Raw genomic sequence first — 72,089 nt, forward strand, 5'->3', positions numbered from 1 at the left:
TTAAGGTCTTGCAAAAAAGATCCTAAATCATCGAAAAAGTCAAGTCACCAACAAAGCTCCAAGGTTTAATGGTTCAAACTATGATTCATGGAAGACCGGAATGGAGGCATTTCTAATGCCTCAATCTTATGATGTATGGTGTGCTACAATATCTGGTGTGGTGGTTCTCAGTCCTGAAAATCCTTCTGCAAGTGATATGGCAGCCTTGTCAAATGATGGAATGGACAAACATGCTTTATTATATGCACTCAAGCAACAAGAGTTCACAAGGATCAAAAATTACAAGACTGTAAAGAAAATGTGGAACTCTCTCAAAGCTGCTCATGAGGGAAACAATGTGATCAAGGAGAACAAAATCCAGCTTCTCAAATTACAATATGAAGGTTGCAAAATGGAGGAGAGAGAGAAAGTCTCAGAGTATTTGTTCAAGATCAATGAGATAGAGAACAACATCAAAGCTTTTGGTGAAGATGTGAAGGACTCAAAAGTCTGTAAGAAGATTCTCATGTCTTTAACTTCATGGTTTAATGCCAAAGTCACGATTCCTGAAGAAAAGGACATGTCCATAATGAAGATTGATGACTTACAAGTCTCACTCACTACTTATGAAATGAGAATTAGTCCTCTTACTCAACACATAAGAGAAGCAGCTTTGTAAGCCAAAGAAATCACTTAAGAAACTGAACAGAAGACTAATAATAAAGGATTAGAAGATGATGAGGTTATTCAGGTTTAAGAAGAGAGGACAATCTAATAATTAAACATGTTATGGCTGTGGAAAAACTAGACACTTCCTTGCAAACCGTCATTCTAACAAAGGTCAAAATCAAATGAAACTAGAGGTCTTTAACAACAAGAACAAGTTTGGGAAAAAGCTTTGGTGTCAGATTGGGATTCAATACCTGAAAAGATTATTGAAGAATAAGCTCCTGTTGATAAATGTTTGTTCATGGACTTAAAAGAAACATTTAAAGTCCAAGATGAAAGGCTTACTATGAAGTATAATCTGCAAAGTACTCAGATAAGGAAGCTTAGTTCAGCACCTCAAGTGTTCAGGAATCTGCACATCAATCATGCAAAGGTTATACCCTCAACCATGTGTTCAATCTCTCTAACTGTCTACTGCATTTTGAAGTTTAAGAGAAAGAATGTTGTGGGGAGAACAAGTTACAAGTGTGAGTATACCAAAAAGATGAAATAAACTCACTTAATTCTTGTTAAGTCAAACAATCTCTACTCACCCTTGAGGCTTAATAGACATGAATTCACTAATTCCACTTTGAAAAACTCAAGAACTATACCAGCCTTTATGAAAAATAAGAAATATGTTGTGTACTAGTATCACTAGTGTAAAGACAAGGGATCCTTCCTCAAGGGCAAAATGATGAACATCTCTAACAATCGGAACTCTATGAGTGAATTTGTATATACAACCCTTAAGGCCTACAACTCAAGTGAGAAATGGTGTGTTGACAATGGTTGTTCAAGGCACGTGACAAGTGATAAGTCTAGGTTTGTCTTTCTTCATGACTTTGATAGAGGTGTAATTTTGGGGGACAATTAGAGAGCCAAGATAGTTGTAATTGGGACTATATCCAAGACTTCTGAACTTCCAGAGATACCTAATGTTCTATTTGTTGAAGGACTCAAACACAACTTCTTAAATGTGAGTCAACTCTGTAAAATAGGTAATAAGGTGTGCTTTGACAAGACTCGGTGTAATGTCATTAATCAAGCTTCAGGAAAGACAGCCTTCACAGCCACAAAATCTTCAGGGAATATGTACATTGTTACTGAACAAGGCACAATAGCTTCAATCAAAAATCCATTCAAGAACGAAGGTGATGAGGGGTACAGAAAACCAGATCAAGTGAAGTTCAGTGATTCTTCAAAACACAAAAGCTCAAACCTGTAATAGGCTTCCAAATTTGACGATTAGAGACAAGAAGAAGCTAAGGTCTTCTATGACAAAAAATAATGGACAGTATAGTCATTTTGCAATGCTATCTTTCGGTGGATCAAAAATTCAATATGAAGCCAATGATGAAATAAAGCTAATTACTCATCATTCACTTCAGAATCCAAGTATTCAGCTCTCTCTCAGGCTAATTCTCAACATGTGTGGATGAAGAAAACAAATTCAGACATTGATTATCAACTTCAAAGTTTATCAAGTTCATCATTTGATTCATCAAAACCACTATTTCTTGGAGACAAGGCTCATCAAGCAGGTATCACAATCAAACCACTAATTTTATATAGACTTTCAGCCGTCAGAAATTCTCTAAGAGTTATCTCTCACCCTCTCTAATCTACTTCATTGTTGGTCCCGCTCACCTTTTGACTTTCAATGTCAAAAGGGGGAAAAAATGGACCTAGAACAAGGATTATTATATCCTTTGTTCAGTATATGTGTATCTTGGTTGATTACATTTGTGGGATTTGAGGTTTTAACATTAAAAGGCAAAAGGAGGAGATTATTGATTCCAATGATTGTTTGCCTTTATAATGTCATAAGGATGACTTAAGTGTTTCAATGTCAAAAGGTGAGCTCATGGTCTAATCCTGCAGATTAAATTAAAGCTTGGTTTGCATTTTAGTAATAACACATTCAATAGAGGTCATTTGAAATCCATTTGTTATGGTACATTACATCACACACCTCTATACATGTTCTTCCTCAGCATATTTCTGATTCATATAGTTTCTGGTAATCAAAATTAAAATTTGTCGAGTACAGGGATATATTTGTAATTACCGGTATCTGAATTGTCATTTTACATTTGCCCTTGATGTTACATTATGCCATTGAGCTCAGAGAATCACATTTCCAAAACGTATTCTGCCTACAGTTGCAGAATTCTGCATTTCATGACATCTGTCCTCTCAAGGGGAATTTATGTAATTCTGTATGAAGTTCACAGGGGTATTTAGGTCACTAAAGTATGCTAAGATTATTTGAAATCCTCTGGGAAAGGTACATTTTATCATAGATCATTGTTCACAGGACAACATATCAATTTTCTGGTGCATTGTATGTAAATGAGAAATCTTTCACAAGGGCATTTCAGTCTTTTCAAGCATGTGTATGGACACTGCATATTTACCGTTGGATGCTACAGTGATATTCTAAGCACAGAAAATTTCATTTACACTGGATTTATAGGCTGCTACGCCAGATTACTAGTATATATGACATGTGTCCCCTTCAGGGGCATATTGGTCTTTTCAATGTAGATGATGCACATGACAGACACGTGCACTGTGGTCCTAGAGAGAGTGATGATGATCCACATTTCATTGCTTAGGCACAATGTTTACAATTGCTTCTCTTTACAGCTGGTATGTGTGTGTATGTGTAAGGCTAAAGGGCTGTGTGCACTAGTGGACAAAACAGGTGAGTTGGCAAGCGTTGTGTGGTCCATTCACTCAAAGTAATATCAAAAAATTCCCTCAACAATGATTGGTAGAAGGTAATATATTCCTATCCATTTTAGGGCTGCATTGTCCGGAGTATATATATGTTGTTATAGCACTTTGTTGTATGTGCCTTTTGTGTGAGCTGCGAGAGCCCACTTTGTGAGCTACATTGTGTGACACTTGAGAGTCCAAAATAACATGAAAATTTTCTGAGTTTTGATCCATTGAGTGAGCTGAAATTCTTCCCAAACATATGTATTGTGAGTGTATACAATTAAAGTTGAAGAATATGACCTGTTATATTGTTTTCCGGTGCATTGAGATGGTGCAGAGGCTTGTTTTTGGTGTGAGGCATCCACAGAAGTTCTAAGGGATTGAGACAAGTTTGGATTGACTATATACAGCTACAGAAATCAAGTTTTCTCCAATATTCTCACTACAGTAGATTTTTGTATCTCAGACCTTATGTATGTTCAAGTTTTCTAGTTTAAGCTTCTGATCTAAGTAGCATATGTTGTGAACTTCATGAACTACGTCTGAGCAAGTTTTTTTTTTATTTATGATTTGAGGCTATTGAAGTTGAGTTTTCAAAAGGAAAATGGTCATTTTTTAAAATGAATTTTGACACCTTGACAGTTATAGTTTTTTGGTGCATACACTTCTAATTTGAGGTTCATAAGTTGATATCTTGTTGTATTCATCTTGTTTATCTTCTGAGCAAGTATATATTGTTATTAGGGAGATGTGTATGCCATTGGTGCCAATTCTAAATTTCACTCTTGAGACCTAGCCAGAATTAGTTTTCTGCAAAAACCAGTATTGTTGTGCACTAAATTGGTTATACCTTGCATTTGAGTAAGTGTATCTTGTTGATTGAAGACTCGGGACATCAAGCTTAGGACTGTATGACATCAAGCTTAGGACTGCATTGTATCTTGACATCTCAAACCTAATTTTTTGCAAAAACAAATTAGGGTTTGAACACTGGTTTCATCTTTGAGTTGTAACTTGATTCTTATCTTTTGTAACAACCATCGTATGATGTTTATACATCTTTTATATTGTGTTGTAGAAGCTATTCAGAGCTTTGAAGGTCCAAGCAGGGGTGCTCCGGACATGGGGAGTGTTGTGTGCACAAAGGTGAGCTAGAGTGTGTACCGAGTGAGAGACAGCCGAGTGTGCATCGACTTGCTTCACAATTAGTGAATTTTGTATTTGGTGTGTACCCAAGAACCAAGTTTATTATCCCTATTAAGAGATGTTTTCCTTGAATATCTTGGTGTTCTTGTGACTCTGGTTCTATATTAAAAACTTGTGACGGATTAGAGTTTCAAAACTCTAGTGATATATGTGAGTTATCCTAACAAGCTGTGGTGGTTTATATGTGAAAGAAAAATGTTTATATCCTTGAAAGAAAGTGGTTGAACCAATTCACCCCTTCCCTCTCTTGGTGAAGAGAATATGTATTTCACGTGTGATGTAACCTCAGAGTATGAGAGTAAGTGAGTGAGGTAGGGTAATAGTTTTATATTCTCTTATTTGATACGTAATAACGAAATCTCTCTCTTCATGGACATAGCTCTACAATTGGGTGAGCCATGAAAATATTGTGTTATGTGTGGATGGGTATAATTGTTATCTCCATACATGCTTGAGTGATGATGTGAAAATGATGCTTCCGCTATGTATTATGAAAAAAGAATTTAATTTTTTAACAACTAGCCATGGAGTGAGTTGAAGGGAGTTAATATTTCTTACAAGAATTATGGCAAGGTTTTGAATTCTAGGAATTGTAGTATATCTTCACCTACAAGTCTCATAGACACGAAGTGGGTGTGTAAGAGAGGGAGTGTATGTCACGATCCACCCGCCTTGTCTAGATATTATCTACTCTGCAGATTCACTATGCTCCTAATTACGATTTTCATAACACACATATATAGTTAAGAGACATTCATACATATGAGTGTCAACAACTTCTCTGCCAAGCAAGACAATATGAAACATGAGAGAGATTAGCTTCTAAACAGAGTGAGAGAGAGAAAGGGAGAGAGTAAAACGAATACCCTTTAACCATTTTTTTCCCCTTTTCTAATTTTGTTCCGCTTACCTATGTAATCTAACCTTTTTTTGATCTTTTATATGATATGCGAACTGAATTTCTTATACTTGATGTTCTATGGCATCTTATTCTATTTTTATTCTTCTCTCGTTAGTTAGGCAATAATGAGGTTTGAACCCCTCGAACGTTGAAGTGGAATAGTGTCAACTGACGGGTCAACTTTTTACTGATGTTAACAACTTACTAAATCCATCTCGACAGCGAGGCACAAGATCATTTTTCATTTTTCATTTTTCATTTTTCAGTTTTCGTTGTTATTATTTGAATCATCAAACATGTTTCAAACTACTTAATGATTTCCACTCCCACACACAGTACACAAGCGAGAAAACCACCTTACTAGAGGCTATCCCACTTGTGATCATTTTGACCATTCATTTGAAATCAGACGCTGAAATGAGAGAGTTAAGATTGAATGGCACAGCTCATTAAGCCACAGAAATATTAAATTTGAATAGCACCACTCATTGAACGCCCATCATGCACTAGTAGTTGTCAGAGTCCCACCACAATAACTCCTTAAATGAAAGATATGAAAGATTATGTTAAGGCCTGACATAAACCAATAGCATGAACCACTTGTAACTTTTAGATGCATCAAAATGAGTCTTCTGGTGCACTTTAAGCAAGTCTCTAGCAATACACACTTCAAGATATCTAATGGCAACAATTAATTTATTCGGCCTAACTATTCACTTTGAGTATCATTGCCTCTCTTTTTGTTTTGCTTTGGAGACCATAACGATTTAATGTTGTCAGACAACGAACATGGACCGAAAATGGAGTACCATCAATAAAACTTGGTGTTTGATCTTCATAGTATGAAATTTTAGTACATACAAGAGAGAGAGGATAAGTAACACCAATAAGACCTGGTGTTTGATCTTCCTAGTATGATATTTAGAACATACAAGAGAAAAAGGACAAGTACCAAAACCTAGTCTTTGATCTTCCTAGTATAAGATTTTAGAACATGCAAGAGAAAAAGGACAAGCACCACCAAGAAAGCCAAGTCATTGATCTTCCTAGTACGAAATTTTGGAAGAACATACTAGAGGAAAAAGATAAAAAATTCTTGTGTGGGGATGATGACATTAATTTACCTACAGAATAAATGCACATGAGAGAGCAAAGTAGTTGTCTCAGTCACCACCAAATTACAAAGTCTTTAAAGTTAGAACTCCCTTCCAGAACAAGGTGGGTCCTACAGACAAAGGAAGAACCAGAGCCTCGATAAATAATATCCCACCGCCAAGATAATAGAACGTGCCTATGACACATAAATGAATCCTACTACATGTTCCACAACTCATCACCATAAAAAATTGAAGTGTAAAAGATTACATGAGCAACCCCTACTCTGCTAGTAGTTATTCACTACCATATTGTCAAAACTATGAACCTCTATCTTCACAGTCCCAATGCCAAACATACAACCCCCACTCTGTAACAGTTAAAATTAAGAGTACAGAACATAAGACTTCAAATTCTACCAGAACAATGGGGAAAAAAGAAGGCAAAAAGTTGATCTATAAAATAAGTGAGAAGTTTAATATCATTAACCAAGAACCATTATTTTAAAAGAGAAAAATTGATGTAAATACGCTAGTCCCATGCACTTGTAACCCCGGCACCATATCCTCCCCCATACCCACCGCTGTTGTTGCCCCCGCTGTAGTAATCTGCACCACCCCTACTGAAAGAGGAGTCCCTTCGAAAATCACGACCACCAAACCGACCTCCCCCACGACGATTCTTCCCACCACTGAACGAAGATCGAGCTGCAAAACGGGAGAGCCAAGCAGGTACTTCTTGATTTGATTCTAGCATCAACTCAGATAATGCCCTGGCCATTGAGGAATTGTTCTCATTAAAGAAGGCAGTAGCTAACCCAGATTTCCCAGCTCGGCCTGTCCGTCCTATACGGTGAACATAATCATCAATGTCATTTGGAAGGTCAAAGTTGACCACGTGTCCAACATGGGGGATATCAAGACCACGTGCTGCCACGTCTGTTGCAACCAAAATTGGAGTGTTACCACTTTTAAAGGATCTCAGTGCCTGTTCTCTTTCCTGCAGACATTGTCAAAATAGACAGAAATGTTCAATAGTGCACTTTAACCTATGATACTAGCAGCCTTGAAACAGCACAACACCACGCACACACATGCGCAAGCACACAGAAAGAGTAGTAGTATCTGCTGGCTATGTTACATGGACTCGGGTATGCGTGTTGGATATTGATATGTATCCATGCAACGGACATGTCAAAAGCTCATACAGAAGGACACATGGGCACGGCTAAATATTTATATTATTTAATATTTTTATTTTTTTCCTCAAGTAAAATAATGTTTTTATTTAACATAGTGTTCAATATAGGCATTTCACCCATTTTGAAGCAATAATTAAATAAAATTGAATTATTAAATATATATTTTAAGTGCATGTCCAATGAAAAGGTCGGAGCATTTTGTGCATGTAACATAATCAGCTGATGGCAAATTAAAATGTAGGAAGATACAACAGAACTACAGAAATCAGGAGTTTTAAAGCTAATTTGCTGGAATTCAAAAACATAGGTGATTCTTAACTAATAAAATTAACAATGATTAGGACATACATTACCCAATAAAAACTATGCATGGCAATCACATAAGCATAAAAACATAAAGTAACTTACAAATCCTATTGCTCGATATGAGGACCCATAGATCATTACTAAATACAAAACAAGGCAATTCATGGTACCTTTGAAACCATATAATTTGGATACAACCTATTTTTCAAAGCCGGAAAATTTTATGGCAAGTAATCAACCAGACAATGAAATTTGAACACCAAACATTGTTCTAATTAATTTTATTTCAATATGCAAAGCTCCACAGCCATATGTCCAATTTGATCAACAAAATGAACACATTTCCTCCGAGTGTTGTGGTACAGAGTGAAGGCCACACAATAAACTAAGAGCATTCTTTTCTTTTCTTTTTTCCCTTTTTCCCTAGTATCTGCATTCAAGGAGCAGAACAACCTGATTCTGAAACTGAAAGAAATTTTTTTTATGAAGTTTTGAGATCCATTCACCGAAAAAATGTTAGCACAGATAAAAACAGAAGTACGACACGATAAAGACACGATGATCTAACAATTTTTTTTATTTTTTTTTTTTTTTTAAAAAAAAGGAAAGAACGGCTCGATAATAATAATTTTTTGGGGGGAGGAATCTTCCACTGGGGCTTTGAAATTTTAGTTCTCTTGCTAGTTGGGTGATGGGGAGAAATTGTAAATCTATAGACAAAATTGTTGATTTTTGGGTTCCTTGGGACCTTTTCTTTGGCTTTGGACCTTGTATAGTATTCGGGATGCGTTCCCCCTTTTGTGAACGCTTTCTAATATATTCTTACTTATCAAAAAATATATATACAAAATAATTATTATATACACAAAAAATTGTTTTTGCTGATTTTATACAATGTAATAAAATCACTATTTTACAACTTGGAGCTAGCTGGATTTTTTTTTTTCTAAACTTAATATTATTTTTCTACTTAACTCGTATTATGTTTTAAAATTACATTGGAACACCATTTAAAAAACAAAAAAACAAAAAAACAAAAATTGAAAACCTATCAAGTCGCGTCCTGAAAATATATATTCAAATTCCTGGACACATGTCCGGCCATGTCCCATGCTTCTGTGTCCATTTCGACACGGTCATGGCACCCTTAGAGTGTAGCGCTTCTAATTTCTCACCAATGCAAATGTTCAAGAAACATTACTTGCAAAGCATATCATCTCAAACACCGCAAAAGGAAGTTTCCAATGACTTCACAACATCTAGGTAAGGTCATATATATTAGGTTGTCTATAGATTTTGCAAATACATTCTATTTGTTCTAGAAACCCGTCTCATTCAAATAAACAAACATTGTGTTTCAAAAATAACTATTTAGTTGTTTCCTCACATCTAGGGCTGTAAATGAGCCGAGCCAAGTAGTGGTGTGTTCAAGCCAGACTAAGTTAAACAACAAGGATGTTTGACCTCGAATCAAGCCCTCAAAATATTTTCCAAACTCGACTCATCTATGTTTCACAAAGCTCGAGCTCGGCTTAACAGCTCATGTAGTGGACACCTTTTGAGCAGAGGGAGAATTTTTTTAGAGAGCTGAGAGAAATAGGGAGAAAGAAAGGATAATCGATAGAAGACGCCAACGCCATTGAGCGTTTAGAAATGCAAAGAACAATGATAAACAATTGGTTTAAACTCCATGAAATTTTAAAAGCAGCCCCATAATAATCAAATTGAATAAAAGATGATTCAGTGAAAGAAACAAATTGTAACCTCAAGTTACCTTGGGATTATTTTGAGAAAGAGAGAGATAAAGACAGAAGTGAACGGACAAAATAATGGATCATAGTGACCATCAGCAACGTGAACCCAGTGTTGTCTATGGCGGCTAAGGTTTGATGATTTTGATCGTGTAAAGGCATGAATGGAAGTGGAAACTCGAAAGGGGTTAGGTACATGTATATATAGAGGATGGGCTTGGGTGGATCATTGGCTTTAATTAATTGGGTTTTGATTTTTAAAAGGACCAAATTATTTGGGTTGGGTTGGGCCTCATACATGTGTAAGAGAATAAAAGTTTTGGGATTTTGTATTTGGGATGAATATATATTTTCATAATATATATATAAAACATTTTCACGAGCCTAAAACAAACCATTAGCCAAGATTGTTCACAAACAAACAAGCCGAGTGGCCAAGTGTTTTAGCTTGTCTCGTTTAATAAACGAGCCTATAAATTTTGTTTGAGCTTTAGTTCATTTACTAAACAAATGAACACAAGCATAACCCATGTCGAGTCAAGCCCGAGGTGTTCATCTCTTCTCTTTTTCTTCTTTTCTTTTCTTTTCTTTTTTGTCCTTTTGTTCCGATACACTGCTACAATGACGAGTTGTCCACCATTATAATTATTTCCCTCTCCTCTCTTTCTTCCCTATCTCCATTCTCTTTCTCCTCTCTACCACCGTCTTCCACCACCTCTCTTCTTTCCTCTCTCTCTTTTTTTTTTTTCCCTCCTCCAACCGTACAGCCACCTTCTCCCCGTCAAGTCCTGGAAAAATCTCCATATTCATAAATTTCTCTCTTTTTTTTTTCTTTTTTTTTTTGACAAGTAATAATAAAATAAAAAGGCGTTCAAGAGGGGAACGCATTCCTTAAACAAGCGTGGAACCAGGCCTAAAGCCCCAAAGAATCCAAGAAAATAATTAAATCATCAAAAGAGGAGCAAGAACTCTTCACATAATTGAAAAGAACGAAGAATGTAAAGTTTCAGCGTTGCCATAGATGCCTCCTTCCTTTCGAACATTCTACTATTTCTCTCCTTCCAAATGCACCACCGTATACAATGTGGGACAATTCTCCAAAAACCACGTACATCCCTTCTAACACGACAACCTCTCCAAGCATGAATCAAATCCTTAGTAGATCGTGGCATTACCCAACGCATGCCGAACAATCCAAGAATAAGATTCCAACAGTCGCCACAAGACAATGCATAAGGAGGTGATCAACTGACTCCCCATCCTTCTTGCATAGGCAAACACCAATTAACAAAACTATTGCCGCTTTTCCTCAGGTTATCAATCGTCAGAATCTTACCCCAAACAGCAGTCCAAACAAAGAAAGCCACCCTAGTTGGAGCCATGGATCGCTATATGGTCTTCCACGGGAAAACATAGTTATCAAAATTAGAAAGATACGAGAACAAAGATCTTACTTCGAACCGACCGTGGGAAGAGGGAACCCATGTCAATTCATCATTACCCCTACCAACTCCCTCCTGTCGATACAAAAGATCCAAAAAAACACATACCTCGTCCAACTCCCAGTCCTGAAAAGAACGCCAAAAGTGCACGTCCCACGTAATCCCACTACTATCAAGACGATAACAATCAGCTACATAGGCGTAATACTGAATAATCTAGGAAATGTACGAGATAGTGGTTGATCACCGCACCAAAGATCTTCCCAAAAATGAATGTGACTTCCATCACGAACTTTGAATCTAATATGAGCAGAAAAGGCATCACATCCCTTCCAAATGGACTTCCACATCCCAACTCCACCCACAAGAGAAACCGGATGTGTAGACCAACCGCCAACCTCTTCCCCAAACCGACAAGAGACTAACCTGGGCAAGGGCGATGTCTTTCCCCCCCGTATCTCCATAACCATTTGCCTAAAGAGCTTGATTAAAAGGAACTAAACGTCTAATGCCAAGACCACCCATCTTCATAGGCTTGCAAACTTGCTCCCATCTGACAAGGTGATACTTTAACTCGTCACCCCTTCCTCCCCAAAGGAAGTCCCTTTGAATTTTTTCAATCCTATCCGCAACGGAACAAGGGATTTGGAACATAGATAGAAAATAAGTGGGGAGGCTCGATAATGTACTCTTAATAAGAGTAACTTTACCCCCCTTAGACAAATATTGCTTCTTCCATCCTGCCAACCTCTTTGCATACCTGTCAATCACTGAATCCCAACTCCCCACTATTATCCTTAAAGAGACCCCTAGGGGCAAACCCAAATAAGGAATATGAAAAGAACTCACCCTGCATCCAAGAACTGCAGCTAAAGAAGAAATATCCTGAACATTCCCTACCAAGACAAGCTCACTCTTAGCCACGTTTACCTTTAGCCCGGAAACCACCTGAAAGCAAGCCAGGATGCACCTCAAATATCGGAGTTGAGACACATCAGCACACAGAAAACCAGGGTATCGTCTGCAAAAGTAAATGAGAGATCTCGACCTGATCGACCAAATCTCTACCCACCCTGAAGCCCTTAATAAGACCAAGATCCTCTGCCCTGAGCATAAGTCTGCTTAAGCCCTCCATGACAATAAGAAAAAGGAAAGACGACAAAGGATCACCTTGTCTTATGCCCCGAGTGCAACCAAAGAAACCAACGGAAGAACCATTCACAAGAATTGAAAACTTGACAGACGAAAGACATGTCTCAATCCACTTCCTCCATCTACTTCCAAACCCCATTCTTTGTAGACATGTCTTATATATTTCTCTCTTTGCTCTACAATCATATCTAATCGAAGCGCAACCATTGATTGTGATGACCAAACCTGGCAAAAAAGACTTGGATTCAAACTATCAAAGGCACCAACAAAGCCATCAGATGTAATCTCCTTCTTCCTCTCTCCAAAAACACCAAACCACTCTCTAAAACTCTGATTTTTATTGTGCTATATATGTATAAATTTACATGGAGGAGCTATGTTTGCTACAACTAATATTAGTTTCTTCTTCTTCTGCTCTAAAAACCATAGCAAAACCTTCTAATGTTGACCCCAAAAGACCCTTCCCTCATTTTACAAACCTAATTACTCATCCTTTTCTTACACAATTCCTCATTTGGCTAAACACAAAACCACTCTCTAAAACTCTGGTGTTTTATTGTGCTATATGTGTAAAAATTTACATGGAGGAACAAATGACTATGTTTGCTACGACTAATATTAGTGTCTGCTTCTTCTGCTCTAAAAGCCATAGCAAAACCTTCCAATGTTGACCCCAAAAGACCCTTCCCTCATTTTACAAACCTAATTACGCATCCTTTTCTTACACAATTCCTCATTTGGCTTCCAACAATTTCGGCCTTCTGAAGAGACTCAATCACGTCCTCTGTAAAAGCACTTCCATAATCTCCACAAAAATGACCCATTATGAATTACTTTGTATTTGAATTCTCATTATTTACGATTGGGAAATGTAGGAAGAGGGTATACACTTTCTCACATACCGCCTGTTAATTTTGGAATATTTGTTAATGGGTGAAGTTTGAGAGCTAGGTTGGAGTTTGATTTGTTTGTGGGGACTTCTTTGATTGATATGCATATGAAGTGCGGTGAATTCGACGATACTCGTTCTCTGTTTGATAAAATTCCCGTTATAGATATTCCATATTGGAATGTGTTGATTGCAAGATGGAATTATTCATATTACTGAAGACTGTATTATGTCTTGGACTGCTATGATACCTGGATATACTCATTATGGTTATGCAGAACAAGCACTAGAATAGACCCATATGTGTGTGTGTGTGTGTGTGTGTGTCTGTGTGGAGATATATGAGCCACTTACCCGATAGTATAAAGATGGATGTACATGTATGCAGTTAGTTTTCTCACAGATCTGGCCTCATGAGTTGCGATTCATTTTAGAGAGAGAAGGTCGGTGTAAACGGTGGTGGGTGGGTGGAGAGAGAGAGAGAGAGAGAGGAGGATACATCTTGTACTTTCAATTCCATTTGAGGTCATTTCACCGAGTTGAAGGGCATCTCTGTCAGTACGCCCAATTTTTTTCACAGATCTAATGAAAATTTGGACAGGAGGAGGTATTAGTTACCAAGTTTCAAAGTTGAGGGGATTTTGGAGTAACTTTTTCAAACTTAACACCTCTGTATAATTAGGCCAAATCTTAGGGAGGTCAGTGTATTTACCCTACAAACAATGATGCATATGCCAAATTCACATTTGGCTTGGAGGAATAACATTTGAGGAGTTCAATCAAAACAGCTTTGCTTGTATAGTAAACAAAGATATAGACATACATCTCTAGCTGCCCAAACGCTCCTAACTCGTAGAAGTTTCTTGCGAAAAAAATATATAGAAAAAACACTTTCAACTCAAATAAACAACAAATAAATCCTGGACTAAAGATCCAAATGGCCTCGGCAAAATTATAGTGAATCTACTTAGAAACTCAAAAATAAATGTAAACTTCCAACAGGATTTTAGGCTTACAAATTGGAAAGCATCATAATAGAAACTCCCATCAGGATTTTATGCTTGCAAATCACAAAGCATCATAATTATAAACCAACTTCCATCAGTAATTAAAATTTTCCAAGATAGGAACTAGCTGTGAATTAATTCTAGACATAACTAAATTACAAATTTAACCATATAAACAAACATTTGAAATAAAAAATACGTACTACTGAAAGGCAAGTCACAATGTTGTGCAGTCAGCTGCAATTAGCCTTTTTTTTATATTATGTGAGATGTCTGAACGTTCAAATGAGTCATGTTTTCTCAATTTTTCAATTCACTTCATTTTGATGAAATCCATCTTCTGATTATTTATCTGTTTGGTGATAAATATCTAAGGCCATTGACGTGAAAGAAATAAAAGCATATGGAAATTGTGTTGGTGGTACAATGATTGAAGTTATTATGGATCAATGGAGTACAAATTTAACTTAATAAACACTGGTAATTTCTCAGATCATTCAACAATTGTATCCAATTTACAATGTTAATTGATTGAATCTTCTAGTAATCACTGATTTCAGTGACACATTCATTTTGTTTCCAGCTAATCCTTGACTTCCAAATTATTCTTCGTGCAGAACAAGTGTGACCACTTCAGTTGATATGTTTGGTATAGATGTGGAAAGTATTTAAAGTTGCTGCAAATGCAAATTTATTGTTTGAACTGTGTTTAATTTAGAATCTTAATCAGCTGAATAGATAGACAGATCCAACTATTTATCAGCTGTATCAACAAAACAAACATGATAAAGAGGATGACGATGAAATTATTGTATTAGGAGCCAATTGTAAACAGCTATGGAATTGAGAAGAATGAAGAAATTTTCATGAACTTTATGGAGGAGGACTAGAAGAGCAAAGATGCAACATTTTATCTTCTGATAATTGTGATGTGTTTCTTATAATTGTTGTACAAAAATTAACAACTACTGCTTGTGTTGAATATGTTATTATGACTTGAGATATATAGCTTTTCTATTTATATGAGTGTGATCTAAGTCCTGAAACTTGGCCAATCCCATCCATCCAAATGGAATTAAGACAAGGACGATGATGATGATTATGATGATCAAAATGATACTTTCAAATGGTCTGGTTGGTAAAGTCTTCTCACTGGCTGATGAGGTGATAGTGATACATTCTGGCATCGCAGTATTTTTTAGTGAAGCATACCATGTCCTTTCTGAACAACATTACATAGCAGATAACTGAATAATACCTCACAAGATAACATGGCACTATCCTACTCTTCCACGACCTTCCAACATGAACCTCAGCACAGAATACTCTAATTGTAAAGGATGTTCCAAAATAAACACAGGAAGCCCATAGGCGTGACACCCTCCAAGAACAAGCCCAAAGAAGTCACGGCAGATAGCTGATAATGAATCAGCTGAACTAGCAGAATGTGCCCAAAAAAGTCAAGGCAGATAGCTGATGATGAATCAACTGAACTAACAGAACTTACCCAACGAATTCACGGCAGACTGCTGATAATGAATCAGCTGAACTAAAGCTAAAATCGTATTTGGCAATTCAGATTCTCGCACACACAAAAAGAAAGAAAGAAAAGAAAATAAAAAAACACTTTCTGATGCTCTTACAAAACCAATGGAAGTAAATGAAATGTGAAATAATCATTGGTTTTTCAGAATCCGAGTAAGAAATTGTTATGCTTAGGTTAAGGTTCACTCCAAAAAGAGAGCTCTCATACTTCACAATTTAGTAGAAAACGATCATTCAAATAGCAAAATGGGGAGAAAGTAATCTTATTCGTTAGTGTACAGCCTGAAACACATCTCACTACCAAACACGTTATTCCCTAATCTGTTTCAAATTTTTTTGGTTTGGGTGGGGGGGTGGGGGGGGGGAGGGACGGGGAGGCAATATCTGTATATTGCCAAGCATGCTTTCTGTTTCGAGAAAGACATGAACAAAACAAAAACATTCTTTTGGAAACTCGGAAACATGTAGCAACTCCAAACATACACTGTACAAGTTAAGTAATAAATAAAGTACTTCTATCATTGACATACACCACAGTATCAAAACCCAGCATAAGAGAATGCTTAGAGTCAAAAGTGTAAAACAAATGTACCTGCTGTGATCTATCACCATGAATAGTAGTAGCAGGAAAACCATTCATACACAACCAATGTTCCAGTGAATCGGCTCCCCTCTTTGTCTCCACAAAAACCAGAGTCAGAGCTTGCTGCAATACCAAACAAAAAAGCAATAATCATGTGAGTAAAAAGCAAAATTCAAGGAATTTTTTTTTTTGACAAGATTGATTTCATAAAAGACACTCGCTCCCAAAGAAAACAAAAGTCGTTCAGGATGGCCCTATAGCTTTAAGCTATCAACAAAATCCAAAAGACAATCAGTAGAACTACAATCCCGCCCATTAACCAAAAAGAATAAAGAAGTAAGAATATTGTATTTAAGAGCCCAGAAAAAGGTCAAGGATTTTTTAGTTAGCTTACGAACTGAGGAAACAAACAAGGCTAAAAATAAAGAAGGGTAGGTTTCCAAAATGATCAAGCATTAAGAAAACTGACTTCCATTACCAAATTGTACCTTTCTCTGTCTTTCTTTTCTAGTAAGAATTCAATATCACCCTTCTTTACTCTTTGAACCCCATTTTCATCATTCCAATGTCATTTTTATTTGAGGATAACTTTCACTTCAGAAGTAATTTTTGAATCATTTTTCGCACTTTTTGTTGTGATCAACAATAGAATAACTTAATCCATAATGGTTTATAGATATTTATAGAAAATGTTGTGAGAGTGACTTTCTGAAATTCACTTGCCAATATTGATTATAAAAAGAAAAAAAAAATGTCCATATAATAAAATCTAAGAGAACCTATTATGAAGTTGCAGGCCTGAAGTCCCACCCCTTTATACAAAGGCACCACATGGGCGGTTGTAACGGGTCGGGTGCTTTGCGATCCGACCCAAAAGCTTAAGATGTTAGGCGGGGCTAACACCCAATCCATTTATACCCATTACATTTCCCAACCAGATCCGATGTGGGACAAAGCTCTAATATTCTCCCCCACCCGACCTTGCAACACCCTCATTACGGCTCGGGCCACCCTGCCTACCCGGGTGAGGGCCCGGACACCTTCTGGCCAGGCGCTTAGCGTGACATTGGATCAAGGATTCGGTCTAACTCTTATATCAACTGTAATAGGTCAGGTCCTTCGCAATCCGACCCAAAAACTTAAGTTCTCAGTTAGGGCTAACACCCAACCCATTAATACCCATTACATTTCCCATCCGGATCCGATGTGGGACAGACCTCTAACAGCAGCCATCATCCACAACAGCATATTTGACACGTCATTCCAAAGGGCTTCAAGGAGGTTGTAATTTTGAGGCCCAAGAGTGAAGTGCTAGCTAGAGAGTGATGCCATGGGGATCCCGCCACTACAAACACACCAAAGCATGTGCATCAGCACTACATGGGTGGTTCTGTCTCCCTTTGACCATGTAGGTGCTGACCTCTAGCTAGAAATTCTATACTTGAGAAGAGAGTGAAAAAGAGATTATGGTAGAAGTGTCACTCTTCTAGAGTGACAATACGTTTCTGAGTAAAAGTGACAATTCCCTCCTCCATTTATGAGCTAGGAATTCTCTATCCACTCACTCTATAGACATGGAGGCGACTCTCACTCTCTACAGGTCCTCTCCTTCCCTTCCTCCAGCCACTCTCTTCGGGTCCTTCCGCTGTAACATGTACAAACCTCGTACCCAAATTTTGGCAACTCCAATGAGGATCAAACACAGAATCCATTGATTCCACAAGTACACTCCAATACAGTAATTTAATAATAGGCAGGGTTATATGCTCTACTCCACAAAGGATCAAGCCAAACCACACATTACAAATAAAGAATGGCCTTTTTTATATCTAGTATTACCTTGCCATGAACACCATTTGCCCTCTGTGCATGAAGAAGGTCCATGAGGTGGCTTCTCTTGTCAGACTCATGAACAAATTCAACTCTTTGGACGATCAAATCAGTACTTGAACCAACTCTTCCAACAGCCAGAAATATGTAATTTGAAAGAAAATCAGAAGCCAATTTCTGCATGACAATCAAAAGTTCCAAACGTGTCACAAAGATGCAAATGAAGTAACCATGGCTTCCATGCACATAACTATAGCAAAGCTGCCTATTTTGCATGATGTGTGTGTGTGCTGGGGGGGGAGGGGAAGAACATTTGAAACAACTGTCTCAATGCAGGTCAAAAAATGCAATCAATATGCAGTACAAGTACGAAACAAGTTTACAGCGTCAAACAAGTGTGTATATCTGGTGGTAATCAGAAGCCCCAACAAAAAGTTAAATTACTAAAATAGCAGCACCATGCAGCATCAAGCCACCGGTATGGAAAGGAAAAAAAAAAAAGGATTATATTTTTGTGGCGTGTGGTTATATAGAACTCTTTGTGAAGCCAGACAAGCCTAAAAATAAAGATATAAAGTAAAATAAAATAGATAAATAAAACGAACCTGTATCTCTTTTGGAAAAGTGGCGCTAAACAGCATTGTCTGTCTTGCACCTGGATGAGGCATGTCCATTTGCTGCACAATTTTCCTTATTTGAGGTTCAAAACCCATATCCAGCATTCGATCTGCCTCATCTAGAGCTAAATATCTGATCATCTGTAATGAAACTCTAGCCCTCTCCAGTAAATCCACCAATCGTCCAGGTGTTGCCACAAGTATATCAACCCCTCTCTCCAGATCACGGAGCTGGCCAAGTACAATATATAATCAGTTGATGAGTGAAGGGGGAAGAATTTAGGACAACAATTAAAATGCAGCCAACCCGAAAACCACAACCTAGAATAATATAAATAAATGATGTCTGCATCAATGATTCACAATCTGAGTAAATGAAGTGAAAATAAATGCAACCAGAATTTCAAAAGAGCACAATAGACTAAGTTGACATTTAAGAAAAAATATGGAAAATAAGCTTCAGTCACCATCTGTTCAATTTCAATTCAAAGTCAAAATAAAAATTCAGGATGAAACTACAAAAGTTCCTTCTTAAAGGAGTTAAGAAATATGTTAAGTGTGGCCACCCACTCATGATGACTGTTCGAATTGCAGTAGTCCTTACTCAAGTTTACCCTAGAAAGTAGAGACTGGGTTCACACTATATAACTGAATAAAAATTTGTGTTTTCTGCTTGAAAATTAAGAAAGCAATGCCTGTAGTTTATTATATTTGGAAAGTAGACCAGTGAAAATGGGACCGCCACTGAATACGTTATTAAATTATATACAGGGATATCTTTCAGTTCCTAATAAATTGCTCAAGGATAACACTTGTATGGCCCCATCAATCTGTGATCATTTACTCAAGTATCGAATAAGCCATTAATCAGGAAGCCAAAAAGTTTGTGCAAAGAGATAATGTAGCAAGTACCCAAAGAAAATCCTGAAAAGCTATGTGCCACACTAGAAAGAGATTAGGTAAACCCCACAAGATATAAAAATTTGAGCATGAAATCCCAATAAATAACCACTGTGATTAAACCCAAAATTACAACAGCCCCAAGCTAATCGATAACTTCTGCTTTGTCTTTGCATATATAGCATAAGTCCAAAGTATGTTGACCACTGTCAATTACCCATCCAACCACCAACTAATATAATCATGCTTTTCTTTTCTCCTCTATAAATAATTGATCTACACATACTGTTGGCATCACCTACATTATATATTAATATATATCATATATAGGATGTCGGATGAGGGTAAAGAAAATGATGGATGAGACATCAGATATGGCACATGATTTGGGACAAAGACATCAGGGAATTGTCCAATTCCTAGAGATCAGATAATAAATAATAAATTTATTCCAAAGCTGCACTTTCCACAATAATGCAAACCCTACACCTCGTATTAGACACTACCACAATTTAAAGCTGCTGGTAAAGATAGTTTCTGATTGTATCAGTACTCTCCACAGTAGCAACAAATAACTCAGCTCTGCTAAGAGATGTTCTACTGGTTAGAATTGCTACAATTATGGATGCAACAAAGTGCATCAGAAAAAAAAACATGATACCCAATTACCAATAACCTAGTTCATGCTTCCTCTGATTATTTACATTATTTCAGAACTTCCGGAAAGATGTTATTTCTTTGTTGAGAGGCAAACTTGTATTTTTTTAGACTAACCGTAACTCTTTAGCATAGCTATTGGAAACATAGTAGTCAGTGAAGAGACAATCCTGATTCTGAATGGGAAGCGGCAAAGTGCAAAGCAGAACAAAAATCATGATACTCAATACAACATAAAATTGGTTTATGCCTCTAATCATGGTCAAAAAGACATTATTCCTATTCAAGATCCAAACAAAGCCTAAATATATCAAATATAACTTAAAATACCCAAGTCAACATTCATGTTAGTTGTTCCTCTCAATTAGAAAACACAAACAAACCAAAAAGAAGATCAAGAAGCCTCTCTTGATGGTCTCTACTACTATCAAGTCCCAATTGTTAGGATTCTGAAGGAAAAGGAAGATGAAAGCCCTTTCAAACCTCTGTATCGCCCAAAATTTAACACTGGAAAGTGTTTCTTTTCTTTTACTTTTTTCCGGTAAATGTTTCTCTTCTTTTATTGTTCCTATGCCTTCCTATAAACTTCATTTAGCTTCAACAAAGACAATGATTTCCATTGTTCCCCCTTCTCTCAGTTTCATTGAATAATTCATATGAAAGTGAATCAAGTGATATATCAATTTCTTGTAGTTTGTTATAGACTTATAGTGTGTACATAATCCTTTTTAAAAAAAAAAAAAAAAAGCTTCGAAATTACAGCTTATACGCCACAATTACAGACTGACATTCCACCTAATATCTATTGTATCTTTAAATTTTATCATCTTCTAAATAATTGCAAATCCTGCTGTGAATGTAATTTAATGTTGCAATTGATAGTCCAACTCATAACTTGTCGCATTGTGTTTAAATTTGATGTAATGATATTGCATTAATTATAACACACCTGCAATCCTAATGATATAGCTGTTAGAAACCACAAGCTACCCTCTTCACTTATACTGATTAGAGATTAAAAAGGGGCTGTTAAGTACCACCACTCATTAGAACATATCAAATAATCAATATCGAATATTGTAGTCTCCGACCTGTAATTTTTAATTCATATAAATAATCATATATCGAATATCACACGATACCAACAGCCTATCAGTACAAATAGCACAGACTCAATGATCACTGAACTAATACTCCATCAAAATAATGATTGTATATTTAAAGTGCCATTCCTTACTATCATGTCATCCTAGATCACATTCGTAGACGGTTGAAGTAGTTCCAATTGGAGATAAAATGAGAAAAAATCAGTTCAGACTTGAGATGATTTGGAAATGTGCACAAAAGGCCTTTAAATGCGCCAGTTGGGAAAAGTGACATAGCCCATATTAAAGGGTAATGCTGGGAAGAGGAAGGCCGAAGTTACCGTGGATAGAGTTATTAAGGATATGATAACATGTGGTTTGACTGAGGTAATAGCTTAAGATAAAGTGGAATGGAAAAATTAGATTCATGTAGCTGACCCCAAATAGTTGGGAAAAAGGCTTTGGTGGTGGTTGTTATAGATGTTTCCTGCTCTCAGTTCCAACTTCCAACACACCACCTTTTAATGCATTTTGCTAGATGGTTGTAGCAAAATTTTATGAACATTTTCCATGTGTTTCTTACAATGTTTCATTGTGCTTCTTAAGTCAATCTCCAATTGCACCCATAACACTAGTTTAAACCATTCTCTTCTTGCTAAATCCATTTTAGAAACCCGGTTTCCCACTCTCTGTACAAGCTCTGGCAACTAAATTATGCTCTTCCATGAACATAATTAGTCTAGCATGTTGAAAAACAAAAATAAATTGGAAAAATCACACTTAACTCACCTCAGCTTTGCCTTAATTGCAGAGGCCTCCTCTCATTTGAAAAGTAACCCTGCCAGTCAACTCCGTTTGACACAGTTAATAGAATGTGTAAAATGACATTTTACCCACAACTTATTTAAATGCTTTTTCATTAAAAATAATACAAGTCAATGAAACTTAAAAGGACTGTTTCTCTATTATGACTCCTTATTTTCACTTTTTACCAGTATGTTCCTATCTCTAAAAATCAACCTTCCATCTCTAAAAATCTGGCTACGAATAAACACAAATCACCCTTTAAACCAATCAAAGTTTGACTTAAAATTTCTCGCTCTTCTGTTTTTAGTAGTTAACACATGAACTTGTTAACTATTCCACGAAAATCTTCACAAACAATTAATTAGAGCTTTAAAAATAAACGAAAATAAATAAAAATAAAAAAAAAAAAAAAAAAAGGATTTTAATTTCCTGATTACATCTATACATAAATACATATATATAGGCATTCTCTCTCTCGCTCTTAAGTTTTTTAGGATACATACATGATATATATGTAACTATATACCTATATATATACACACATATATATCAAAAATTCTTGATGGTAATTACAAATTATTAGTAGCAAAATCCGAAGGGCTCCTTCAACTAGGCCCCCTCACCCACCTCCACAAACAGCTCCATTCATCTCATCCAGGTCCCATGATGTCTATACATATAAATCCCCAAACTTTTCTAACTTCCCCACCTATTTTCCTTCAATTCAAATGATAAACCCAACTAACCCACCATGTTCTGATTTCCATCCATCCCCAACTTATATTAGGACTTCTCAAAGGAAGAGAAGCAAGGACGGAGAGATGCTGATCCTGCATTCTCTCTCTCTCTTCTCTTCATTTTTTGCAATCCCTTCTTCAATCAAACCCTAATTTTTCCCCTTCAAAGTTCTCTCATATATTATAATTTTTTAGTTTATTCCAGAAGAAGCAGGATCTTACTTATGACCAGCTGGAGTAACCGTCAATACGCTAGTTTGCGCTCCTTTCCTAGTTCGTTCAATTGCTATAACTGAGCTCTGACCGTCCCTCCATTCATGACTGCAAGGGAGGGAAGCGCCAGCCCAAGTTATTGAGGAAAGTAGAAAAGGGCTTTCCCTGCTGTTGTGGAATGTGCAAGTCTCCTAAAAAAGGCATGATTTGGATGAATATTTCAAGTGGATGTATGGTCAGAGCAAGCCCTGGTTTTTTGGACTTTCAAGATGAAATCACTGTAGCTGTACAGATGATTGATTCTGGGCATTAATGACTAGCAGATGCTCTTGAATAGAAACCGTGGTCCACGATCATGAAAGAGTTTAGTTTCCATTGCCTTGGATCAGCTGCACTAAAGCAAGAATCTCTCGGATCCCTTCTATGACTCCAGAAAGGAAGTTACTCAGAGCATGCCCCCAGTTAATGAGGTAGTCCAAATTGCAGGAGGTACATACAACCTTGGTTGGGGATTGCTTCTGCCAACTCTAATCACTAATAAAAACGAAAGTATAGTTCTAGTCCCCGGCTACATAAAGGGTGCGGGAAAGCCTAAAGAACAAGCCACTGAGCGAAAAACCCGCGCTAAAAACAAACCTGCGCCTCAGATCTTGATACCCGTGCACCTCAGATAAAAACAGCCGCTGTATGGCACGTAGAATCATAACAGCAAGGCTATCATTTTTATGACCAGAATAGTTACAGGAATTGACTAAGATAAAAGATTAATGATTAATGATTAACGATAGATATTTAATGGAATGAATAACCATACGTTCATGATGTCAGCAATGTGTCATCATCTGACTCAACTTGACTCGATAAATTGGCGAGATTCTGTACTCAAATCTCTTTCCTACCGACTTGGAATGAATTAGCAAAAGCTCGCTAACCACCTTCCCACTAGCCCAGCTGATTAGCCTCTTTTTTATTTTCTTCTTATTTTTGTTTTTCTTTTTTCTTAAATATTTTCTTCTTGCACTATGTACAATGAATGTGCCGTAACATTCTTTTCTCTCTTTTTATTCTTTTTTAATTTTCTTCTTATTTTTTATTCTCTTATTTAGATTTATCACAGGAATTTTATACACTTGGGGCTCGTTTGGCAATCGTTTTCTGTTTAGTGTTTTTGTTGGCAATTTGGTGAAAAAAATAAACAAGTCATGAAAACACATTTGGTATCATTTTTGTTACGTTTTGCACAATATTGCATATGTTTCCAAAAAAAAAAAGACTTAAATCTGAAAGCAAAAAAGTCATTTTCACTTGTTTTTGCCGGTGTAGCTAAACAACTGTAATGAGAATTTTATATATATATATATAGAAAGTCAATAAATATAAATACCATTTTTTTAAAAATAATTCCAACATTTTTTTAAGAAACATTGTGCAACAAATTATTTACCCCATGTTTTTGTTTCGGGAATAAATCACACCATAAAAAAACACATTATTTCTACTTGATATGAAATCGAAAATGCAAAATAGAATTTGTTGCCAAAAGGACCCTTAATGTCCGTATTTTATGTTTCTGAATTTTTTTTCAGCAATTTTTTCTCGGATTATTGCATACTTCATGAATTTTGATTACTGCACCGTTACTACACTTCATTTTTCGGCTTCTTGTCTTGCTGCACTATTAGTAGGAAAAAATTTATTTTATTATGTCTAATATGCCAACACCACCACCCCCCCCCCTCCCCCCCCTTCTCTCCCCCCAACAAATTCCTAGCTCCATCACTGTATATAAAGTCATTCCATGTCGACAGATATAGGACAAAAATGTCATTTCATTTGTTTCACAAACAAAATGAATATTATAAAAGTTTAAATCTGAAAGCAAAAAAAGTCATTTTCACTTGTTTTTGCTGGTTTAGCTAAACAACTGTAATGAGAATTTTTTTTAATAAAAAAAGCCAATAAATATAAATACCATTTTTTAAAAATAATTCCAACATTTTTTGATGAAACATTGTGCAACAAATTATTTACCCCATGTTTTTGTTTCGGGGATAAATCACACCATAAAAAAACACATTATTTCTACTTGATATGAAATCGAAAATGCAAAATAGAATTTGTTGCCAAAAGGACCATTAATGTCCTTATTTTATGTTTCTGAATTTTTTTTCAGCAATTTTTGCTCGGATTATTACATACTTTATGAATTTTGATTACTGCACCGTTACTACACTTTATTTTTCGGCTTCTTGTCTTGCTGCACTATTAGTAGGAAAAAATTTATTTTATTATGTCTAATATGCCAAGTTGCCAAACCCCATCCCCCTCCCCCCCTCTCTCTCTCTCTCCTCTTCCCGCAACAAATTCCTAGCTCCATCACTGTATCTAAAGTCATTTCATGTCGACAGATATAGGACAAAAATGTCATTTCATTTGTTTCACAAACAAAATGAATATTATAAAAGTTTAATTAGAGGACATCAAAAAATCTGTAGTTAACTAGCATTAATGGTTAATCGGGAGGGGAAATTGTTATAGTACTACGACTTACAAAGGACGTTAGTGTTATTTTTCAAATTATAGGGGAGATCTCTGTAATTATGACAAACATCGTGGGAGAAGTAATTGTAAGTGTAATTTTCCCAATTAAATTATAACTTCTTAGTGTAACAAACTACTTTAACCTCTAACGTCAAAATTCTGACTCCACAAGAAACAACCAATACTACTAACCCGGATTGCATTACAGCTTAAATTGCAAGTTTCATCAATATATCATTAAATTTTAAATTGCCAAAAGAAGTCCTTATACTTGTTGTGTCACATTGCCTTGATAACCAAACAATTTTTGTAAATGGAGATAAGTTGAAACTCCCGCACTTAAGCAAAAATAGCAAAGACTACCCATTAACCACAAAATATGCGATAGAATAATAAAATTACATAGAAGAAAATCAGGAAAATTGACAACAATCTTTTTTTTTTTTTTTTGAGAAGTAGGAAAATTAACAACAATCTATAATGCAATAACAACACATACACAAATTTGTGTACCGAAATGTTCACAGATATGTGTTTGTGCAGTTGTATATAAAAGATATGGAAGATCCTACCTTCTTTCATGTCAAGTCCAGGTTTAGGTAAATAACCAAAGCCAACACAAAGCATTCAGAGAGGTCCACAAGTTAATGCTGCAAAGGACCTCACTTGCAAATACATGCAATCATGACAACTTATACAACCATCACACACAAATTGTTAATTTGTTACACATAGACAGATATAATGCTACATCTGAACATAAAGCCTATTAAATAAATAATAATAATAAATAAGATAAAATAAACAAAAATTAATCATATGAATGAACATATAGAGAATGGAATGAGTATAGCAACCCTGACAGTTTAGGCTGTTTTCAAATAGCTCAAAGAATCATTGTACCTGACATTTCAGCATAGTTCACACAAAACAAAGAAAAGAGAGACATAGGAGACATAGGAGAAAATGAAGACCCAATAAAACACAACTATTCTATTACTTTTTTTTTCATGATAACCAAAATACACAATTGTTTCTGCTGATAAAGGAACAAGCCATCAATTCAACTCTAAAATAACGGAAAAATGCAGCTATTGGGATCACAAGTCTACGTATGATATGACATCGGATGCACAAACAGACAGCTCAAGTAAAATAACAGACTGAAAGCTTGGGAAGAGGAGAATGACACCTGTTGATTAATAGGTGCTCCACCATAAGCAACAACCACCCTAACGCCAGTTTGATATGAAAATTTCCTAGCCTCATCATGAATCTGCAAGTTAAATCACAAAGTTCACAATTTCCTTGGATAGAAATTAGCCAGAAAGGAGATCATATACACATATACAGTCATGTATTATAAACCCACCTGGCATGATAGCTCCCTTGTTGGAGAGAGAATAAGGGCAAGTGGGTACGCCATACGTCTCCCATGGGGTGGTCCTTGTGCAAACTGTCCCTTCATAATTCCACTGATAATTGGGAAGCAGAAAGCAGCCGTCTTCCCAGAACCAGTCTGGGCACATGCCATCAGATCCCGGCCTCCAAGAGAGATTGGTATGGCATGCCGCTGCACAGGTGTTGGCTTCACATACTTGCACCTCTGAATATTTAGATTTAGTGCTTCGCCCAAGTCGATCTCCGCAAAAGTATTGACAGGAGGTGGGACGTTATCCCCACTTGTCTCCACTGGAATATCTTCATAGGCATCAAAGTTGATTCCAGAGTTCTCCTGTTCACTAAACACTTCCTCTGTAGCATCTTCATCACCAAAAGGGTTAACTTCCCTCTCCCTCCCACGGTCCCGACCACCACTTCTGCTGTTCCAGCCACCACCACGTCCACCACTACTGAACCCCGGTCGATTATAGTCACTCCGTGGACCATCCCAACGACTCCCGCCTGACGGAGCACCATACCCAGATCGATCATTTCCAGAAGTTGAGCCACTGTTAGCTGGAGCTGGCGGGTCCGCTGAGGGTGCTGAGGCTGAGGGTGGCCGATTGCGGAGATGCGGAGGAACATATGTTGATCGGGCAGGAGCCTTGGTGGTTTCACCACTCACATTATTAGCAGAAGAGCCAGCAGCAGCGTTCTCAGCTGCAGCAACTGAATCAGCCCATGAAGATCGCATACTCAAACTCAATTCACACTGTGTCCAGAATTCCAAACAAATTCAGCTCGACCGCTTACAAAAAGCGTTCAAAACCCTAATATGCCAAAAGACTTCTCTTTCAACACCAAAATTTCGATTCAAATTCCACAATTTTCGTCAACATCAACCACAGAAATCTATAACTGATTGTTTTTTACTAATCCTTGAAATCAAAACCCTGATCGAAACAAAAATTTATTCAGAAAACAGTACATTAACAAAAAGCAACAATGCATATCATAATATAAGCGAGAAAGCAAAAGAAATAATCAAGATCTGTAAAGGGCAAAATACAGCAATTTATTTAGAAGAAATGCAAAAACTAAAAATATAAAAGACGAAAAAAAACAACCTATGCAATATATTTCATTCCCGGAATACGATTAAAAAAAAAAATCGTAAAACAAAATTGATACGTAGAGCAAAAACAGTGTTAATGCGATATAAAGAGAGAGAAAGAGAAGTAGAAAGATAAATAGATAAAATAAGTAGGGAGAAACGTACAATAACGAAACCCTAGAGTCGCTGAAGATGTAAACGCCCTCAAAAACCCTAATTCGCAGATGGAGCTATTATGGGCTATTGAAAAATGGGAGGCGATGCAAAAATATCTATTCTGTTGACACTCTCTCTATATATATATAGATAATAACGTTTTGGAATTTAATTTCAACAGGGAATCAAAATTCCTCCTTTCCGGTCTCCACTGTTCAAATGGAGAAAATAATTAAAAAAAAAAGGAAGGAAAAGATGGGGAGTGCGCAAAGTTCCGTTTGGTTTGTGAAAAATAAAAATGGTTCCGTTTGGTTTGTAAAAAAAAAAAAAAAAAGTTCTGTTTGGTTTGTAAAAAAAAATAAGTTCTGTTTGGTTTGTAAAAAAAAATAAGTTCTGTTTTGGCTTAATTTTCTCAAAATACTTTTAAAAGCACTTTTGTTTTAAAGATCTTTAAAAATAGTAAAGGTTACTACCAAAATCCTAGTGGTATTTTTCTACCTTCCAAAGTAGAAAGTCATGCTTCAAATCTCCAAATAAGCAAAGTGGATATGTAAGTGTATTTTTTATCATGAAAAAAATAATGATTAATTTTAATGACATCCCTAAAGTTTGGTCAAATCTCACACGAAGATAACTTTTGAAAATAACTATCAATCATACTATAAACGTTTGCACTTTTGTTTTAAAGATCTTTAAAAATAGTAAAGGTTACTACCAAAATCCTAGTGGTATTTTTCTACCTTCCAAAGTAGAAAGTCATGCTTCAAATCTCCAAATAAGCAAAGTGGATATGTAAGTGTATTTTTTACCATGAAAAAAATAATGATTAATTTTAATGACATCCCTAAAGTTTGGTCAAATCTCACACGAAGATAACTTTTGAAAATAACTATCAATCATACTATAAACGTTTGCACCTTTGTCAAAAGAACAGTTTGAAAGGTCTATTTGAAAAATATTGTGACGTTTGGTTACACATATGTAAATGGACTTTCTTGATAAGCCCATTTTAGAAAAGTCAGTTGCTTTTGAAACCTCCTTTTAAGAAACTAATTTTTTTTAAGGATAAATTTATTAGTTTACTAAATTACCCATTTACTTGTCATAGATTGACAAAATTGTCCTATATTCTTTTTTGGTTCTTCGTTCCACCACCGCCATCTTCCATCACTGCCACCATGACCTTCCACCACCATTACTATTGCCACCACCACCTTCCACCATCACCATTGTCACTGTCACCCTCCACCAACCACCACCACCTTCCGTCACCACTTTCCACTACCACCTTCCGCCATTGCCACCCCCACCATTTTCCACCACTGCCACCGTGACCTTCAGCCACCACCACCATTGCCACCGCCACCATCACCCTCCACGACCATCACCACCCTCCACCATTGCCACCTTCTACCAACACCACCACCTTCCACCACCACTGTGACCTTCTACCACCACCACCATCTTCTTCATCGCCACATTTCCCCACTACCATCGTTGCCACCCTCAACCGCAACCTTCCACCAGTGCTACCACCATCGCCACCCTCAACCGCGACCTTCCACCACTGCCACCACGGTTGGCATCGTCACATTCCACCACCACCACCCTCAACCGCCACCTTTCACCACCACAATCGCAATTAACATCGCCTTCCACCAATACCACCTTACACTTTTTTATTGGAGGCTTGCAATTATTGTTAAGGATAAAGGATATTATTGTTAAGAAAAAAAAAATCTAAAAGTTAAAGAAGATTTAAGAAATATGCTCGCGAAACGTCTTTATCTTATGAATTCCTTCCACAAAATTCCTTTCACGAAGGCTTTATGAATGAAAAAACTTTTAATATGAGAAAGCTTCCCCAAACGGGGCCTAAAATATCTCTAAATACTTTGCAAATTTACAATTATATTTATATGGTTACTGTTATTCGCGCTCCAAATTTCGCCTTTAGTGCTCCACCTAGTTATTATATTAAATGAATTGGCAACTTTGCCCTAGCACCCATCCTTTTCTATTCTCCAATGCTAAGTTCAAACGAATTCAAAGAGTGATTTTGGTGGTGTTTGGGGGAGCTTTTTGTAATAACCCTAATTTTTAAAAGGATACAATTGAAATTTAATTATTTATTTCATGTGCATTTTAATTTTTAATTGATTATTTGGCTATTTGTTATATGGTTAATTGAATTAATTGTTTACATTAAATTGTGTGTGTTTAAATGTTTTGTTTGAATAAAATTATTTATGATGTGTTTGTTTAATTGTTTTGATTACTTAAATGTTGTGTTTGTTTAAGTATAATTATTTGTTAGATTAAATGTTTTATTTCATTTTAATTTTAAGGAGTTGGGCTTGGACAGTAGTAATGGACCAAACGTTTGTGTCATATGGACTACTTGGATAGGAGATTTAATGGGTACAGTTAATACCTATGGATGGTTATACATATATATATGGGTATATACGTATAATTGTGGAGTTTATATTTATTAATATTTTAAATAATTAATAGTAATAATTATGGTTAGTTGTAAATAAATATATATATATAATTATAAGTTCATTATATATATTTATGCGTACAGACTTATATGTATTTGTCTGTTATTCTTATTTTTTTCTTTTTCTTTTCCTTTGCCTTAGGTATTTAGAATTAGGTTTTCTAAGCCTATATATATATATATATATGTATATGTCTGCCTTAGGGTTTAGAAAACCCTATTCACGTATCTGTTAGAGAGGCAATGAGAAAGAGATAAACAGAGAGAGAACAGGGCTAGGGTTTTGGCCAAAATCCAAGACCAGACCAAGGAGAGAAAGAAGGGGTGTTGTTCGTGGGTTGAACCAAGGGCAGCAGAGGAGTTTAACGGCAATTAAGAAGTCATCGGATTAATTAGAGAAGACGGTTTAAGGTTTTGAAACTGAAACTAAAGGCAAGTTCTATATCTTACTCCTTCCCGTAGACCTGTGTTCTATGCATGCCTAAATAATTTCCAGGATTAAATCGGACTTTAAAACTGAACTTATATGCATATTAATTTAGAGTTTTCACTGTATCATCTGATGTTAATTGAAATTGACGTATCTCATAAATTCTTTCATTCTATGTACTCTAAATTGTTGTTTATGATGCATACTGTGTTTTTAAGTGTTTCTGAAATAAATTCGGGCATAGATTGAACTCCTAGGAACCCTATCAAAAAGTTACAGAGGTGTCTAAACATTGCCAGAGACAGGGACGAAGAAGTAAACATGTGGAATTGGATTTAGGGCTCTTATATAAAGAAAGAGCCGACTCCATAAAAGTGGAAGCCGGCTCCCTCAAGCAAAGAGCCGGCTCCAGGTGATGGGGAGCCGGCTCCCTCATGTGTAAAGCCGGCTCCATGGTATATGGAGCCAGCTCCATGTGTGCTTGAGCCTATGACGACCTTGGATTTTTCAACCCAGTGTGTCCTATGATGATACGAAGCGGATCCAGAATGCGAAAGCAAAACAAAAACAAGTCCTTAGAGATGTACATCATCCCTAAGACACAAGAATGACCCTTCGAGGAGTTTCGAGACTCAACGGAAATAAAACGAAGACAATGGTATCAAAACCCTACCGAAAGAAGGACCAAGGGTAAAATGACCATTTTACCCTAAGAGGATGGAATTTGACTTCCAACAAGTCAAATGAAATCCAAAACATCCAAAAATATCCTTTGGTAACTTCACATGAAGTCCCAAGGCCAAAGGAAGTGAAATCCCAGAAGAACCTATCCCGGTTCAAACCAAATCTGACACCCTCTCACTAAAACAAGTATATCTCGAGCTAGGAGAAGAATCTGAAACTAAAATTGGTACCATTGGAAATCTTACTTCGACGCGGTCAATTTAGACTCAAGAACGGACCAATTCAGAGTTAAAACGAAGAAGTTACAACAGTTCAAAATTGGAAGACCAAAGCTGAACCTGCAAAACAGTTCTGCAAGACTTGAACTGGTTCAACATTCTTGAACCGGTTCAACATGGACAGAACATCCATGCTAGACCAAATTGACATCTTGAACCGGTTCAACATTCTTAAACTGGTTTAACTCGACCAGAATTGAACAATTGCAGTAGAAACAGTAAAAATGCAAAAAAATGTGTTTGGAACGCGATTTTCGAGACCAAGATGACATTTTTCGGGAAAATTTTGTGAAGAAAATCCCTCCGAAATCACATTTTCTATGTTACAAAGTCAAGACTGGAATTTATTTCTTAAAGGAAATCCCCAAAATACCCTTAAGCAAGAATTTTTTTATAAAAATGTGAAATAAGTCCATAGGAGGCTCATTTCACCAACGAATGAGTTTTTCCCAGAAATGACCATACACGCAGATGTAACTTACCCATTAGGACGCGCTACAATAATCCACGGCTACAAAATACCACTGATGCAAAATCTGACCCCCCAACGGCCAAAAAGGCAAAAATGAACTTGAAATGGAAATTTTGAAATCTAAAATTAACAAATGGCTTCAAATGACCATTTGGCCCTTGACAGCACTTCATACATGATTAATGAGACCCTATGAAAGAATGAAAATGGAATTCTCACACACGATGCAACCATGGCGAAACAATAACTTGGCATTTTTCAATATTTTCATAATATTTCATGAAGTCAAAAATTACATAGGATACAAATTACATGTCATTGGCCTCCGGCCTCATCTCATACATGTCAAATACATTGTAAAAAGTGTACTCATGTACACATTACATATATGGAATCGAATACACACATTTTGATAAATAAGGCTACAAGTGGCGTTTCAAGCCAACCTTTACAAAAATTAAAACCTTCAAGTCCACAATCATCTAAGCAATGATGAACATCACGAACCAAGTCTTCGTACCTGAACAATGCTCCGGTAACTTTAGAGTGAGTAACATAAAGCTACTCGTAGGAAATGAGCATATTTAGACCTAGCATTTTACAATATTATCACCTTAAGGTGAGACAATTCAAAAAGGTCATGCCACCTAACGTCTATGTCAAAAGTGAGACTTAGGGATCATCTCAAGCTACACTAGCAATTAAAATGAATTACGGCATACAAGTATACATGCTCAAGTATACTAAATAATGTCAAAACATGTTATACGACATTCAAGCATACATTTTCAAGTATACTAAACCATATTAAAACAAATTATGCAACGTCTAAGCATATTTACTCAAGTATACATTTAATATGAAAAACTCGTAAATCAAGTACACAAACACAAGTAGACTAAACTAATACGATTGCACATGTGACAAGTATACATAGCACAAGTATACTAAATGAAATTTAAACTCATGGAGTAAGTATACAAGTTCAAGTATACTGAATAAGATTCAAATATCCAAGTAAGCATTAATTCTCAAACTACAAGTAATCTATGATTAACAACTTGAAATTAAATGCGAAATCAAATAGTGGAAAGACTAGGACATGCGGTCGTTAGACCAAGCAAGTATTTTCGGGTAGTTACGACCCACAAGGTACCACCTAGTGCGCACTTATGACTTAGAAGACTCTTGTCTCCGTACTAGAGCCAAACCATAGCCATCACATAAATTATATAAAGACTCGGTCTTTTCACTGTTTTCTTTTTCGGCAATTTTCTTTTTTTCCATTTTCGTCTTTTTCCCTATTTTGTCTTTTCCCAGTTTCACTTTTTGCTGCATAACCTCACTTTTTGTGCTCGGATTTGATTCTGACTTTGCATACATCCATGATATTTGATTTACAAGATATCTACATTTTTATTTTTATAGAAAGGCATGTTAAGTGTTTACTTTTCTTGTAAAGGGCATGGATGCATAACTTTTGTTAATTTTCTTAAACTTTTGGGGTTTTAGTGTAATTATGCAAAGTAATTATTTTTTATCTTAAGGACTATTTTGTAATTTAATTTGGAAGATATTTTCAAAAGAGACCTTTTTGCAATTTCTGAAAAATGTGACAAGTGTCACATTCTCAACATTCTCATGGTGCCACTTGTTGGCATTGGGGTGGGGAGACTTAGAAGCATAATCTTGTGACACATGGAGGGTGGAGATTTACCCATTTATTGGCCTAGGATTGGACCACATGTTGGCTTGGATGGTTGACAAGTGTAGGCTTGATATTTAATTTTGGGAGTTTACTTAGATTCATGACAAGTGTAGGCCTCACATTTAGTCTTGCAAGTGTGTGTGTGAGAAGTAGTGCAATAGCACCTAGTAATTGGAGAACCCCATCACATTTAACTTAGGGTTTTCATAATTTAGATCATTGATCTCTTTGCTCTCAAGAACCCTAACCTAGCCACCATTGAAGACAAGCTTGGTTTAAGGCTTTGACTTCATTTTTGACCACCTTCCACTCAACTTAGATCATTGAGCTTGGAATACAAAAGTCTTGCCTCATCTTCCTCTTCATAATCCTAGAAGGAAAACTTGAAATTCCTTTGCTTTCATTGGATTCAAGAGGAACAATCCTCTTGTGAGATAAGGGGTATTCTAAACTATGTTTTTGATGTATTATATGTTTTAATATCTTGATACAAATGGAATACATGTCTCTAATCTAAATCTTTAAATTGATAGTCAAAGATAGCTTGCATGAAATTAAGCTAGGACATGATTTTTGGAAAGGCCATGACTTGATTCATAACTTATGTTAATTTGAAGTTATTTAGGGTTGTTTTGAAATCAAGAGGAATTAGTTAATTAATTTAATTAATTTTTATTATTATGTTCTTATGATTTAAATCAAGTTTAGAAGTGATTTATGTAATGACCATGATAGGTACTACAACATGTATTAAACTGAGCATGTTTAGATGAGAAATGAAAATTAGAGAAATTAATTATTTTGTTTAATTAATTTCTATCCTTATTGTATTAATGATTTGAGTATGTATTGTATGCTAATTGCATGTTTAAATCATAATCCTAGACTTGTACTATAATTATGGGATTACATTCTTAATATTAATGGACATTGTTATAAAGAGTAACAAGTTGCATAATGATTATTTAACATTCTTTATACCATTGTAGTTGAGAACTTAGGGTATGTATTGTGTTTCCAAAATTGGTTTGTGCATGGTTGATGGCTTTACATTGTATATATATATATATATGTTATGTTAATACATATATGTTGTTACACAAGTTGTTGATTTTGGAAACTTGGGATGTCGTTGTTATGACTAAGGCTAGAGCATGGTTCTAGTACAGAGGATTGTCCCTCTACAAGTCTAGTGCGCACATAGGGAGGTTACCCATGGGCTAGTAACCCTAAAGTAACTATAGTGTCGGTTTGATCTGGCGTGATATCCAAGTATCCACTTTGGTTTTATTTCGCATTTAAATTCCAAACTTGATAACTATGTGATATTGTATCTCATTATGCCATGTTAAAAGTTCCAATGTCATTTTAATAGTATGGACTAAATTCTATTGAATTGTAAACTTTGTAATAAGTTAAACTTATGCATATTCATTCCTTAAGAGTAAACTTGTTTACTCACCTCGAAGTTACTGGGTGTTTTTCAGGTAAAGAAGTTTTATTGTGGGATGCACAACACTCTTAGATTTGTTAGAACTTTTGGAGTACTTTTGGTGACATTGAATATGCACTTGTTAGCATATCATAATCATTTTTGTTGTATTGTATAAAAACTTGTATTTATTGTCTAAGCCATGTAATGTGCACTTAAGTGCACCTTTTGATACTCTTTTGATGTGTATATAATAAAGCCAAGGGCCAAAGACACTCATATGCCATGTATGCTACTTTATTTTCATAGTTTGTTCATGGAATACATGAGATTTCATGTATTGAAGGGTCATATTTTGCATATGACATGCCATGAGGCCGTAGGCCATTCTAGCGCGTCTAATTCAACATTTTACACATGTGAGCATGATCATATCTCAAAGAATACATGGATTTCAACTTTTGAACTATTTTTGGAGGATTTATGAAAATTTAAGCAAAACCCATGCATTGAGATGTAATTCAAAGCTTCATTTTGATTTAACATGTTTTGGATGCTTGCATGAGACTATGGAGTGTTTCGAAACTTGTTTGGATCACATAGGATGCATGTATAGCCTTAGAACCAAGCGAAGCACCTTCTTCATGGTTGTAACAGCTTTTTCTGCTGCTACCAGGTCCATCGGTTGGCTGATAGCAGTCCATCGGTCGACCGATAAGTGTTCAAAATGATTTCCCAAGAGTTTGCATTCTAAAAGGGCGTTTCGGTCGGCTGGTACTATACATCAGCCGGCTAATGATGGGGTTTCAGCTACCTGGTACTGTTCCGTCAGCTTGCTAATCCTCCCTGAAGTTTGGTTTCCTTTCAGCATCTTGGACAGATTTCTTGGGTCAACTTCAGAGGGTCATATCTCTTTCATTTCTAATCCAAATCAGGTCATTCTTGAGCCGAAACTCAAGAGCTTGAAGTCAGATTTCCAATTATACCAACCAAACTCAAAAACTTCAACCGTAGTGAGAGTTATACCAGTTTTAGTGAGATAGGGTCGCGGTATCTCTAAATTCGAAAATGCTGTTTTGTTCTTTTTTTCATATCTTTTCCGTCTGGACTCCGAATCAGGTGATTCTTGAGTCTAAATTCATTAATTTTTCGTTGTCTTTCCAATGGTATGCTTAGTAGTATCAATTACTCTATGAAATGACCATTTTGTTCCTAGGTTCATTCTTGTCCTTTTTTGAGATGTCGTTTCCGCATTCGTTTTCATTGGGTTTCGTGACCTCATTGAGGATCACATTAGTGTTTTATAAATGTGTAGTATTCCTAGAGACTATTGTTACACCTTTTGCTTCCGCATTCTGGATTCATCATTGGATTTATGTTAGGTTTATCTTAGGATGCACTGGCCTAAAAACCAGGGCCGTCACAGGTGGTATCAGAGCTTCTAGGTTCGAAAACCTTAGGACGATGGGCTTTGGGTGCATATCATGCTTTTATTAATCTACTTTGACAAATACATATGCTTTTGATAACATGTTTTGGTATTGTAACATGTTTATGTGATTCTTGGTGACACGCTTGGTATTACAACATATTTTTATGCTTATATGCTTTTGTGTTTAAAAAGCATCATTGTTTGACATGTATGCTTATTTGCTTAAGTGCTTAGTTGTTTAAAGAGCTTTCTTTGGTTGCTTTAGCATGACCGTAGGTTCTTACCTTGTCTTGCTTCGTGTTACATGCCTTTATAGTGTGAGTTGCACTCGGTCATAATAGCTTTTGTTATTGTTGACCTCTTTCCTTGTGTATATTTAGCATCATGGTTGTCACGCATGGAGAGTCTTCACGTCAGGGTGTTGAGGAGCGGGTGGATGACACCGAGTTTACGAGGGGTCCAGGAAGGCCTAGGATTCCAGTTCGTGGCATAGGTCCTAATCCACCATGAGCTCCGACTTATGAGGAACAGATTGCACAGGGAGTGGCTCTAGGGATGTCAGAGTCCATTCAGCAGATGTTTCGTTAGTATATGGCAGGGATGTAAATTCCGATACCGGCACCAGCTGCTAATGAGGCATTGCACTACTTCATGAAGTTACAGTGGGTTAAGATCGACCAGTTTGCAGGGAGTATGGATCCACTTACTTTAGAGGCATGGTTTGATCTCATGGCACACAAGCTCGATAGCATGGTAGTGCTTATAGACCGATTGAGGATCTCCTTAACAGCTTCTATGTTCATGGGAGATACCGATATCTGGTGGAGGTCTATGACCAATATCCACGATGTGGAGGTGATGACTTGGGAGGAGTTCAGGACATTGTTCTTCGACCGTTTCTTTCCGAGGGCTATGAGGCAGGACATGAGAGTGCAGTTCACAGGTCTCTATCAGGGTAGGATAAGTGTCATTGAGTATGAGACACGCTTCACTTCTCTTTCCCGCTATGCACTGGAGATAGTAGCTACCGATGAGCTCAGGGCGAAGAAGTTTCAAGATGGGTTGCATCTTGATATTAGGCTACGGATTTCAATGTTGGATTTAAGGACCTACGGAGAGGTGGTGCAGAAAGCTATGTTAGTTGAGGCAGAGGACCAAGATCAGATCAAGATCAAGGGTTAATATAAGCAGTTTCATGGAGAGGCTTCAGCGGTATCTGTTGGGGGTTAGTGGAAGAAGGCTAAGGCGGGGGACAATTCTCGTGTTCAGGGACAGTCACAGCAGGCTCGGTTTGCACTCACAGTTCCTATTTCCTTGAGGAAGTTGATTTGTCACCACTGTCAGTAGCCGGGGCACATCAAGCCTCATTGCCCATAGTTGTAGCCTTAGGACAGTCGTTCTCAGACGTGTAAGTCTTCAGTTTCAATGTAGGGGCTTCAGGGGGTTTGTAATTACTATAAACAGCCCGAACATTTTAAGAGGGAGTGTCCACGCCTACAGAACAGAGCACAGAGTGGCACCGGTTCACAGGCCACACAAGCACAGTTTGTAATTGTTCAATCAGGTTTCAGGGTGCCTTAGGCACCACAGCCAGTGGCGTCGTCAGTTGGTTCTTATCCGGGTAGGGGTTCTACGTGGTAAGTGCTTAAATGTTGCACATTTCAGCACTTAAACTAGGGTATTTTAGTCTTTGCATCTATCTTATTTTCATATTTTAGTTCTAATTTATGTTTTTGTTAATTTCAGGTCAATAAGGTTCAAACGGACTAATTTCGGTTCATTGAAGCCTTTTTTGAGACAAGTAAAGACATTTGAAAAAAGTTCAGAAAATGGCAAAAAGAGGTTGCAACCCATTGTTCGTATAGTGTGCTCATCCTTCAAAAACGATCAATTCTACCTTTTTCGGGCCTTTGATGATGTTCTCAAAGATCAAGAAGTAAACCAATGAGCCCGGGGCCAAAATGGAGCTAAATAAGGCTTAAAGGAAATTTCCAACTCTGGAGTGGGGGATCGATCCCCCACTATTCACAGAACAAAAAATGCTCTTGGGGGATCGATCCCCAAGGCTGGGGGATGGATCCTCCAGCCCCTGGCAGCATTACAGGATTTATGTTTTGATGGCTACGGGATTTTGTCTTTTGGGCTTATTTTTGTAACTTATGGGCTTTAATAGAGTTTGTTACTTAAGGGAAACAAGCCCATTATTTTTAAGGTTAGTTTTTCATTAGTTTGGGGAGAGTTATTTTTTGTGATGATTATTAGGTTTTATTTTTCTGTATCGTGATATTACATTCTCTCTGAAAAACACAAAAGAGGAAAAAACTAAGGTTCTTGGAAAAAGCACAAAGAAGAAGAAAAACTTAGAGAAAATGAAGCAGATGATGGAACTTGTTCTGTCTTCGACTCTATCAACCATGAGTGGCTGATTCTTCTACTTAGGGTTGGATAAACCCTAAGCATGTAACCTAATTTCTCTCTCTTTTTACTTTTTGGAGATTTAATTATATTTGATGTATAGTCTTGAATAATATAATTTAATTCTTTCATTTGATTATTTATGTCAATATCATGTTGTCTTATGTGTGTTTGATTGGTAATCAAGTTCTACACTTGAATTCTTTGTTAATTGATTCTTGTGATGGCTATACATGGTGTTAATTAGTTGTATTTGTGTTTTGACTTGACGGAATTTGCTTCTACTAAATGGATTGCACTACACAGTTAGTTTAATTAGGTTAAGTTCTTGTTAAATTTAGTTAATTTTAGGCTTAATTAGTTTAATTGCACTTTCATTATTAGGTAAGTAGACAATCCATGCTTGTGTTTGATTTCCATGCTTGTTGCCACAATTTACATTATCCTCTAGATTAATGTGAGTTGAAATTGCTAATTGAATTGATGAACCATGCGTTGAATTGGTGAATTGATTTACACTTAGTTAATTGTCATTAGGTAAATGATTTAAGCTTTAAATTGATGTTTCATTCTTTTCATTGCAATTGTTAGCCACATTTAGATTATACATTTTTTTTCCCTAATTAGTTGAAAGTTAGTGAGTTAGGGAATGTGCTTAGTGGTGAATCCTACACCTAAAGTCTCTTTCCAATCTTTTAAACTCCGTTATTTTATTGCATTTATTTAGCTTAAAATTAGTCTAATCACAAAACCAAACCTTTTTAGCAATCACATAAGCACTAAAGTAGAATTCAATTCTGGAAAACCTATAATTGTTTAGATCTCTTGGGACGATCCCTGTTCACTTCATACTCCATAGTATAAGTGTTTAGTGGTTTTATAAATTTTAAAATATGGTGCCCACTTGACATTATTTCTAAACCTAAAGTGCTGTGCATTATTTTGTGCACACGCTCGGTCGCACCACTACGGCTACTACTTTTGGACATCAGTCGGGTCACCAGGGCTGTTCTCAGCAGTTAGGGGCTTAGGGACGAGCTTACGCATTGCCATAGGTTGATACCTCCACTGGGACTTCTATAGTTCAAGGTATCTTTCCAGTTTTCAGTTCTTGGGCTAGAGTTCTTGTTGACACGAATGCATCACATTCATTCATATCTACTTCATTTGCACATTCTTTGGGTCTAAAGGTCACGTAGCAGGATAGTTTCCTTTGTATTGACACACCAATTGGGGTCCAGTGTCCTTGGACCGTGCTTATCAGGGTTGTGCTATTGAGATAGCTGGGCGGACTTTAGAGTTTGATTTCGTTGTTTTTGACATGACAGGCTTTGACATCATTCTCGGGATAGACTGGTTGTCTTTCTTTCATGCCACGATCGATTGCTTCCACGGGTGAGTGTCTATTTGCACTCCCACGGGAGATTATTTTCACTTCGTGGGAGATCGGAGCGATTCCCACTCGACGATGATTTTCAGTATCGGTGACTGGAGTCGCCACAGGTACTACTTGGCTAGCTTGTTAGCCGACGAGGACAGCAGTTCGGGCCACGTTTATCCAGCAGTTGTAGTGGAGTTCCTGGATGTTTTTTCGGAGGATTTGACGGAGCTTCCTCCTCTTCGGGAAGTTATTTTTTGCCATCGACGTGATTCTCGGTACTATGCCGATCTCTATGGCACCGTACCATATGGCGAAGGCAGAATTGGATGAGCTGAAAGCTCAATTGGATGATTTGAAAGCTAAGGGCTTTATTCGTCCTAGTGCTTCACCCTGGGGAGCATCGGTTCTTTTTGCGAAGAAGAATGATGGGTCTTTAAGGCTTTGCATCGATTATCGCAAGCTGAACCATGTTACGATCAAGAACAGGTATCCTTTGCCTAGGATTGATGACTTATTTGATCAGTTGAAGGGAGCCACTTGTTTTTCGAAGATTAATTTGAGATCGGGTTACTATCAGTTGAGGGTTAAGGATGAGGATATATTTAAGACCACTTTCCGCACACGGTATGGCCATTATGAGTTTCTGGTGATGCCATTTGGTTTGACTAATGCTCCAGCAGCTTTTATGGACTTGATGAACCGTGTATTCAGTGACCATCTTGATCAGTTCATTGTGGTTTTTGTTGATGACATTCTCGTATACTCAACTTCGGTGGAGGAATATGAGTATCATTTGAGGACAGTGTTGCAAATCCTTAGGGATAATCGGTTGTACGCCATGTATAAGAAATGCGAATTTTGGCTACCAGAAGTGAAGTTCCTTGGACATGTTGTGTTAAGGGGCGGTGTTGCAGTGGATCCGTCAAAGATTGGGTCGGTGATGGATTGGGAGTGTCCAAAGACAGTGTTTAAGATTCAGAGTTTCCTTTGGCCTACTTGGCTACTACCGAAGATTTGTTCAGGATTTATCTCTTTTAGCGGCACTTATAACTCGACTTACCCGTAAGGGGGTCAAGTTCGTATGAATCGAGGCATGTGAGTTTGCTTTTCAGGAGTTAAAGATCAGGTTGACATCGGCTCCAGTTTTGATCATTCCTGAACGTGATTTGGGTTATATGATCTTTTGTGACACTTCACGGAAAGGTTTGGATTGTGTCTTGATGCAGACAGAGCGGGTGGTTGCTTATGGGTCTCGACAGTTGAAGACTCACGAGTTGAACTATCCAACACATGATTTAGAGTTGGCAGCAGTTATCTTTGCCCTGAAAGGGTAAAGACACTATTTGTATGGGGAGAAGTTTAAAGTTTTCTCTGATCACAAGAGTCTCAAGTATCTCTTATCTCAGAAGGATTTGAACTTGAGACAGTGCAGATGGGTTGAGTTCATAGAAGATTATGACTTCGAGTTACAGTACCATTTAGGTAAGGCCAACGTGGTGGCTGATGCATTGAGTAGGAAGTCACGGGGAACTCTTGCTAGTATTTCTTTTCACAGATGGAGGATGTTAGAGGAGCTTATAGATCTTGGCTTACAGTGTTATGATGATGTTTCATCGGTTATTTTGTTTAGCCTTGTGGCTCAACCAGCACTTGTTAGCAGAGTTATTGAGGTACAGTTGGAGGACGGGGAGATGAAGGCCATCCATGTTCGAATTTCAAGCGGTGAGAATGTAGAGGGTTGGACCTTACATTCAGACGGTGGTCTCAGGTACAAGGGGATGATGTTTGTTCCTTTGTCTTATTGTGAAGATGTTCTTCGGGATTTTCACCACTCTCGGCTTGTAGTTCATCCTGGTGGGACAAAGATGTATCATAATCTGCAGCGACAGTTTTGGTGGCAGGGCATGAAACGGGATGTTTCACAGTTTGTGGCTCGATGCCTTACTTGTCAGCAAGTGAAGGCAGAGCATCAGCGATCGGCAATTGCAACCATTACCAGTAGCTGAGTGGAAATTGTAACGACCCGGTCATTTGCCTTCCTTTCCTTTTTCCTAAAATTTTACGAATGAATTTTTTTCGTTTAATTTTCTTTTCTGAGCTCTGTTTCGTGTTGTTTAGTGTCATCTCGAGTGCTCAGAATTGGTTCTTGAGACTCTTTTCCATGGATTGACAACTTCCTTTGAGGACTGAGTCATTTTCACATTTTTCGTTTTTCGACACTATGCGCTATTTCGTCCTTTTCCCTATTCTGTCTTATCTCCGTTTGTCAGTTTTTGGCACAACCTCACTTCTTATGCTCGGAGTTGGTTTTTGACTTCACGTACCTTCATCTTGAGTGGTTTCTACGAAATACGTATCTTTACTTTTGCATGAAAGTACTCTGGTTGCTCCCGGTGTCCATAGGGGCATGGATGCAAAGTTCTTTGAAATTATTTTCTTTTCTTAGGGTGTTTTTCTTAAATATCTTTTGAAGATATTTTATTTCAGGGGTTTTTAAGAAAATATCTTTTTCATTCTGGGGCAGTTTCGCAGTTAACCCTTTTTGTAGGGGTCATTGTTCAATTAACGAAAGTTATTGCAAAATGTTTCGTCTGTAGCCTGGATCCTCGTACGAGATTCATTTTCATATTTTGTCGAGTCGTGGACTCTTAGAATTCTGTTCTGGTCGTTTTTCTCCAGTTTCAGAGTTTCTGGACCCGGTTGCCGCCGAACTTGTTCGGGGCATAACTTTCTGCTCGGGACTCAGTTTTTGACGCCGTTTCTTCCGTTGTTCATATTTTATCATTTTAAATCTTTTTTGTTCACAAAGTTTTGCCATTTGAGTGTGTCTGCTCAAATTTTACTTTTTCGGACCCGGCGGGTCCCGTTCGGGGCACTTGAGATTTCTATAAAATGGAGGTGAGATATTTCATTTTTCATCTTCTCCCCTCTTCATGCACGACCTGGAGCTCCCATGGAAGCCCAAGGGGTGCTACCATCTTCTCTCTCCTCTTTTGGTTCACTTTTCCTTGATGGAAAGTCTTCGGCCTTAACGTTTGTTGTTCCCCTCGCCGTGCTCTACCTTTCTCCCTTATTAGAATTCAGTTTTGACCATTTCTTGAGTTTGGTTTTGAGGTCAAGTTATGATTTTGATGGGGCTTTCATAAGGGTTATGTTCACGGCGTTGTCCCCGACAAAACCTAGTAGTTTCGTCGGATTCGGAGCCATTCCATTTTGATGGCTTTTGAGATTTTCATCTCAAATTGAGGTAGGAGATGTTCTAGGTTTAAATTCTTGTTATATAGCATGCTTGTGATGCTTATACTACTTGTTTGCATGATCAAATATAAAATCTAGAGATTTTATTATTTATTTTTCTTGTACGGGATCTAATTTTCTCGGTTGCTCATGACTTGGTTTAAACATTTAGCATGATTTTATATTACCCCTTGATATGCTCATTGTCGTGTATTAAAATTGGAACATTTGAATAAGTATTAAAGATTTTATTTAATATTTATCTTAGGTGAAAGATTAATTCACATGGCCTTAACTAGCTTGAAATTAATATGTGTTGGCATATTATATTAGGCCTTAACATGCTCTTCAACATAGTTGAATTTGAAAGTAATTGGAGGTGTTTTGAAAATTAGTAATTATTAATTAATTTGATTAATTAATTTGTCCCGAGTGCACTATTCACTCTATTTAAATTCCGACTTGATATTCTTGATTTACATGCCATATAGCTCAACATATATTTGATTTAGAATATTCGGTTAGGTTTTGAAACCTTTTATTTAATTAAATTCCATGTTTAAGATTTAATCCTCACGGTGATATACAACTTGGAATTGTATTGTGGCATGCTAGAAATTTAAGCTTTGGTGTGGTTGTTCACATATATTAAATTGGGATTAATTGCATGAGAATTACAACCTTTATTTTATATTTAACTTTAGTGAAAGTTTAATTTACATAGGTGTAACTTGCATGAAATAAGCTTGTAATGTAATATTATATTAGTCCTTGGCATGTTCTCTAAGATATGTTAAATTGAGAGCATTTGGTTAAGTTTGAAAATCTAGAGATTTTAATTAAAAGAATTAATTAAAATCTATTTTGTGGTCCCATTAGCTTAATTAAGATTTTAACTTGATATTTGTATTGCCCATGACTTATTTACTAGTATATATTAATTGTGGACCATTTGAAGTTGCTTTAGAACCTTGGTAATTAAATTAGCATGATTTAATTAGAGTTCTACTTTGTTGTTCCAATAACCTAATTGAGTTTTAGAATGTATATAGGTGATGACCATGCCATGTTCTTTAATATGTATAAATTTGAGGTTATTTGGAATTGAATTAGAATCTAGGGAATTTAATTATTTTTATTTAATTAAATTATATCGAATTTCGCCATGGATTTAATTGTGTTTGAAAGTCATTTCTATATCAAAATCCTGGACATGGACTTGTTGTATATTCATTTAGTTATGTTTTGAGCATTGGATAACATAGTTGCTATGTTTATACTCATAAGAATATGTTTTCCTTATTGAATATATTGTTGCCTTGTGTAATGATTTGCACATTTCGTATCTAACATCATTCATGCATAGCGTGTAACGAATCGCACACTGAAGATTCGACATTCATCATATCATATTAGTTGTGGACTTAGAGCATGTATTGTATAGGTTTCCAAATTTGGTTATGCTTGGTAGATAGTTGATTATCTTACATATTCCTGTTGATATATGCGTTGTTGCACAACTTGTTGATTTTGGAAACTTGGGGATGTCGTTATTTGGCTATGGCTAGGACGTGGTTCTAGTACAGGGGATAGTCCCTCTATATAGTCTAGTGCGCACATAGGGAGGTTACCCATGGGCTAGTAACCCTAAAGTAACTATGTTGTCGGTCTGATCCGGCGTGACGTCCGAGTATCCACTTTGTTTGATTTCGCATTTCATTTTCAAGTTGATAACTAGATGATATTGTGACTTGTTGTTTCTTATTTGTCGTTCCATTTTAAGTTACAGGATGTTAACTTTGCAAAATTGTGCTTTATGCGTCGTATTGGAAGTTCCAATGTTGGTTAAATTGCATCGATATTGAAAATCGTGTTTTGATGTTCTAATAAAGCTTAGGATTGATCCTACTGATTCATTTATAACTTAGACGTTAGGTGGCATGACCCACTTCTGTTGTTTTTGTGCTTTAGATTCCAAGCTGATAGCTTTAAGAAATTGTATTTTGTTGCCTTGTATAATATGCTTTTATGTGGTTAGACTGCATTGAAGTTGTAATTTGCGTTTTGATTGTTCAGCATGGCCTAGGATGATTCCTTAAACTTATTTAGAACATAGACGTTAGGTGACATGATCACTTTAGTTGTTTATGTATTCGAGATTGCAAGTTAATACCTTTGAGAACCTATATCTTGTTGCTTTGTATAACGTGCTTCCATATTGTTTAAATCGCATAGATGATGTGATTTATGCTAGAAACACTCTAAGGTAGCTTAGGATGCTCCCTGAGTCTCATTTCGATATAGACGTTAGGTGGCATGAACCCCTTTAACATGTTTCACCTTAAAGTGATAAATTTGTAAAATGCTAGGTCGATGCGTGCTCATCTCCTACGAGTAGCTTTATGTTACTCACCCCTATGATACTGGGGCATATTTCAGGTACGAAGACTTGGTTCGTGAAGCCTAGTATTCCTTGGATGTCGTGTAACTTTTAAGTTTCCATTTCATGCAAATGTTAGCATGAAATGTCATTTTGTAGACTTATATGTCAAAATATGTATATTTGATTCCATGTATGTAATGTGTACTTAAGTACACTCCTTTCAATGTATTTGATATGTATGAGATGAGGCCGGAGGCCAATGACATGTATATTGTATTCTATGCAACTTTTTAACTTCTTGAAATGTTATGAAAACCTTGAAAAATCGCAAATCATTGCTTCACTATGGTTGCATCGGGTGTGGGAATTCCATTTTCATTCTTTTATAGGGTCTTATTAATCTTGTATGAAGTGTGGCCAAGGGCTAAACAATCATTTGATCCCGTTTTGTATTTTTGGATTCCGAGTTTTCATTCCAAGTTCCATTTTTGCTTTTTTGCCCGTTGGGGGGTCGGATTTTGTATCGGTGGTATTTTAAGTCGTGGACCATTGTAGCACGTCCAAATAGGTAAGTTACATTTACGTGCATGGTCGTTTCCGGGCAAAACTTTATCGTTTGTGTTTTGAGTCTCTTGTGAATTCATTTCGCACTTTTTTTGCATATTCTGATCTAGGGGCATTATAGACTTTTCACGTTGGTTTTATTTTCTTTTTTCAACATGGTTGAATAGAAAACATGATTTCAGGAGGGGTTTCTTTTCCATGTTTTTCTAGAAAATGTCGTCTTGATATCAGAAATCGCTTACGAAGTTCAGTTCTCAGTTTTCAAAATAGCAGCTTTTTTGACCTCCATGACCAGATTTCATGGAGGGGCATTTCGGGCATTCTACACTGTGTTTTTTTTGAATTCTCACACGAGTCACATAGGAAACTCATTTTTGAGGGGGGTTTCTTCTTTGTATTTTTGCAAAAAAATTCATCTAAGCCTCCAAATTCAGCCTCTGTTCCAGATTTTTCTGAAAAACAAAACACATAGCAGCTTTTAAGCTGCTAGCAGCCGTGTGTGCACCCAGCGCGCGTGCGGCGTGCATGGGCGCGCGCATGGGCATGCTCATGGGGCTGTCATGGCTCTTCGTCAGGCCGCTACGTCGTCAATTCTTCTTTTGGGCTTTTCTACTTCGTCCGAACTCCGATTCAAGTGAATTTTTTTTTGAACTTGACTAATTTTTCTCTGTCTTTCCAACAATGTGCTCGGTTGCACCCAGTTCTTCCTACATAATTACCAGTTTACCCTTTTTGCCTTAAGTGCTCGTTTTTCTTCGTCATGCCGTTTCTCTTTCGTTCGGACTCCGAATCATGCGATTCTTGAGTCCATCTTGATTATTTTTTTGTTGTCTTTCTAGCGGTGTGCTCGGTGGCACCCGAATTCATATATTTAAAAAATGACTATTTTGCCCCTGGGGGCTTATTTGTCATATTTTTGATCTTTTGCTTCCGTATCAGTTCTCATTGAGTTCCACGACCTCATGGAAGGTCACTTTGACTTCTTAGAGTCTTGTTTTCTGTTTTTGCTTCCGCATTTTGGATCCGCTATCGGATCATTCTTATGATTCATTACAGGACACGCTGGCCTAAATACCAGGGTCGTCACAGAAATGGGAGCATATCACTATGGATTTTGTAACGGGACTTCCGAGGTCTCAAGCAGGGAATGATGCCGTCTGGGTCATAGTTGACAGGTTGACTAAGACGGCTCACTTCTTACCCATGGCAGTGACAAACAGTGCAGAGAGACTTAGTGGACTGTATATGAGGCAGATTGTCAGGCTTCACGGGGTTCCTGTATCCATTGTTTCGGATAGGGATCCGCGGTTCACGTCCCACTTTTGGCAGAGTTTTCAGGAGGCTCTCGATATAGGGCTTCATTTCAGCACGACATTCGATCCTCAGACTGATGGTCAGTCGGAGCGTACCATCCAGATATTGGAGGATATGTTATGGGCTTGCATCCTGGATTTTGGGGGTAGTTGGGAGGACTACTTGCCGTTGGTTGAGTTTGCATACAACAACAATTACCAGGCTAGTATTGGCATGGCTCTATTTAAACATTGTATGACAGACCTTGCAGATCTCCAGTTTGTTGGACCGATGTCAGTGATACCATTGCCTTGGGTCCTGAAATTGTCATTAAGACTACAGAGAAAATCAAGTTGATTCAGCAGTGGTTGGCTACTGCACAGAGCAGACAAAAGAGTTACGCTGACAGGAGGAGGCGATCCTTGTCTTTTGAGGTAGGGGACCATGTCTTTCTTAAGATTTCTCCGCGCAAGGGGCTTTTGAGATTTCGATAGACTGGCAAGTTGTCTCATAGGTTCATTGGACCATTTAAGATTTTGGAGCGCATCGGTGAGGTTACTTATCGTTTGGTGTTACCGCCAGACCTGGATAGCGTTCACGAAGTCTTTCATGTCTCTATACTGAGGAAGTATGAGCTGGACCCATCACATGTTTTGCGGTGGACTAATGTGGTTGTTGATGAGGACGTGACTTACGAGGAAGGTCCGGTTCAGATTCTTGATTCGCGAGAGCAGGTCTTGCGGGCCAAGACCATCCCATTGGTCAAGGTCTTGTGGAGACACCATGGTATTAAGGAGGCTACCTGGGAGCTCGAGCAGGAGGTTCGCTCCCGGTATTTCTATTTGTTCTTTTCTTTCAGGTACGGCTTGATTTCGGGGATGAAATCCTTTTAAGGTGGGGAGGTTGTAAAGACTCGATCTTTTCCCTATTTTCTTTTTCGGCAATTTTCTTTTTTCCATTTTCGTCTTTTTCCCTATTTTGTCTTTTCCCGGTTTCCCTTTTTGCTGCATAACCTCACTTTTTGTACTCGGATTTGATTCCGGCTTCGCATACATCCATGATATTTAATTTCCAAGATATCTACTTTTTTACTTTGATAGAAAGGCATGTTAAATGTTTACTTTTCTTGTAAAGGGTATGGATGCATAACTTTTGGTAATTTTCTTAAACTTTTGGGGTTTTAGTATAATTATGCAAAGTAATTATTTTTCGTCTTAGGGACTATTTTGTAATTTAATTTGAAAGATATTTTCAAAAGAGACCTTTTTGCAATTTCTGAAAAATATGACAAGTGTCACATTCTCAACATTCTCATGGTGCCACTTGTTGGCATTGGGGTGGGGAGACTTGGAGGCATAATCTTGTGACACATGGAGGTGGAGATTCACCCATTTGTTGGCCTAGGATTGGACCACATGTTGGCTTGGATGGTTGATAAGTGTAGGCTTGATATTTAATCTTGGGAGTTTACTTAGATTCATAACAAGTGTAGGCCTCACATTTAGTCTTGCAAGTGTGTGTATGAGAGGTAGTGCAAGAGCACCTAGTGAGTGGAGAACCACATCACATTTAACTTAGGGTTTTCATATTTTAGATCATTGATCTCTTTGCTCTCAAGAACCCTAACCTAGCCACCATTGAAGACAAGCTTGGTTTGAGGCTTTGACTTCATTTTTGACCTCCTTCCACCCACCTTAGATCATTGAGCTTGGAATACAAAAGCCTTGCCTCATTTTCCTTTTCATAACCCTAGAAGGAAAACTTGAAATTCCTTTGTTTTCCTTGATTCAAGAGGAACAATCCTCTTGTGACGTAGGGGGTATTCTAAATTATGTTTTTGATGTATTACATGTTTCAATATCTTGATACAAATGGAATACATGTCTCTAATCTAAATCTTTAAATTAATAGTCAAAGATAGCTTGCATGAAATTAAGCTAAGACATGATTTTTGGAAAGGCCATGACTTGATTCATAACTTATGTTAATTTGAAGTCATTTAGGGTTGTTTTGAAATCTAGAGGAATTAGTTAATTAATTTTCATTATTATGTTCTTATGATTTAAATCAAGTTTAGAAGTGATTTATGTAATGACCATGAAAGGTACTACAATATATATTAAATTGAGCAAGTTTGGATGAGAAATGAAAATTAGAGAAATTAATTGTTTTGTTTAATTAATTTCTATCCTTGTTGTATTAATGATTTGAGTATGTATTGTATGCTAATTGCATGTTTAAATCATAATCCTAGACTTGTACTATAATTGTGGGATTACATTCTTAATATTGATGGACATTGTTATAAAGACTAACAAGTTGGATAATGATTATTCAACATTCTTCATGCCATTGTAGTTGAGAACTTAGGGCATGTATTGTGTGTCCAAAATTGGTTTGTGCATGGTTGATGGCTTTACATTGTATATATATATATATGTTATGTTAATACATATATGTTGTTACATAAGTTGTTGATTTTGGAAACTTGGCATGTCGTTGTTATGACTAAGGCTAGGGCATGGTTTTAGTACAGGGGATTGTCCCTTTACATGTCTAGTGCGCACATAGGGAGGTTACCCATGGGCTAGTAACCTTAAAGTAACTATGGTGTCGGTTTGATCCGGTGTGATGTCCAAGTATCCACTTTGGTTTTATTTCGCATTTAAATTCCAAACTTGATAACTATGTGATATTGTATCTCATTATGCCATGTTAAAAGTTCCAATGTCATTTTAATAGCATGGACTAAATTCTATTGAATTGTAAACTTTGTAATAAGTTAAACTTATGCATGCTCATTCCCTACGAGTAAATTTGTTTACTTACCCCAAAGTTACTGGGTGTTTTTCCGGTAAAGAAGCATTATTGTGGGATGCACAACACTCTTATATTTGTTAGAACTCTTGGAGTATTTTTGGTGCCATTGAATATGCACTTGTTAGCATATCATGATCATTTTTGGTGTATTGTATAAAAACTTGTATTTATTATCTAAGCCATGTAATGTACACTTAAGTGCACCTTTTGATACTCTTTTGATGTGTATATAATGAGGCCAAGGGCCAAAGACACTCATATGCCATGTATGCTGCTTTATTTTCATAGCTTGTTCATGGAATACATGGGATTTCATGCATTGAAGGGTCATATTTTGCATATGACATGCCATGAGGCCGTAGGCCATTCTAGCCATTTTACACATGCGAGCATGATCATATCTCAAAGAATACATGGATTTCAACTTTTGAACTATTTTTGGAGGATTTATGAAAATTTAAGCAAAACCTATGCATTGAGATGTAATTCAAAGCTTCATTTTGATTTAGCGTGTTTTGGATGCTTGCATGAGACTAGGGAGTGTTTTGAAACTTATTTGGATCATATAGGATGCATGTATAGCCTTAAGACCAAGCCAAGCACCTTCCTCATGGTTGCAGCAGCTTTTTCTGCTGCTACCAGGTCCGTCGGTCGGCTGATAGCAGTCCATCGGTCGACCGATAAGTTTTCAAAATAATTTCCCGAGAGTTTATTGTACATCAGCCGGCTGATGATGGGGTTTCGGCCGGCTGGTACTATTCCGTCAGCCTGCTAATCCTCCCTGAAGCTTGGTTTACTTTCAGCATCTTGGACAGATTTTTTGGGTCAACTTCAGAGGGTCATATCTCCTTCATTTCTAATCCAAATTAGGTCATTCTTGATCCTAAACTCAAGAGCTTGAAGTCAAATTTCCAATTATACTAACGAAACTCAAAAACTCCAACCGTAGTGAGAGTTATACCAGTTTTAGTGAGATAGGGTCGCGGTATCTCTAAATCAGAGAATGCTGTTTTGTTCTTTTTTTCATATTTTTTCTGTCCAAACTCCGAATCAGGTGATTTTTGAGTCTAAATTCATTAATTTTTCGTTATCTTTCCAATGGTATGCTTGGTAGTATCAATTTCTCTATGAAATGACCACTTTGCCCCTAGGTTCATTCTTATCCGTTTTTGAGACGTCGTTTCCGCTTTTGTTTTCATTGGGTTTCGTGACCTAATTGAGGATCACATTAGTTGTTTTATAAATGTGTAGTATTCCTAGAGACCATTTTTACACTTTTTGCTTCTGCATTCTGGATTATCATTGGATTTACGTTAGGTTTATCTTAGGACACACTAGCCTAAAAACTGTCACAAATTATGTCCTCACAAGCTTTCCAAAATCAATAAGTTCAAAACTTATACAAAATCAAATGCAAGTTACCAAATTCCATGCACAAATAAGGTTGAATCCACACAATTCATATCGTAGAATTCAAGTCAAAATAGCATATGACAAGTCATGTTCTCAATATGCAATTTATACACAAAGTAAGAATATTTTACAACAATTGAGCCACGTTACCATCTTAAGCCACAAGTACTAAATAAGCTTCAATTTAGTAACAAGCTGTCAAGGTAATCAATTGTAATATTCTAAACAAGCTATGTACCTACACAAGATATACTTAAACAAGTTATTCAAGACAATGATATCACATATCATGCTAAGTCAAATTACCATCTTTAGAGATCACAAGTACTAATTCAATAACAAGTTAGTAGCATGCTCACAAGGTAATTAAATATATTATATTTCAAGAGACTATCAACCTAACATGAAAAGTCTCTAGATTTCTAATCGATTCCAAACAACCTCAATTTAATATATGTCAAACAACTTAGCATGGTCATTACATATATCAAATTAAAAGTGTCAAAATAAGTAAGACATCATCATGTAGAATTTAATTAATTTAAATTAATTAAATCTCTAATTTTTCAAAAGTTGTTCAAATGATCCCAAAAAAATATATAACAAGGACTAAGTCATGGCCATGTCATATATCAAGTCAAAAATGGAATATTAGCAAGGTACAATTAAGTAGAATTTATATCAATTTAAATTCATTAAATCTTTAGATTTGAAAACTCATTTAAATCACCCCAAAATAATATACAACAAGGATCAAGTTATGGCCATGCCATATATCAAGTCTAAAGTGAGTTACAAGCAAGCCATAATTAACATTAATTTCTCAAATTGATATTAAACATGCATACAACTTGTATTTCACTACATAAACAATTAAAACCACTTAGAAAATAAATTATAACACCCTTTACCTCACTAGAGAAGAGTCTCTCTAGAATCCAAGGCAAATCAATACAAAATGGCAAACCCTTCAAGGGTTATGAAAAGGAGAGTGAGAGGAACAAAAAGTATTCCCAAGGTTTAGCTTGGAAATCAATGGAAGGCCCTCAAAAATTAAGGTCAAAGCTTATGGCTTTAAGCTTCTTCCATGGAGGCTAGGGTTCTACTGTGAAGGATAATGAAAAATGTGAGGGAGGTGAAATGTGAGTGGAGGATTTAGAAGTCCTTTACTCACTAGGTGAACTAATACCATGGTCAACACACACACACACACACACACACACCTGCAAGACCACATTTGGAGCCTACATTTGTCACAAATCAATGGCTCCTTCCTAGGCTTTATCTTAAGCCTACACTTGTCAACCATCTAAGCCAACAAGTGCACCAATCCTAGGCCAACAAGTGGCTGAATCTCCACCCTCCGCATGTCATCATTCAAGGTATCAAAGTGTCTCCACACAAATGTCAACAAGTGGACCAATGAGAATGTGACACTTGTTACACTTTTCGAAAATTGCAAAAAGGTCATTTTTAAAAATATCTTCTAAATTAAATTGCAAAATGGTCCCTAAGATGAAAAATAATTACTTATAGTAATTACACAAATGACCCCAAAAGAAAGAAAAATTCCAAGAAGTGTGCATCTACACCCCTAAGGAAAGAAGTACACTACTAGCATGCTTTCCTACAAAAGTAAAAATACAAATGGTAAGGAATTTAGATATCGTGGATGCATGCAAGACCAGAATCAAATCCGAACACGAAGAGTGAGGTTGTGCCAACAAAGTGACAAACGGGAAAAGGACGAAAAGTGAATAGTGTCGAAAAAACGAAAATGAGGAAATGACTTGGTCCTCATAAGGAAGTTGTCAATCCAAAAGAAAGAGTATCGGAAACCATTCCCGAGCACTCAAGATGACACTAAGTGACGAGAAACCGAACTCAAAAAGGAAAAGATCAACGGAAAAAAAATATCCGTGAAAATTTGAGAAAAGAAAAGGAAGGAAAATGATCGGGTCATTACAAAGCCTGCTCTCAATTTTTGAGAGCAGGCTCTCTTGCAATGGTGTGTACTGGATGTGTTTTAGGCACTGTTTGGATAATTTGGGGTTTCAGAACTGTTTTGGGACAAGGATGGGGATTCTAAATAATTGTCATAACATATTAAAATCCCATATTGCATAATTTATATCTTTATGCTAATGATTCAAACACTATGAAATATTAAACAAGTTTGCATGTTGTTAATGGATATAGTGGATTTAATTGCTTATTATTATTTTAGCAATTTAAATAACTGTGACATGATTTTTAAATCTTGTATTGGGTGCATAATATGGTCATATACATATTAAATTTTTATTGTGCTCATTCTGGATTAATTGGTGTTTTGATTTATTATTTATCTCATCAATTCTTGGACTGTATGGATGGTTATAAATTTACTCTTGTGTTTTACAGTATAATATGCTCAGTAGATATCTGATTTTTATATACTCATCTCGGATTTTAATTGAAGAATTATTATATTTTATTCTGTCAATTATTAGATTTTGTAGATTTTATGCACCAGTATGAGACGGTGGCATATTAGGGATGGACTAGATCAAAATGCTAAGTCCTACCTATTCTGGAATAAGGGAATTGATTAACTACAATATAAATCTTACTTATATTTATGTCAGGTTAACTAAAACAATTGAATGACGTATTGGATATTTATTTTATGTTCTAGATTAGGATGGATTAATTATAATATTAAATCCCACTTATATTTCGTATCAGATCAATGAACAATTGAATGACATATCTTGGTTTGGATGGATTTATATATATATATATATATAATTATGGTGCCACGATATGAGCTTGAGTTTCAGGATCGATGATTAGGGTGCGTATATCACCTAGGATGGATAACTGGACATAGTTGACACCTGGTCCCCTGGTAAGTCTATGTATATATGCCCACTTTATGTGTGATTTGCATGTTACCTTCTATTCAGGTTGAGACAGACGTATGGGCTAATGAGCGTCCTATAGTGTGTATTTATACATATATGGACTATTTATCTATTGTTGAGTTGTCTAGGATGTATCTGTGCATCGGGTCTCTGTTTGGATTATAGTAGAGTAGAACTTATTCGTGGGCCTGACCCACTATTATTTTTCAGGTGTTCGACAGTTCTAGGCTTAGTGTTTGTTCGTGCCGAGCAGAGACAGTTACTCACTCTTCTGACTATGTAGGATTTCACTTCATGGTTTTAGCTTTAGAGTTTACTTCAGTTATTTTAATTATAGTACGGATATTATTTAAGGGTCCACTTGATGGATTCCCGAGTTGTAATGGTATTGGAGGATTTGGATATGTTTTGTCGGAGGATTATTTCTATATTAACTTAAGGATTTCTTTATTAAGTTAAGGGTTATTATTTAGTTTTTGTTCAGCTTATTTATTCTTTAATTTCTTTTAAATTTTTTCTTTTAATTCATGCTTGTTTACATACTTAATTGTTTGGTATCTCTCGGATCTATGCTCGGACTTGATCACCTGTGGCTCTAGAATCGAGGGGTATCACACTTCTCAACACTAAAAGTCCACTCGTAGGGGTCCGGACCCCCACAAAGGGGGAGGGAGTTGACTGAACATCCCAGCCATTGGCGAGAATTTCGTTCGCATTCGATATTTTGTTGATAATTCTTTTGGACAATGAATTTTGCTAAAGGAAAATACTTGCCTTAGGCCATATCAGAAGGAACTTCCTTCTATAAGTGATGTGGCCTAATAAAAAACTGACATATGTTTAAAAGTTTTAAAAACTAAAGATGTTATAACCATAGTAAACCCGAAAGATATCTATCTATGCCTTTATTATTCATCCTTTATAAATATAACCATGTAGCCTTCCTCCATCTCTCTTCGCTTCCTCCTCCATCACCATTGCCACGGCTCCTCTAACCAACACCGCTACCTACACTCTTTCTCATTTAAATTCTTCTATGAATTCATCCTTTTCTCCACTTATTGCAGCTATGCTAGATAATGACTTGTTCAGTTCCAAGGAGTGCGTTTCCAAACATGTCATTCACGTTGTTGTTGATGCAAGGAGAAGGAGAAATTGAAGAAAAAGTTGAAGAGAGAGAGAGAAACTGAATAACGTCTTGCTTATTCTCAATAATCAATAGGTTTCTACGAATTGAATATGTGGGTTTTAGATTTTCATTCTCCAGTTTTGGATTAGAAAATTAAAATTTCTATTGGATTATAAATTTATAATACCCAATATTTTTAGAGGAATTATTAAATGGTTTTAATTTAATTTGAATGGGTTAAATGAATTTTTTCAATAATTATTTATGATTATTTGTTTAATTGCATTTATTTTTTTCTTTTTATTTTTATTTTTTTGCTGGGCTATTATGTTTACTAGACTAGTGTACTGAACCATAGATTATTAAGTTGGGCTCTTTTATTTAGACCCAAGTCTTATATATATATATATATTATGTATAAGCTAGTATAATTGTAGGGTTTAGTTGTATTATTATTAGGGAAAATTACGTATAAGTGGTCTTAGCATAGTTATATTACCATTACATGAACGTAGTTTGTGTATTTATGAGAACATGAACTAAAAGTCAAGGCACTTTATTTGACCCCTTTAGTAAGTTTAAATTATATTTTCACCCCTAAAAGTTTACTTTATGCATGATTTACCCAAAGAACAACTTGTTCAAGTCTTAGAATTTTGTCAAACAGCACTTAGGAACTACTATATAGCACTAGAATTGGGAGACACAATGCGTGCTCTACAAAGAAGAATCAAAGAACTTAGATCTAGAATTTTATTAATACAAAAATATTTTAGAAGCTAGACGGCAACGATTTTAGTTTATGAATAGACTCGACTTTAATAATTTAGAAATTTTTATAAAATGACTTGGAGAAAATCTTGATTATATTAAAGAACAAGTAGTACAGAATTCTAGTCCAAATAATTTAGATAACAAGATAATACTAGTCGCAATTAAAGATATCAATAGTGATATTAAAAATATTGCTGAAAATCAAAAAATAATCATAGACTATTTAAAATCCCTTAAAATCGATATCCAAAGGTTATTACAATAGTTTTATGAGCACTAGCAGTCCTGATTATTTAACTGTGTTAGCTAAACTTTGCAAAATTAATAAAGAACCCATAGGATTTACAAGTTTTAAAATAGACGTACAATCAACTAATATACATATTAGACAAAATAACTTTTTAATCCAGTTATTACTCCAGTTATCTGATAAAGTTAATAAACTTGAAGAGAAATTAGAAGTGATACAAGAAAGTATTCCCAGAGAATCTTCTAAAGAATTATCTAAATTATCAGAAAAAATAAAAGAAATAAAACTGTCAACCAATAACCAGTCCTCTCCTGCAACAACCAAACGTGTAAATTTACTACAACCTCAACCTCATAAACAAATATCACAATGGCCATTATCCTTAGAAAAGCCAAAGAAATAATGAGAGTAGAAGATTTATATGATAATGAACATGATGTTAAAAAATATATAGAACAAGGAATGAAGAAGGTAAAAAATAAAGTTAATCTTTATCCCAATAATTTATTAGACTTCCAGAGCAAGATATATAATTATTTTAGCCAAAGAAAAATAAGTGCAGTTAACAATCAAGTTATTTTAGACCTTATAACACCTGAAGCATGTCAAGAATTAAATGATAATAATTTAGAACTCATGCATTTAGGCGTCATAATGGTAGGACTAAACAGAGCAGAAATAAGGACTGGAGCACTTACTTATATTTATGATGACCGATGGAATAACCATCAACAAGCACAAATAGCCACTGCCAAAATAGATTTAGCCGACAATGCAGCAATAGTAGGATGTATTCCTAATTACACAATGACTACTAGAGAATTCAGTAAACATATTAAGATAGCTATATCTACAAAATGATACAATATGACAGGACAATTTGAAAATCTATTAGTTTATACTTTATTTATGGGAAAGGCAGTTAATTAGTCTAACTTAAAATTTAAAGCCCAATTTAGTGAAATAGTTAAACCTTTTAGAAGCAAATATGTCCAGATGATAGAAGCTAGAAAAGTAAGTAGTATTACCCATGAAGGAACGGAATGGAAATTACCTAAACTTACTATTACCCCTAAAAAGATTCCCGAAAATAATATGATATATGTTTCAAATAGCGGAGAAGCTAGCATAAGGTTTAGTAATTATAAAAGACAAGACAATTTAGTAAATGATACCCAAGAAGATTTTTTAACTACACTGATAGAAATAGAATCTCCTGAAGAAATAAATGTCCATTATGATAGATTAGAAGATGAAATTCTAGATAAAATAATGTAAGATTTTGATAATTTAGAGTTAGAAGCGTTGCAAGACAAGTATCCAGAGCCTAAATACAAACTTATAGAAAGTATTTACTTAGGGCAAGGAAATGATGATGATATTAAGAAAAATATTCTAAGTGTAGGATTTGAATCTTTCTATACAACATTAGAGTTAAACACAGTAAAAGAAGAGTTAAATGTAATAGAGCATAGAGAAGGAAAAACACCAGAAGGATCAGACTCTCAGTCAATCGACCAAGAAATGAATGACCAAAGAAAGACTAACGTCTCAGGTAGTAATACCATAAGTGACGACTATACTACTGGACAAAGATTAAACCCCTCACGTGAAACTTATGTAGAAAATAGAAATATACCAGATATGTATACATGGACACAATATCGTAGAAATTATGAGAATGTACCACCACAACAAGCAGGTACAATATTAGACATAGCAAGGCACGATCCCCGAGATTGGGCAAAAGTAATCGAAAATTGGGAATAATATTGTATACGATAATCTATTTTGACCAATTTTGACAATAAAACTTAAGCCTTAACCTATTATGAAACCTTATTAAGAGGAACCCTTCATGACTGGTGGCAGGCTTATAAAGTAACCTATCCCAATGATTATGCTCTCTTACGAGATAATTTTACAATTCAAGACTTTGCCAGCCTAATTAAAAAGGTATTAGTTGGAGAAGATAGATTATTAGATGATACCTTAATAAAACAAAATGAAGCTTTACATAATTTAGAATTATTGCAGATTTGTGATTTTAGATACATAAAAGATTACACCAATAAGTTTTTTGAGTATTTTGCAGCCACTGGTAAAACAAGAGATAAAACATTACTCAATAGGTATCTTCAGAAGTTACCCGGAAGCGTAAGAACTAAAATATGGGAAAAATGGTTAGAAAATCCTAGACGCGATACGCTAACCATAGGAGATAGAGTTAATCATGTGCATAACATGTTAAAAGCAGAATGTAGACAACGTAAAAAATCCAAACAAATCAAAAAACAATTTTATTATACGTGTAGACAAATAGATTTCCCACCCCAGTATGGTTGTATGCCTCAGAAAAATTATAATTATAAGCGTAATAAACCTAAAAAATACAATCTATGTAAAAGTAAGACCTACAAGAACTTTTGTAATAAAAAACCTTATGTCAAAACTAACCCTAGGCAATTTAGGAAATGGCCTTGGTATAAAAAGCAAAAAATAAATAAAGATAATAAGGTAAATACTTTACCACAAAAGAAAGACATTGCAAATGTTTTATTTGTGGAGATCAAGGACACATTAGACCAAATTGCCCTCATCGATACAAGTAGAATCCTATTAAAAGGATATAGGAAAAGATCAACATACTTGAAGAAATTGAAGAGCAGATAGAAGAATTATATGAATTAGAAAGTATTTATGACTCTAACGATGATAATGAAAGAATATATAGTATCGAGAGCTTAGATAACAACTTTGAAAATGATAAAGACTTTGAACAAGGGCTTCATTCAATAGAAGATTTCATTTACACTATAAGTAATCCATTATGTTAGTATAGCTTAGTTAGTTTTCAATTTTCTTCTTATAATTGTAAACAGTGCAATACATCTATTAAAAAAGGTCATTACTGTGAAAACCATTGTAAAACTTTATTATGTCATAACTGCTATACAAAATATAAAGATAAGCAAGAGGATATTTTAGTCGAATCTATAAATTCAATATATAAACCATCTAGTCTAATTCAATTCCCAGTAACATTAGAATTTAGAGAAAAATTAGTTCAAACCTCAGTTATGCTTGATACTGGAGCATCCAAAAGTATAATTCAAAAACATTTAGTACCAGATGAAGCCTTAGTAAAGTTAAACTATAATGTTAACATGAGCCAGTATAGTAATGAAAAACTTTCAATAACCCATTGTGTTCAAAACATTCCCATATTAATTAATAATGAAAAGTTTGTTTCACCTCAGACTTATGTAGTTAATAATATTCCTAGCACCTATGATTTTATCTTAGGATTAAATTTTATAAACTCACTCACCGGAGGATTTATGTATACCCCTAGAGGTTTACAATTTTTTAAGAAAGGAACCTTTATTCTATCTAGAGATCCTTATATTCCTCAAAAAGAAAAAGGAACCATTAATTATGTTAATACGTTACCTTTGACAGAAGAAACTATAAAAAATTTATTTGATGTATCCGAATTTTTAGAAGACGTTTCTGAAACCTCAATGTTTCTTAGTCATCTAGATGAATCAAAGATTTTCCTTAATAATAAAGCTATATTAAAAAACCCCAAACTAAACATTGATAATCTTATAAGACTAGCTGAAACCACAGAGATTCTAGGTGAAGATCAACAGAAACACTGGTATAAAAATAAAATTGAAGCAAAATTAAATATAGGAAATCCTTTAATAATTATAAAGACACAAGATAATCCTCATACCCTAGACGATCAAAAAGAATTCCAAAAACAAATTAAGGAACTGCTATTACTAAAAGTAATAAGAAAAAGTAGTAGTAGACATAGGAGTCCAGCTTTTATGGTTAGAAATCATGCCAAAATAAAAAGAGGAAAAACTCGTATGGTTATAAATTATAAAAGATTAAATGATAATACTTATGATGATAGTTATAAAATCCCTAATAAAGATGTTTTAATAAATCGAATCCAAGATAGAAAATGGTTTTCTAAATTTGACTGTAAATCAGGATTTTGGCAAATTCGTATGGCTGATGAATCCATTGAATGGACAACATTCACATGTCCTGAAGGACATTATGAGTGGTTTGTTATGCCTTTTGGATTAAAAAATGCGCCATAAGAATTTGAGTGCAAAATGGATACTATATTTAATAAACACTCAAAATTCTGTTGTGTTTACATCAACGATATCTTAGTCTTCAGTCAAACTAAAGAAGAGCATAGAAAACATCTTGAACTTATATTCAACGAGTTTATAACACAAGGACTCATTATAAGTAGTAAAAAGATGATATTATTTAAATAAGATATTGAGTTTTTAGGTTTACACATAAAGGAAGGAAAAGTAGAATTACAATCTTATATTGTCAAAAAAATTTTAGACTTTCCTGATAAATTAGAAGAAACCAAGTTGTTACAAACATTTTTAGGATTATTAAACTATAGTCACAATTTTATTCCAAAATTAGGACAATTAGTAGGTCCTTTGTATTTAAAATTAGGAAAACATGGTAAAAAATATTTCAATACCCAAGACATAGAGTTAGTTAAGAAAATTAAATCTTTAGTCTCTCAATTAGAACCTTTACAACTTCCCCTTGAAATAGTTATAAAATAATTCAAGTAGATGCATCAGCTCAATGATGGGCAAGATTACTTCTTCAAAGACCTACAAAAGAATCTTCTCGAGATGAAGAACAAATTTGTCACCATGCTAGTGGAACTTTTAATAAAGCACAATCTACTTTACCTTCAACGGATCTAGAAATTTTAGGAGTGACTAACTTTATAGAAAAATTTTAGATATTTCTTGATAAAGAATTTCTTATCAGAACAGACTATGGTAACATAGTTAAATTTGTAAACAAAGCAAAGTAACAATGGATGTCTGCAAAACAATGGATTTCCTTTATTGACTGTATTACTGGAAGAGGTTTTAAACCCATATTTGAACATGCTAAAGGAAAGGACAATTATTTAGCAGATATTCTATCCCATTTACTAATTAATTGTTAAATGTTGCAGGAATGAAAACCAAGAGCAACAACAGCTATAGCCTTATACTAGGCACTTCTAATCCTCTTTTAATTATCCAAATCGAGCTCAACAGTTCCACGCTAGACATAATCTTTTTCCTGACCAAAAACTTATTTTAGATAATATTTGGTTTTCTAGAAACAACCCCGATAGAACCCTCGTCAGAAATCTAAACACTTTAAGTGAATATTTTGTATTATCTAATAAAGCATATCAGAATTTACAGCAAGAACATGAGACGCTTATATCTCATTATAAAAAATTAAATTTAGCTTATCAAAAAATGACAGTAAATCCCACAGAGCTAACTATTTCTGAGCAACGAACTGATGAAGATGAAAATCTTCAGAAGTTCAATTTCTGCAGGTACAAACCAAGTATGCCAAGTTATTACCCATGTTTTCTCCCACATACAGAGAAATCCTGAGATAACAAGTTAAGCTCTTTCCTGAAGACATCAAAGAACTTATCCTTGAAGAAATTAAGTCAGATGGGCTCTAGGAATGGGTTGATATCCAAAATTACCTCAGAAACAATAGTCCACCCAAAGGAATCCGTTATAACTATTTTTTCCTATGATTTATACAGACAAGCAACCTTACACCTATGGCCATTATCTTGTTAGATGTAGACCTTATTTTCTTTATTCCTTTTGAAATAACTTGAAAAACCCTTTTTTCTACTAAAACAACCATTTGTTATTTAAGCAAACTGTTAGAATTAGGAATGATCTACAGTGTCACCATACCAAAGGACACGCCCTTAGAATATCTAAATTCTTTATGTAATTTTCCCAACCATTTAAACCAAGCCATTGCCTTTGAACAGAAACCAACCCAGAATTTTATGCCAGAAAGTCCAATTCTCCTTCAAATCCACAGTATTCCCCCAGAATAAGTAAAAGATGGAGTTATAATTCTGGGACAGCATAGAATTTACATTCACTCTGATCCCACAGAAGTCAAAGTTCTTACCCGACACATTGATTTTGTAAATAACTTTCGTAATGAGATGATACCAGTTACCTTTAACCATCTGGTATACTACAAAGCCTATCGTCAAGTTAACCTAAGCTACAATCCTGGTTTCAGACTCTATGATCATAATATCAGCATGAAATTTTTTGTTAAAGCAAGAATTCCTCATGTCCTTAAGTCTCCTCCAGAGATTGAGATATCCCCAGTAGTTGAAGAAATAATAAATGAAGAAAAAAAAATGTTGTTGGAACAGTTTGATCTCGCCTACAAAAATGAAGAAACCAGCTCACCAGATAATATTGATGAATACTTGGCCCGCAGGCATGCAAGAGCAAGAGTTGACAGTCCAACAGATAGCACTACCGACATAAATTTGTTTAATATGCAAGAATTCTAGTGAAAAAACAAATTCTCCATAGTGTACAGTTAAAAGCAGATCCACCGAAAGCAAATTCTCAACAGCAAAAGTAGATATAATTCTCCAAAAGAAGACATCAACATTTCAGCAATAATTCATATCATTTTATCTCTAAGGCATCTTGAATCTTAAACATCCATGCAGCATCTTCAAGCTCAGTCGCCTATTCATCCCTCTATTTTGCTATAAAAGGAACCTCTCTGCTCAAGTAACGATCATCGAGTTTTAGAGTAATCAAGTCTAGAACCATCTAGCATTTCTCCAGTTTCTAGTGTGTTTCTTTTGTGACTTCTTTCAGTTTTCTTTATTTCAGAGTGTTCTCTTTCTGTAAAATATTATGTGAGCAAGTATCTATGTACAAACCGTGTGTATCTATGTATATATTTCTTATGAAATAAATCATCCAGTTTGCTTTCATTCCAATAATTTACTTATCCCTATTTAGTATTTTAAAGTACTTTCAGGCAAAAGACTTCTGTCAACAAAAGATCAAATATATGGATTTTATTTAGCCAAACAGTGTAGATCTTAGAATTTTCTTGAATCCAACCAGTACAAGCAGCCTTAGTTTTAATTTAACAATTTCTTCTGTGAGTTGACTCGAACTGTTAGCTTGTTGGCCCGTTCTTTGCCGGTGTTCAGGCATTTCTACAGGGCGTTATCAGAGCGTTATCAGGTTCGGTAGTCATTTTTGTGATTTAATTGTTATTTTATTCCAATGTTATTTTGCTTACTTCTATTTGGTTATATCCAACTCAATTTTGGTATCAGAGCCTATACTGTTTCATTAAATTTAATTTATATATAATGTCTTTTGTCTAAAGAAGTCTCTAAGTCCATACTAATATATTGTGAAATTTTACTCTGTTTCTAAAAGTATTCAAGGATCTTTTAGCAAGTATATTCCAAAATCTAAGGTCTATATAAACTAAAAGTATTGTTAGGGTCTCTTATAATAATATAAGTTGTTGTGTGGTTTAAAGTAAAAAGTAAAGTCCATTTTAGAGAAATATTGTGTTAGTTAAACCAATAATTGAAACTTTAAGACCTTGTTTTCATTTTAGAGTAACATTTAGGCCTTAAGACCAGGTATTTATAAAAATCCCTTATTATTATTGTGACGGCCCAAGTTTTTTAACACGGTACGTCAGTGATGAACCGAAAGATGACCCGATAACGGATCCGAAATGCGAAAGCAAAAGACAAAAAAAATGGTCTCTAGAGATACAACATGGCTCTAAGACACCATTATGACCCTTAACGAGGTCACGGAACCCAAAGGAATCAAATGAGGAAGCAACATTTTCAAAAACGAACAAGAATGAAACTAGGGGCAAAAATGTCATTTCCAGCTTAAAAGTGGGTGCCACCGAGCACACCATTGGAAAGATAACGAAAAATCAATGAATTTAGACTCAAAAATCACTTGATTTGGAGTCCGGATGAAGAAGATATGGCTTACGGAAGAAGAAGGGGCAAAACGGTCAAAAATAGCAAACCCAAGAACATCTAATCGGTTAGATGGCCTATCTAACCGGTTAGAAGGCCAAAAACAGTGACAAAAATGCTGCCCACACTCAAGTAATCGTTACAAGACCCTATCTAAACGTTTAGATGTGAAGGGGCAGTAAGGGTGTGACCCAAAAACCTGGCAGCAGGGGTTTTTTCAGAAAAAATAGAAATTTGAGGGCCTAGATGACATTTTCTGGAAAAACACAAAGAAGAAACCCCCCACAAAATCGAGTTTTATAAGTGATTCTTGAGAAAAATCAAAAAAATACTCACTGTGATATGCCCAAAATGCCCTCCCAAGAAAACTGGTCCAGAGGGTCTAAAAAGCTGCTAAATTTAAAAACTGAGAGCTGAACTTCGGAAGCGATTTCCGATGTCAAGAAGACATTTTCTGGAAAATCACAAAAAAGAAACCCCCCCTAAAATCATGTTTTCTATTCAACCATGTGAAGAACGGTATTTATTTCCAAAAGGAAATTGCCAAAATACCCTTAGGTCAGAATACGCAACAAAAGTGAAAAATGAGTCCGTAGGAGGCTCATTTCACCAAAGAAGAAGCTTTGCCCGGAAACGACCTTGTATGCAAATGTAACTTACCTAGTAAGATGTGCTACAATGGTCCACGGCTCAAAAATATGGCCGATACAAAATATGACCCCCCAACGGCCAAAATGCCAAAAACGAAGTTTTGAACGAAAATTTGGAATTTAAAATCATGAGATGGTTTCAAAATGCCGTTTGGCCCTTAGCCACACTTCATACATGGTGAATGAATTCTAATGGAAGAATCAAAATGGAATTCCCACACCCAATGCAAACATGGTGAAGCAAAAACTCAATATTTTTCAATACTTTCATAATATTCCATGAAGTCATAATTTACATAGGATACAAATTACATGTCATTGGCCTCCGGCCTCATCTCATACATGTCAAATACATCGTAAAGAGTGTACTCTTGTACCCATTACATATAAGGAATCAAATGTACACATGTTGACATATAAAGCTACAAAGGCATTTCAAGCCAATCTTCACAAAATGGAAATCTTCAAGTCCACAAGTCATCCAAGTATAATGGAAACCTCAACTTTGATTCTTGTACCTGAAATATGCCCTAGTATCGTAGGGGTGAGTAACATAAAGCTACTCGTAGGAAATGAGCATGCATCAACCTACGTTTTACAAGTTTGCATGATTTATTTATTGTGGTTCATTCCACCTAACGTCTATGTCAAAGGTGAGACTCAAGGAGCATCCTAGCTACCTAAGATCATTTTTAGCATTAATCACCTCATTCATGCAATTTTAGCAACATAGGGTCATGCTTACACTAGGCAACAACACAGGAGTACGCTTCCACAAAGTAACAATATAGGAGCATGCTTACACAAAGCAACAACATAGGAGCATGCTTACACAAGGCAACAACATATAGATTCTCAAGGTTATCAACTTGAAGTCTAAAATGCAACATCAACTAAATATAACAATTTAGCATAATAGAATATCTAATACCACACATCAAGACATAGATTCTCTAGGTTATCAACTAGAAATCTAAAAGTGTGAAATCAACTAAATATAGCAATTTAGTATGGATGTACTTAACAACATCAAAATCGCCAATAGCCAAAACCACAAGTCAACAAGGTAAACATGATTGTCAACTTGGAATTGAATGCGAAAACAAATAGTGGGAGACTTGGGCATCACGCTCGGAATTCTGCCAAGACCTCAATGGTTATTCCGGGCACTAACCCGTAGGAAAGACCACCCTAAGTGCGCACTATCTCAATGACTTAGAGGACTCACGTCCCCGTACTAGAGCCAAACCCTAGCTATCTCAACTCAACAATGTTCTAAGATTCTAAAATAAGCCAAATAAGTTCATAACTTATACATATTACTACTACATAGTAACAAGTTAGCAATATAACTCTCAATTGTGCATAATAAGTATTTCATATCCATAATGCTACGAAATCACAAGTCAACAATATATTCATATAGAAACATACTCTCATGAATATAAATTTAACAACAATGCCCTTCAATGCATATAACACAATCAAGTGAATACTTCACAAGTCTAAATCCATGATCTTAAAATAGAAGTACCTTCTAAAACATGATTAAATCCATGGATAAACAAGATAGAATCTAATTACATCAAAATAATTAAACTCTCTAGATTTCAAATCATTTCTAATTGGCCCCAATTTAATATATGCTAATAGATATATCATGGTCATTATATATATTCCCACAAAAGCTTAATTAGGCTCATGAAACCACAAAATTAGATTTTAATTAATTCTCTTAATTAAAGTCTCTAAATTTTCAAACTCAACCAAATGCTCTCAAATTAAAGTATGTTAACAAACATGCCAAAACTCAATTTAGAAGCATAATACAACTCAATTTCATGCAAGGTACGGCCATGAACTTTAATCTTTCATAAAAGATAAATATTAATTAAAAAGAGCAATTTTTATTTAATTAATCCAAATTTAATATATGTTAACCAACATGTTAAAACAAGATTTTCTACCATACCACAATTCAAATCAAAGTTATATATCATCATGAATTTTAAATCTTATACAAAGAATTAAAAATTACTAACTTTCTAGATTTGATACAAGGCACATATATAAGTTGTATAATTATGCTAAACACTCAATACAACACACACTAAAGCCTAAAACATTCCCTACCTCCATTTGAGATGAAATCTCAAATCCCCACCAAAATAAATCGGCTTTGAATCCGACGAAACTCCTAGGTTTTGTCAGGGACAACACCACAAACATGAATCCCAAGGAAGCCCCATCAAAAACACAACTTGACTTCAAACCCGAACTCAAGAAATGGCCAAAATGAGATTCCAATCGGTTGGAATCGAAGGCCTCGCCGAGGGGAACAATAAACGCTAAGGCATTAAGGTATTTCATTGAAGGGAAGAGGCTCAAAAGAAGAGAGAGAAGATGGTAGCCATGGCTGCCTCTAGATCCGACCAAGAGAGAGGAGAGAGAGAGCAAAAATTTGATTTTTCATTTAAAGGCCCCCTATTTATAGAAAAAATCAAAAAGTGTCATGAACGGGCCCCGCCGGGTCTGGAAAAGTGAAATCTGAGCAGACACACTCAAACGAAAAAACTCTACGAACAAAAAAGATTCCAAATGAGAAAATATGAACAACGAAAGAAACAGCGTCGAAAACTGAGTTCCGAGCAGAGAGTTATGCCCAAAACAAGTTTGGCGCAAACTGGGGTTAGAAATTCTGAAACTGGAAAACATCGTCCAAGAGGAAATTCTAAGAGTCCACGACTCGACAAAATGTGAAAATGAATCCCATACGAGGATCCAGGCTCAAAACAAGGCATTGAGCAAAAACTTTCATTAATTGCACAATGACCCCTCCAAAAAGTGAAAACTGCGAAACTGCCCTAGAATGAAAATATCTTTCAATAGATATTTTCTTAGATACCCCTAAAATTATTATGAAAAACACCCCAAGAAAAGAAAAAGTTTCCAAAGAACTTTGCATTTATGCCTCTATGGACACCGGGAGCAATTAGAGTACTTTCTCACGAAAGTAAAGATACGTATCTCATGGAAACCACTGAGAATGAAGATACGTGAAGTCAGAAACCAACTCCAAACACAAGAAGTGTAGTTACGCAAACAGTGTGACAAATGAGGAAAAGACGGAATAGGAAAAAGACAAAAAGTGAATAGTGTCAAAAAACGAAAAATGTGGGAATGACTAAGTCCTCAAAGGAAGTTGTCAATCCACAGAAAAGAGTCTTAAAAATCACTCCAGAGCACTCGAGATGACACTAATCGACAAGAAACCAAACTCAGAAGGGAAAAGACAACGGAAAAAAATTTATCCGAAAAATCCGGGTCATTACAATTATTATACGTATTATATGTATAATTATAGAGAGAAAGAACGAGACAGAGAGAGGGAGGCGATGAGAGACAGAAAAAGCAGAGGAAACCAAACCCTAGGCTATTACTTGAGAAGAGGAATCATACGAGTTTGCGATCGTGGTTTGTTACGAATCCTTAAGGCATGTCGTCACTCTTTTATTCCCCTTTGAATCCATAAACCCTTCACCTCTTTAAAATCAGAATGTGCGTGCTTTATCACTGTTTATAACCAAACTTTTTAATCTTAAGTTTTTGAACTTAAAATTTGTAATGTATAGTCTTTTTTTGTAATCTAAATATTCAAATCTGTAAACTTATGTTTGAATTTGTAATTGATGGATTTAACTCTCGTTATAACTTATAAGGTGTAATTGTATGCTTTAATTATGATATAATTCATTGTTGTTGCTTTATTTTTTGAAAACTTGAATTAAAGCATAGATTGTAACATAAGAACTCGCTGTCGTAAGAAGACACGCCCAGGCAATTTTAATCGACTAAAATATAAGTTTTAGTCGACTGACATTTGATTTTAGCCGACTGAAACCCCCTGTTATTACAGACCAACTTTTGTACTTGAAAACTCGACAATTTTCTAAAATAATGAGGTTTTATCACAACAATTTTAGTGTCTCTGTGGCGCTGCCCCAGACCCTGCTAGGGGGCATACTCAACCTTAGAGTAGTTTACATACAGTATTATGCTATGCCGGAACTAATGATGGGAAAGAATAAATTAGATTCTTATTATGTGTTGTAAATAATATTAATCATATTGCAATTATATTACGTGTTGTATTATATTCACATTATGTACTATATATGATATTAATTATATTACAATTATGTTATAAGTTATGGAATCACCATGTGCTGACTAATAAACACAGTTTCACTTTTACCCATTCGCAAGTGTTGCCAAGACATGAGTTGTTTGACTATGTGGTTTAAATATTAGGCATGGATGGGTTACTTATTTGCCTCATGTGTAGGAGTATTTACTTATGAGGATAGTTGAGTTGTCTATGCACTTTGTGTATCTAGTTGTCTACTCCCAGCTATAGTTGAGTTGCTTATTACATTATACTTGTTTTAGATCACATATTTTTGGGTATCTATTATTGGGTTGGTTTTGGTTAGAGAGAGGACTTACTCATGGGTTTAACCCACCTTTTGTTGATATTTCAAGTCAACGTTAGTTCTAGCCACAGGGTTGAGGATTCAGCATTCTAGAGATTTTCTTCATCATCTACTTATCTGATTATTTCAGAGTAAGGACTTATTATTTATTACTTTAGACTTTATGGATTAAAGATTTTGTTTATGGGTTTTAGATTTAGGGGTCCTTGATTTACAAGATTCCTAAGTTATAATAAATGGAGTTTTAACGGTTTGTGAGATGTTATGGATGATTGGATTTAATTAATGATTAGCATACTTTTTCATTTTTATTTCTTTTGGTATTATCCTTTTATATTCCGTGCTTGTATATTATCAATTATTTTTTTTATCTCCTAAATTTTTTAGGTATAAACATGACCAACTTATACGTGAAAATTAGGGGGTACCACAAAATTCAAAGGGCAAATGTTGTTTTTCTTTATTTGCTTGGGGCCACAAATTAGTAAGCATTTGTCTATGGTGGCAGTGTTGGTGGGTAAAGAAAGGAAGAGGTTGAGAGGAACGTGAAGGGTTAGGGTTAGAGGAAGCCTTTCGGATTTACGGGTAAAAAATGGGTCTGACATATTTTTAATAGTTTTAAATATTTGGATATGTGTCAATTTTTAATATTTTAATATTTTAAAGTTCCTTCTATGTAGCCAAAGACAAGCATTGTCCTTTTGTAAAAGGGTTTATAACAAAAAGATGTTTGGTGAGTTAATTTTTTAAAAGTCATTTAATTATTAAATAATTTTTTGTTTGATAATATTACCCATGTAATGTTTTTTTATTTTTTTTTTTCCCATTTTCCATTTTCTAGGATTTTTTTTTGATTTTCGGGGTTATTTTCATTTTGTCTCGTTTTGCGTGTCGGATACCGTGGGGTGATTCGAGTGTGTTTCGAGAGTTGAGGGGTGCATTTCCTTAGATTCATAACTCTTAGAAATGCATTAGTTGCCAATTTGACATTTTTTGTTTTTCGAGTCGAGAGGTCCCAGGTGGGA

At 35.7% G+C, this 72,089-nt stretch overlaps 1 protein-coding gene and 1 long non-coding RNA gene across 2 annotated transcripts; one reads left to right on the forward strand and one right to left on the reverse strand.

Moving 5' to 3' along the window:
• The first annotated feature begins 2,050 nt into the window (after nucleotides 1–2,050).
• On the forward strand, nucleotides 2,051–4,692 carry LOC132311240 (uncharacterized). The gene is made up of 2 exons (XR_009482895.1): nucleotides 2,051–3,887; nucleotides 4,493–4,692. It is a non-coding gene; the product is annotated as an uncharacterized LOC132311240 (long non-coding RNA).
• A 2,148-nt stretch (nucleotides 4,693–6,840) lies between these two features.
• LOC132311239 (DEAD-box ATP-dependent RNA helicase 37-like) lies at nucleotides 6,841–28,726 on the reverse strand. The gene is made up of 7 exons (XM_059809067.1): nucleotides 28,542–28,726; nucleotides 27,252–28,215; nucleotides 27,072–27,155; nucleotides 18,928–19,170; nucleotides 18,332–18,499; nucleotides 16,502–16,615; nucleotides 6,841–7,615 (listed from the first exon to the last, which is right to left on the reverse strand). The coding sequence occupies exons 2-7, from the start codon at nucleotides 28,014–28,016 to the stop codon at nucleotides 7,148–7,150; spliced, it is 1,842 nt and encodes a 613-aa protein (XP_059665050.1). The 5' UTR covers nucleotides 28,017–28,215; nucleotides 28,542–28,726; the 3' UTR covers nucleotides 6,841–7,147.
• Between the last annotated feature and the right edge of the window lie 43,363 nt (nucleotides 28,727–72,089).

The sequence above is a fragment of the Cornus florida genome, unplaced genomic scaffold, assembly GCF_030987335.1.
Source record: "Cornus florida cultivar Cherokee Brave unplaced genomic scaffold, ASM3098733v1 CherokeeBrave_3.0.0_Hap2_Chr06, whole genome shotgun sequence".
NCBI lineage: Eukaryota > Viridiplantae > Streptophyta > Magnoliopsida > Cornales > Cornaceae > Cornus > Cornus florida.

Bases quoted from the DNA above. Each gene is read 5' to 3' on its own strand.
- LOC132311239 (XM_059809067.1), bottom strand. From the start codon at position 28,016: ATGCGATCTTCATGGGCTGATTCAGTTGCTGCAGCTGAGAACGCTGCT. The intron at 19,171-27,071 runs GTGTCATTCTCC...GTACTTGGCCAG, and splicing joins GAGCACCTATTAATCAACAG to CTCCGTGATCTGGAGAGAGG. The intron at 18,500-18,927 runs GTTCGTTTTATT...ATTGTCATGCAG, and splicing joins CTTTTCCAAAAGAGATACAG to AAATTGGCTTCTGATTTTCT.